Genomic DNA, 62,020 nt, shown 5'->3' with positions numbered 1-62,020 from the left:
AAGCCCCTCTCCAGCTTTCCTGCAGCCCCTTTAGGCACTGGAGCTGCTCTCAGGGCTCCCCAGAGCACAGCAGAGGGGCAGGATCCCCTCCTTGAGCTGCTGTCATCACTGCAGTCATAAATGAGTGGCTATCAGGGCTGCAATGGGGTTTCTCAGGTCACCCAGTCCCTTCCCTTGCCAAAAGAGGAGGGGGGGAAGGATTCCCTATAGCTGCATCATGTCTGAAAGCCCTTTGTCATAGTCAGAGGTTGTACCAGCCTGAGGATCTCAGCATTAGAACCACAGTCACAAGCATCACTGTTCTTAACTGGCTTTGGTATCACCTCCCACCCACCTCACATGGGGCCCAGGGCAGGCTGAAGACAAAGATAAGGCTCAGAAGAGAAGTGAGCTCTGACCGCAGCATGAATCAGCAACCACACACTGAGCGGCTGCACCAGTATGAATCCATCACCCCAGTCACCTCCAGTTCCAAACAGCAGCAGGGAGGAGCTGTGCTGGGTTCAGTGTGTGCAGAGACAGGCAGTGAGCTCAGTGTGAGCCGCATCTGCAGTCAAAGCACAACCATGTGCTTTGGCATACAGGAAATAGCTTTCCCAACGATCCCAGTGCTGCTGGGATCTCCGAGGCAGCACTGGTTTGGTCTGGTGCACATAGATCCAGGCACTGGGGTTGATGTGAGGGAGCCCTGTGACTAACCCAAACTGCATCTTCTGCTCCTGCCAAGGTTGGGGTTTTCCATTGTGGAAGTTTCCACTGCTCCTCAGTCCAAGTGCTGCAACACATTAAGAGATAGCACAGAATGGGAGAACCATGGAATGGTTTGGGATGGAGGGACCTTAAATCCCATCCAGCTCCAACCCTCAGCACCCTCCCAGGGAAGAGCTTCTGCCCTAAGAGCTCAGCTCAGTCTGGTGCAGGCTTAAACCCAGTGTCTATTCCATCCACCCTCCTCCTCTTTATCTGCTCTTTAATGCTGCAGGCCATGGAAAAACACAGCAGAAGCTGGTGATTTGGGGGGGGTTCTATAGTCCCCATTTTTCATGACTCAAAGAGAACATTCCTTCTCCCTGCACTCCATTCCACCACAGCCTGCACCATCCTTCACCCAAACACCATTCACCTCCGCCTGTAGCTCCCTGAAACAGGAGAACAAACCACCACAGCAGCATTAACACCCTTCAGACAGGCTCAAAACGCTTGTGGCTTGACACAGCCAGAAGGAATTCCTCCTCCAGCCCCCCCAGTGCTGCTGCTGTCCCTGTTGTCACCTCTCAGTGCAGCCAGGACTATGGGAGCCCCTGCACCTCCTCTATGGGAGTCAGGGCTGAGCTGGGCACGGAGCAATGTCACATGCAAGAGGCTGTTGAATTCTTTATTGTTTTCCACTCACTTCTCAAATGTTAACAACAAAATAGAATCCGGGGAGCCCAGAGGATTCCGAAGCTGTCATTCATCTTCCAGTGGGGCTTCCTATGGGATACAAAACGGATCTGGTTTTGGTGGTTTAAGAGCTCACAAAGTGGGAAAGCCAATGGAAGGGGGAGAGGCAAAGGAGAGGAGTTTACCACAATGAATCCCTCTAAGCCAGCTCCTCCAAGGTTACTTCAGCACGGAGGAATGTGGCTTTACCAAGAGCATTCATGAGGATAACAACAGGCACATGCTTAACCAGCCTGTGGAGTGAGACTCTGGACATACACATGGCATTATTTCATCTCCAACAGTGTGAGCACAGGAATCATCCGGAAAGGACTTTGCCAATCTTCAGGATAGGGAAAAAGTGCTGCTTTGCACCTCAGCTCCATTGAACCCATCAGCAACTAAACCAGGGTGGACCATTACATCAAGGTGATAGTAAAGTAATGCAGGAATTAACACAGTGACTTACAGAGGGAGGTGCTGGGAGCCAGCAATTGCTCTTTGCACACCTGAGTGCCGATGGGTGACGTGCCAGGAGAGAGGAGAGCTCTCTGGGATGAGGCTTGTCTCTGATCCAGGCATCTCCCACCCTGATGGGTCAGGGATGGGATGCAGAGCAAGGCCACGACCACTGGGTCCAGGGCTCACATGCGAATGAAGCAGAGGAGATGAGGGAGGTCTCCATCAGGGGGAACCCCAAAGTCCAACCAGGCTTTGCCAGCTCTTCACATCATCTCCCTTCACCCACCTGCACCTCTCAAAGGCCAAGAATTCATGACAGCTCTTGTCACAGGACACAGACATCACAGCTCCCAAAATCAGGCCAACAACAGATCTCTGCCTCAGCAAAGCAGTGTTAAACACTGCTTCCATCATACAGCATCGAGGGGTATGGACACAAGGCAAAGGAAAAAAGGGATTTCAGACATCCACTGGCAAACCATTGAGGAAAACTGCTCCAACATGTGTTTGCTTGCTCTTGAGTGATTGCTTTCAGCAACCTGGCAAAGTGTCTGTGGATCATTGAACCCTGAAGCAAAGCTCTCCATGCAACTATGGCATTTACATGGGTATCTGCAAGGCAGGCAGTGAACTGGTCGAGGGTGACAGTGAAAACAAGGTCTTTCCTCCAATACTGGGGAGTACTGGAGCAATGAGCAGCAGCTCCACCTCTGCAGCATCAGGACAGGCCCCAAACTCCTCCAGGGTTTTATTTCATGAGCATCTTCCATTTCTTTCATCCAAAAGGTGCTGATCTCTGCTCAGTTGTGTGTAGCAGCGCGAAGGAGGGAGGCAGGAACACATCCCAGGCCTGTTGAGCATGTTGTTAGTGCTGCTCTTGGGTCTCACCCATAAACCTGAGCCCAGAGGCTCCTGCCTGTTACCTTCTGCAGCAGATGGAGTTATCCAGGATGGTTTTCTCAGCAAGAGCTTGAAATGAGCATTAAGAAAGCTGTAAGACTCGGGAATGGTGCTCAGGGTCCCCCCTCATCTTTTTGGTTTACAGTCCCATCCAGCCTTGCTTAGGGAACAGCATCTGGGCTCTTCCTGCAGCTTAACCCATAAGGTTGGCATTGGTGAGGCAAAACCTGAGCTCCCAATGAAGCCAATTCCTTGTTGCTTTAGGGGAAAGAAACGTGTGTATAAAAGCAAACCTAAGGGGTGCTTCAAAGACGATGATGAGACAATTCCATGGAGAAATCCTGAAGCCTTTGGCTATGCTGCAATGCCCTCGGTGGATCTGGACTGCCAACAGCCCCTTTGCAGTTGGGTCCAAGAAAGCCTGAGAATCGATGGAGTTATGATCAACTACTTGGGATTTCAGGAGGTCTTTCCTTGTGGCAGCAGAGGGGAGCCCACTTCTGAGGGCCTGAAGAGCTTCTCATGGCCTTCAGTTCAAGCTGCTTCCCAGCAAGGAAGTCCCTAAACATTGACACATTCTGGAGAGCTAGTTCTAAGGGGGATGGATCTCACACCAACTTCTCACTGCCGCTGAACTGGAGAGATGAAAGGATATGGATACATCACAGTGGCCTCTGGTGCAGTTTATTTACAACAGGACTCAGTGCTGGAGAACACCAGGGTATTAACAAGCAGGAAACACACTAGGAAGGAAAAAGGAGAGTGGAAGAGAAGTCACACGTTAAACCCAAGGTATTCTCTGCAGATTGACTCTGCAACAGCCTAAATTCAGCTGGTAAACAAGGCCAGAAGAAGTCTATCATGCAGAACAGAACCAGCTTAATTCACTCAATGTAACTTGCAAGCTACACAAGCAGTGAGAAGCACAAAAGCTTAATATGTGGCTTCAAGCACACTCAAGCCACCTCTTTTCCTCCAAGCCTCTTGGTTTAAAGCTGGTTTTGCTAAAACCATAATAGCAGGAGCAAAGGTTTGGACCCTCAAGACAGCATAGCTTGTCAAACACCTGGTGGAGATTCAACATTACACTTTGGTCTTATCCCTCCCCTCACCATTTACACATCAACCTACACCATACCCTTGCATTGATTTCAAATACACAGCCCAGAGTCCTGTATTTCCACTGTTTCATCCCCAAGGACACAGGATAAAGGGGGATAAAAGGAGTAGATCATCCAGCAACACCTCTTTAGCATTGCCACTCCTACAGCATCACACATTTTGGGGCTTTTGGCTTTTGTTGAGGACTTTTTAGCTAAAAGCAGGAAGACTTTTCAGGAGTGCTTAAGAAACTGCTTCAAAACCTGCTTATTTTACCATTCAGCTGAAAGATGATCCCAAAGCAGACGTGCATCTTCTGAGCTTGATTTATGTATTAGTTTAGGGTGTATAACTAAGACTTTGGGTGTTTTTCCAATCAACCTCATCAGCCACAACCTCCTTTTACCATTGTGGCTGCTGGCAGAGACCTGATTTCTCCAGTTCATTCTGATATGGAAACACATGAGGAAGTCTGCAAAGTGAAGCACATCCTTCACTCGTCTAATCCCACCAGCATTTCTTGGCCAGTGTGGTACAAGTTGTTTCCAACACACAGGGCATTGATTACTTAAGTAAAACATTATTGAAACTAAATACCATAAAACTTATAATTCTGCCTTTTGGCAGGCTGATAAGAAGGGTATCAGCATGGGAGGATTCATGGCTCCTATATGCAAGGAAGGAGGTTTCATTAAGACAAGTTAGTCTGTGAGAAGTTTAAAGTTAAAGAAGTTTAAAGAGAATGTGACCTTCATATCATATAGTCATAGAATAGCTTGGGTTGAAAGGGACCTTAAAGCTCATCCAGTTCCAACCCCTGCCACAGGCAGGGACACCTTAGGTGCCCCAAGCCCCTCTCCAGCTTTCCTGCAGCCCCTTTAGGCACTGGAGCTGCTCTCAGAGCTCCCCAGAGCACAGCAGAGGGGCAGGATCCCCTCCCTGAGCTGCTGCTCACGCTCTGGGGGTGCCCCCAGCACACGGGGGGTTCTGGGCTCCAGCGCTCACTGAAGCCGGGTCATGGGGAGCTGCTCCTCACCCAGCACCCCAAGTCCTGCTCCTCAGGCTGCTCCATCCCATCTCCCCCAGCCTGGGTTTATGCTGGGATTGCCCATGTGCAGGACCTTGCATTAATGCCACTGCATTACTGGCTGTGACTCAAAGCTCTTTGGTTACGTGTGCTTTTAGCATCATGCTACAACTCCAGCAACCCACATTGAGAGTCAGTCACAGAGGCAGCAAGAGCTCAGCTCTGCCCAAGGATGGCACAGCTCTAACACACACAGAGCCTCACCACTGGAATCCACCGATGGGCTCTGTAAACCTGTGACGGATCAGGAACGTTGCAACAGCTTCAGCAACCTGAGCAAAGGGGAAAGACATGGGTCAGAAGTTAGAGGGACATGAAGATAACAAGAAATCCAGGTGGTTTTCAAAGCCTGAAGCATTAACAACAACAGATCATGTCCCTGGAGTCCTCTTGAATCAGTGTTTGCCCCTTTAAAACTAACAGCTCTGTATAACATGTTTTTATAGATGAAGCCAAAAGGAACTCCATGCTTCCAGCCTTACTCTGACACTGATCTCCCAATCTGACCAAACTTTTTCACCACCTCTTTCAGTAATGCTTACATCAATGCCTAAGTTTAGCAGGGGAAAAAGGATGTGGTGAGATCATGGAGTAAGTTATTCCCATAAAGGATAAACCTTGACAGTAATAACATTGCTTAGAATGTATATTATATAAGAACTTGGTATGTTTAGATAAAAATCCCTATTTCAGACTGGTGAAGCACAGAAAGGCTGAGTTTTACCCTCACAGAGGTTAGTGTAGAACAAGCTTTGAAACCAGATGTGTTTCCAACCACGGGCTCCACTGGCTGCACCACATTCCTGCTTCTATCATAGGATCATGGAATCAAAAAGTGGTTTGGGTTGGAAGGGACCTTAAAGCTCCTCCAGCCCCAACCCCTGCCACAGGCAGGGACCCCTTCCACTGGAGCAGCTGCTCCAAGCCCCTGTGTCCAACCTGGCCTTGAGCACTGCCAGGGATGGGGCAGCCACAGCTTCTCTGGGCACCCTGTGCCAGTGCCTCAGCACCCTTCAATAGCCAGTTGCCAATGGCCAGTTAAGATGTGCCCAGAATTGCCCCTGAGGTAAGATCTCTGCATCATAGTAAGGAACAGACCCCACTTGCATTTTAAGCTGTGAAGACCATGACTTTTCTAGCTTCAACCCCACAGTGGTGCTGCTCACCTTGTCTGGAGCATCTTCATGGACTGCATGGCCACACTGTGGGAGGACCTGCATCTGAAACTTCCCTGTGGATCAAGAGAGTCATCACTGGAGCTGCTGTTTAAATGACCTGGATTTCTGACAGCAATGGTTTAGACAAGCAGTTTGTGTGTAGACAGAATCTAAAGAATCTAAAACCGATTATTTAGCAACAAACCTCACTAGATCCCACTATATTATGTGGTGAAGAGGGAGCAGGGAAGATACAGAAATCCAGAGCAAATTATATAGTACACACAGCGATTTCCAAAGCCAGAATCAGCTGCTTAATTCATAGAATCACAGAATGGTTTGGGTTGGAAGGGACTTAAAAAGAAGGAAGCCCTCATGATCATTCTGATCCAAGAGAAGTGTGGCAGCTCCATGTCTGGAGCTGAACACTAGGCTCAACAAGAACCATGGCAACAGCCCTTCACAACTCCTGATCCAGCCTTTCCCTTCTCAATTTGCCCACTTTCCCTACAACCACAGACACTTTGGGATGGATGAATTAATGCACATTTGTTTTGATACAGACTGCACCTGGTAAGAGGCCATTCCAGCTCTTCCTCCTGTGTGTACCCATAGCAACAAGCTACCACCCAAAAAGAGCATTACCATAAGGATAGAGTAACAGCATTAAATATTTACCTTGCATCTGTCCAATTGTTAGATCTTTATCCAGCCTGTCAACACCTACAATCACATAAAGAGATGTATTGGAAATATGACTGTCTAAGCAGGGCTTTACTCCTTACTTTGATAGATTTTAACAAAAAGAACATCCCTGACACCCACCATAAGGACATTTCCTGGCTGCACCTCAAGAGAGTAAAGTGACAGGGAAAAATCCCAGTCCAAAATGCAAGAATATATCCCTCCTTACAATTTAAAAGGGTATTTGTCTTGGTTACACACTGTATTTACTATTAAGGAACAAAAAGGGGCTTAGATCTGGCTGCAGAACATCAAAAACTTGGCTTTCAGTTGAAATGAAGTTCAAATCATGCCCAGATAGTAATGGAGGCTGAAGGGCAGCTTGGACCTGTCCTGTTTGCCCCTCTTCCACATCACAGAACAAAACCACCCCTCCAACAGCAGCAATACACAGTATTTCATTATATGCTTGTTTGATACTAGAGGTTGTGAGCTAATTGCAGGTTGGCATGGATTAAATGGATAGTTTTACAGTTCAAGGTATGTAGAGAAGCCAAGGTGGAACAGAGAGGTCTGGTGTTCTTGGGAAAAGGCATAAGCCAAACCCTATTCCCTGAAATCCAAGCAGGACATCACTAAAGTCAACAGGCACTGAAGGTGAACAGGACTGGAAGAGCCACGTACCAGCTAAAAGCAAGAGCTTTGGCGTTGGGCAGCTGAGGAAGAGGTTTGACAAGCCCCTGAACCAGCCATCCCAGTACTTCTCTGTTTTTGCCAGCTCAATTCGCCACGTGTATAAGTGCTCCTTCTTTGTCTGCAGGGAGGAAAGAGAGAGAGCTCTGCATTAGGCATCACTAAAGTAACCCTTGGCCACTTGGAAGTACATCTAGGAAATAACTGGCTCCCTCTGGTGGAGGTGATTCCAACGGGATGAGCCTCCTGGCTCCTAAATGCCTCCCCAGATGAAGCCAAAGTACACGAGTAGGGGACAAGAAAGTGAGCAGGAGCTACACCTATAGATCAAGAGAAGGCTGCAGTATTCAGGGTGCTCAACTTGCTTGGTTTTACTGGCACAAATAGCTTGCAAATGGTCTGAACGTTCACACTTGACTCTCAGGTGACACAGAAATACAAGGGGCTAAGCTGGCCCCAGTGGTTTTCCTCGAGGAATTTACATTCCTGGGTTGCAATCATCTGGATGATCTCCTGAATGCTCCTGTGCCTTGGAAGTGAACAAAATAGCACAGAGACTCAGAACAGAGCATTTCCCATTCAGGCCAGAAGCCTTATTTCAGGTGACACACATTAAATCTGTGAGCAGCTTGGGAAAGGAAACAAAACCCAGGCTTTCAGGTAACAGCCCAAGATAGAACTGGTGGCATGAGATGGAGAAGGAGAACAACGTTCCCAGTATAAAGCTTTCAGTCCCTGGAGTTGCTCCCTTTTATATTATGATCTGGATCACTACAGGTGGCTGCTCTTCATGGGAGCATCATACAAACACAGCTGAAAACACAGCAAGAAGCTTCCTACCTCTGTGTCATCTTCTTTCTTCCTTTTGTTGACAGAGCCTCCCCCTTCCTCATTCTCTTCCTCCTCTTCCTCTTCTTCAATAATACCCTCCACTATGGCTTTAGGACATTCAGGGCTTGCAGCCCCTTCACACCTGGGAAATAAAACCAGGAAGTGATTCCCTGCCAAACAGAGCAGGTTTTAACCTGATGTGTTCAGCAACTTCTCAGATAGTGGCTGAAGAAGTGTTTTCAAGGTTAAAAGTAGCTTTGGATGGGAGATACAGCCATGAGCAGCCATGGGACCAAGTGCCTGTGAAGCACAGGTATCCCAGAGCAATTATCAATGCAAAACAGAGGCAGAAGGTGGTCAAACAATCAACAACAGCTTTACTTCATGGAGTACGAGTATATGTAAAGGCTGTGGATATATCAAGGATTAGAGTGGTACAACCAGGTTACTCTGATCCTCACAACTCACCCCAGATCACTCCCCAAATGCAATAGATAAACGAAGCATTACTAAAAGGGAGCAAAAGAGTCCATACCCAGAAGGTCAGCTTGATTTAGGACATGATTCCTGAACAGGCACCAGACTGACACTTGTTTCTTAACGTGTGCAGAAACCCAATGAATGCACAACCAGCAGCAGTTAAAACAGGGCTCTTGGTGGATTTTTGCTGCTGTTGGCATCAACTGTGATCAAATGGTAAGAAATATGTATTTGCTAGAAGAAATCTTCCATTTCAAGTGTTGTGTGTGACATTGTAAACCAGAAGAGATGATCTTAAGAGCTTTAAAACCAAAACCAAAAACCACCTACTGTTTGACTTGACCGACCATAGACACTCTGGCAGATTCAAGGTTTCTTATCTGTCCACTTTTTACACTAGGGAAGAAATAAAACTAAAATCAGAAGAAGGGCACAAATAATTACTAAATAGGAACTTTCAGGCTCAGAAACAGGAGTAAAACCCTTCTACAGCTCATCATTTCCCCAAAACATCCCATTCTCAGACATTTGCAGTGGTTCATGCTACACAGTGACCTACTAGAACCCCCATTGTCACTGTAACTGTGGATTTAAAAGCACTGGTGGGTAACACTGAAACAGGGTTGTACCCATTTCATTGTAGGGGACAGGGAGAAGTCAGAAACAACGTGGGTATTTGGGAGCAGAAGTGGGCTTGCTGTAGGCCAACCCACAAACGTAACCATGAAACCTCCCCTTTCACATTGAGCAGCCAAAGGTAAAAGTCATTCTTGCTGAATCCTGTTTTCACACATGGGAATGATGTCTCAAGCTTCTGTAAGAGCTGGGACACTTACAAGGAAGCTGCAATTCAGAACATGAGGCTTTCCATTGGCTGGAACTCTTAGAGGATCCTTCTCCAATGCCCAGACAACTCTTCTGGGAAATTAATGACAGGCTGAGAGAGCTGGGCTGGGGCAGCCTGGGCAAGAGAAGGCTCCTGAAGGGGAGACCTGAGAGCAGCTCCAGTGCCTAAAGGGGCTGCAGGAAAGCTGGAGAGGGGGGCTTGGGACAAGGGCCTGGAGGGGCAGGCCAAGGGGAATGGCTTGAACCTGCTCAAGAGAGGGGAGACTGAGCTGAGCTCTGAGGCAGAAGCTGTTCCCTGGGAGGGTGCTGAGGCGCTGGCACAGGGTGCCCAGAGAAGCTGTGGCTGCCCCATCCCTGGCAGTGCTCAAGGCCAGGTTGGACACAGGGGCTTGGAGCAGCTGCTCCAGTGGAAGGGGTCCCTGCTGCAGGCAGGGGTTGGAGCTGGAGGAGCTTTAAGGTCCCTTCCAACACAAACCAGTCTGGGATTCGAAGATTTTGGAGACTACATAAGCTCATGCATTACCTCCACTCAATGGCATTCTCCAGTGACTTGAATGTTTTGGGACGACTCCTTAAGAAGTTCTGCATGCTGTTCAGTGCATCCATGGCTGTACCTAAAACCAAGTACTGTAACTTTATGGCATCTGATGAAATTATTGCCACATCCCTCTACAGAGAACTGGCTCCCAGGGAACACCCTCAGAGAGAGCTGGAGCTCACTGGGGATTTAATGTGTCCTAAGGAAAGCACAACTCAGTACGCCTAAGCCCAAAGTCATACCTGCTCCCACATTAGGAAATTAATACTTGAAGAGACAGGCCATTCAGATAACAAGAGAAGTCAATAATCACTAACCAGACACCATATACCCTATAAAAAGCCACCCTCCTCCTCTCTAACAAGAAAGTATTGCAAAGGAATTACAGGGAAAACAGCAAACTGAGTCCATCTAGGAAAAGCAAAAGGAGGGGTGATAGCAGGAACACTTTTGTGTAGGATGGAATCAGAACTGGATTAAAACTGGGCAAAACCTTCTTTATTTGGGGATTTGGGCATAAAAGACCTATGTGGAAGACAGAACCCCATCCCAGGGCATAGAACACCACCCAATGGGACAAAACCCCATCCAATAGGACACACACTCACCTTCCACCACATCGATCATGCAGAGCCCCAGTAAACTTGGCACCAGGTTTGCTACTGCTGTGTGCACGGCGATGGCCCCCCCCATGCTGTGCCCGATGAGCATGATGGGGGGTGGGAGGTCCCCATACAGAGCTTCCACCACGTTGCCAACATCTCTGCCAAATGAGACCATAGGTTAGTTGGCATCTGTATCCTGAGGTATTCCTGAAGATTCCTATGGTAGGAGGGGATAGTACAGATCCAAGACCCATTCCCAGCTCTCTATCCTGTCTGTATGCTCTGACCCACAGGTAACTGAGACAAATTGATTCTGAGCTTTAAAATCCTTTCCAACCCCAACCACTCCATGAGTCTATGATTTAATGTAGGTACCAATACAGGAAATCATTCAAGCCTATACTGTCCTGAACAATCACATCATTTCTGCTTTTATTAAAGGAAAATGCTCATTTAAGTGCCTTTTAATAAAACAAAGAGCAAGGTCCTGCCCCTGGGTTGGGGCAATCCCAGGTACAGGCTGGGCACAGAAGTGATGTAGAGCAGCCCAAGGAGGAGGAATTGGGCCCAGAACCTCCCTATGTGCTGGGCTGCATCCCCAGCAGTGTGAGCAGCAGGTCAAGGGAGGGGATCCTGCCCCTCTACTCTGCTCTGCTGAGACCTCACTTGCAGCACTGGGTGCACTTCTGGGGTTCCCAACACCAGAAGGACATGGAGCTGTTGGAGCAAGTCCAGAGGAGGCCATGAGGATGCTCAGGGGCTGGAGCAGCTCCTGTATGGAGCCAGGCTGAGAACATTGGGGCTGTTGAGCCTGGAGAAGAGAAGCTGCGTGGAGACCTCAGAGCAGCTTCCAGTGTCTGAAGGGGGCTCCAAGGATGCTGGAGAGGGGCTCTTCATCAGGGACTGCAGTGATAGGACAAGGGGTGATGGGTTCAGACTGAAACAGGGGAAGTTCAGGTTAGAGATAAGGCAGAAGCTGTTCCCTGTGAGGGTGCTGAGGCGCTGGCACAGGGTGCCCAGAGAAGCTGTGGCTGCCCCATCCCTGGCAGTGCTCAAGGCCAGGTTGGACAGAGCCTTGGGTGCCATGGTTTAGTGTGAGGTGTCCCTGCCCATGGCAGGGGTTGGACTGGATGACCTTAAGGTCCTTTCCAACCCAAACCATTCTGATTCTGTGATTGGACATTTACTGAAGTGCACTGTAGTTTAAGACACCCAAATTAGCTTTCCTGCCTAAAAGCATTCAGAGACAGGAGACCTGAGCAGTATTGCAACTGGAAAATGAGTCAAAACCCCAAGGATGACCAGTTTGTTTGTGCTGTCAGACAATATTCCTTGAGGATTTGAGAAGAAAAATGAAACCCAACTATAATTTAAGGCTCCTATTTAAAGTCAGGGATAACTCTCAAGATCATTGCTAAAAGGAGAGAATGGTTTAAAACCAAAAGGAACTTGTTCCCCACCCCCTTCCACCCTCCCCCCAAGTAGTTTTGCTCTCATCATTCCATACAGTGTTTCCTCAGGACACCACCACATCAGGATCTGACAAACCACAAGCAGTAGCAATAAGGCACACAATGGAAGTCAGAATCCATTTCACACATGGCCTCCCCTCAACAAACCAAGTGGATTTGTTCATAGGAAGGTTATAAAACCCGTCATGATTTAATTGTTTCATAGCAAAGAGTCTCTTTGTACCAGCTATGGACATAACAATGTGTTTAACAGTGGGGATTTGCTTTTCTTACAGCTTTGTCAAGAGGGAGATTTGCATCCCAAAGCAGGTCAGGGCAGCCTGAAAGAGCAACTCCCTCTGTGCTTTAAAGTCTCAGTCTGTGCCCCACACTTTGGGGGTGACACCAAACTGGTGATTTCAAGCTAAAATGCCCCAATTGCTCATGCCCAAGGAAAGAAATCCCCTTCTGCTGGTGGTACAGCATGTTGCAGACTTAAAGTGTTCACTGCAATGAAGCCACTGATCTTTAAAGTGAGTTTAAAGCCTGGAGAACATCAGTTGGGAATCTGACTTAGCTGGAAGAGATCTAATTCCAACCAGATTGAAACTGCCCCAAAATGGAAGGAGAAGAAGGGATAACTACCAGACTCATGTGAAATAAAACCACCTTCCAGCTCCCTGAATGGAGGCTGTGTGCCCTCAAGTAGTTTATTGCTCAACAGATAAAGGTTTGTGAACAGAGAAACACTAAAGAGAACATCAGCATCCTTACTTTGCCATAGTCTCTGCAGACAGATCCTCAGGATTCCTCACTTTGGTTTCTCCTGAAAGAACAAGCAGAAGTCAAGTTCACACAAGCTGAAAACCTTCAGAACCCCATAGGATTTAGAGCAGCAACTGTACAAAGCTTTTTGGCACAGTTATTAAGAGCAAGGCTACTACAGTTAACGTGAATAATGAAGAATCCCAGATTTAATAGGAACAGTTGGTACTTTATCATAGGAAACACTCCCTATAATCTTCCATATTTGCAGAGTATCTTAAAACTAAAGAACAGAGCTCATTTCTAATGGTAAAGATCAGCTATGGGTTATGAAACATGAAGGAAAGGCTTGGTAGCAGTATGTGAGAAGGAACAAGTCCATCAGCCTCACACAAAGGCACAGGAGTCTCAGTTTCTAGCATATGAGGATGGATAGCTGCAGAGCTCCCTTTTCCATCCCTGCTTTGCCATAAACATTGGGATGCCTTAAGGATGCTTTTTTAGTCCTTTTAGCATGGATTTGTTACATCTTTAAAATACGAGAGTGTGGAACATGCTTGTTGTGATTTTGGTTTGATTTCTTTCACTTACCATGCCCTCGGAGATCTAGAGCCACAATTCTGCACTGAATCCTGTTAATGATTGCAGCCTGCAAGAGGGGACAAAGAGGATGTCATTTGCAAAGTGCCATCCTTCAGCTACAACAGGATTAACAACAGCAAGCACAGCCTGAAACAGCAGCAAAGGTGACAAACCAAAGTGCAGCAGTGGGATCAGACACCAAAGTAATGCCTCCCCTTCCCCACACCTGCCAAAGCTAAGTCTTGGCTATACAGCAGGGATGAAGATGAAGCAGCAAAGATTCCATTTGCTCCCAGAGAACAGAATGTTACAGTGAGGTTGAAATGTACACAAATTGTTCAGTCCAAAGGGGCTGGGGGGCACAAGTGAGGGATCTTTGTAAAGTAAGGGAGGGTTGCAATCAGATTATGCTCTATTTGTCTCTGACAGCTCCAGTTCTGTAACTTATTTCAGGCATCACAGTGATTAAGTGTTGAAAGGAAGATTCCCATGTTAAGGAATTGTTGATTATTTAAACAGCCCTGCAGGAGTGGGGAAAAGGCATCCATCCAACTAGTGAGCTACAAGCAAGTACCTACAGGCTTAAGCCTTAAATCTCCAGCTTACTAAAGTCCAGCTGTTTCAGGAGACCCAGATCTGCCCCAGTCTCCAGTTCAGGTAGAGTTAAAAATGAACTGTAATTTGGGTCCTATTCAAGACCAGAATTACAGCCCAGTTGGCAAAGTATCTTTCTAATGTGTCTTACATTCTAAGGTGGTTTATGATTACACCAGGATTACTCAGGAATCACGTGGGGAAATCAAGAGCAGTCACTGGTGGCCCTTGTGAAATGTTCATGCTTGTAACTCATTTGAATCTCTGCTTAGAGTCATGTCCAGCCCCATGGCCAAAGGGAATGTATGTGACCCAGCCAAAAGCATGGGGTAGATGTAGACTTCAGCCACTCCTCCATGGAAGTCCTCCTAGAGCATCATGCTGTATGCTCAAAGAGTCCCTGTATTAATAAGGTCCCAAACAAAAATCACACCCTACAAGTGATTTTACTTTACTTGTCATCCTTGAGAGGTTTCCTTCCTTAACTCCCTTCATTTTCCAAAGGGAACGGGGTGGGATGGATGTTTGTTTGGCCAGTCCCCACACTCACTCCCCTACTGACACCACCTCAGTGTTGCTTCAGCACCAAAGGAGATTCCTTGACATGCCAAACAAGGCTTCAGCACACAAAGATAATATTAGGATGAGATAAAGCTGCTGGAATTCCACTGGTAGTCAGGAAAAAGCAGCCTTCTGGAAAATAAATGGGTATGGTATGAAGAGAAATGCCTTGGAAATCCACAGGAGCTATTTAGAAGACCTGAATCAGGTGCAAAACAGACCATGAGAGAGCTCCTGAACTGATTCTCCTGTGGTTAACATAGCTGAGAGGTGAGTTGCCTTCCACATTTAACATGACTATAGTCCCACAGATACCTACTTGCAGGAAGCAGCAGGTTACTTACAGTGAATACAGCCCAGGAAAGAGCAGAATGGCCTCCACCGTGTAAGAGCAGCAGGACAGGCCCCTCCAATCCACTCTTGTAAATTCGAAAAGTGTATGAACAGTTAAGGACATTCCATATTTGAACTTGGCTGAGTCTATTTTAGAGTCTCCAGTACCCAGCAGGGGTTTGTGTCCATCCTGGTGCACCCAAAGCCTGATAGGACAAGAGGAACCAGCCTCAAGCTGCACCAGGGCAGGTTTAGATGGAGCTGAGGAACAATTCCTGCCCCACAGGGTGCTCAGGCATTGGAACAGGCTGCCCAGGGCAGGGCTGCAGGCACCGGCCCTGCAAGGGTTCACAGCCCGTGGAGACGAGGCCTCAGTGCCATGGGGCAGGGGTGGGAATGGTTGGACTGGATGAGCTTAAAGGGCTTTTCCAACCCAGTTCATTCTATGGTTCTATGACTTGTCCTCTTATCAACAGGCACATACAAGCATAACCTGGGCAAAATGTAACTTGATTTAAGCTTCAAGAGTTGTTTTCTTGCTGCCCAGGTCTCCTCTTCCATGTAATCCTCACTGAATGAGGTCTCTTCCAACCTAAACCATTCCATGACTCCATGAAGAACTAGAAGAAAAAGCAAACCATGACCAGCCCTTCGGAGCATGCTTTGATTTGATCTGATTTCTTATTATTTCCAAGGAAAACTGACAGATAAGCCAGGAAATGAGATTTTTAAGGCAACATAATTACTCTCTGGAAAACACACAGCAAAGATGCTTCACCAAAGCAGCTAAAATCCCTTACAGGATATATTTAGATAGAGAAAAATCAGCTGAACCATCACTGAAACCAATGTCACCTAGGAAAAGGTGCAGAAGCGGAAGTCATGAGATGCATATTCAGTGCCCAGGACCGTGACCAACAGATCCAAGACACTTCACCTCCTTCCACTGTTCTCCTGTTCTTGGGGTGAACAAAGGCATTCTGCTGAACCCAACCCTGCTTGTTCTGTTACTGATGAGGCTCTTCATTGGTGTTCTGCAGCTCCCTTTGGATCTGCTGGTGGCAAACAGTTCATGCAGGTGCTCCCTATGGCATTTCAGTTATGCTGTGTCAGCTTAAGCAGTTTCTTCAGCTGGGGTCTGTCCACATGAGAGCTGATGGAATGGTAGCAGGTAGCTGGGGCAGACCAGTGGGCACCAGCTCCACTCATGAATTCAGTACATATCTGTCCACAACCTTTCATACAGGAGCTCAAGCTTCTGTTAAAGGGAGCTGAATACATCCCAAACAACTAAGATTTGCTTAAACCTGGGATGCTTATGGACATCACCTATGCAAATGGGTCCATTATCCTTTTCATTTTACTACTGACGAAGCCTCAGGCGTGTGCACAGCCCTTACATCAAAAGCAGACATGGTGCAAAACATGGAGAATTAATGGGATTAACTGGAAAAATGCCTCTGAACAGAAAATAATGACAAACTGAGCAAAACAACATGGAGAGAGAATTGTCTCATTTCAAATAAGCTGCTGGCATTAGAGAATCAGTTCTAAATTGGCTGGTATTTGGAGGAAAATAGCTTGGAAATTTACCCTTCCTAATGGCCAAGCTAGAATATGCATGCTTAAAAAGGATGCAACTATTAAAACTACAAGGTTGTGTTATTTAAACACTGATTACAATGGTTTTCATGTTGTAATTAGGTCAAGAGACCTGGAAGTACCTCTCAAACCTGCTTTTGCCAGAGCTGTAGGCAAAGGTAAGACTGATGGGAAGCCTTGTCCCAGCACCTGCACACACTACGCTTGTTGGGAAGCTCCCAGGTAGCAAATGGGATGGACATAACAGCAGGTTGAGCACCTAAAAGAGGATGACTGCTACTAACTGGATTAAACTACAACTGAAGAGTAGTGAAGAGTCAGCTTGAAAAGAAGTATAGAAGAAATATGAATGTTTGCAAAGGAAGCAGAGACCTTGGAGATGAAACCACTGCAGTCAAACTTGGTTTGATGCTGCCAGAAGACTATTATGGCAGCAACTCCTCCACCTTGGTCAGAGCAAGAAGTTCCCCAGTCTGCACATAAGCCAGTGGACTGATAATCTGAGGAGGGACTCACTGCTTGGGTGTGTATATATGGGAACTCACATGCTGCTTCCTCTGTGTCATTTGTGTTAGTGGGAGCAGGGTGAGTGTTTCCCATACAATCAGATCATAGAATCATCATAGGTTTGTGTTGGAAGGGATCTTAAAACTCATCCAGCTCCAACCCCTGCCATGGGCAGGGACCCCTTCCACTGGAGCAGCTGCTCCAAGCCCCTGTGTCCAACCTGGCCTTGAGCACTGCCAGGGATGGGGCAGCCACAACATCCTCACTGACAGTTTAGAAGGGACAGCTCTAGTTACTGATTGCTGCAAAAGAAGAAATGAAAGATGAATAGTGGTACATTAAAAAGTTGAAAAGAACCCCAATAAACTAAATAACACATAAAACTGCTCCTGTCCCTCAGAATAAGAACAAACTCCATCTGGAAAAAAAGGATATATCCTTGCCAGTCTCGTTTTCTACCACGACATCCTCCATAGATTCAAAGTACTGGCTCCAAAGCACTGGTGAAAAGTCACGTTTCCTTCCAGGGCTGCAAGACAAAAAACATCAGTAAGTCATTCATTTAAATACAGGTGTCATTAGATTCACTGAAGAGAACACAGCAGTTACACACCAGTGGACTGGAAGCAAATGATGTGTTAGTGAAATTCCCATACAACTACAATATCAGTGTTGCTATGATCACTAAGGAAATCCTCCCTTTCTTTCCCACCTGTCACTCCTGCTGAGGAGATCACAAAGATGCACAGGGTAAATAGTGAAGACACAGAGGGAAGAGTATTTATCCTGTAAAGTAATACCAAGGAAGACTGGACCATGGTGTTTTACACTACACAGACCTCAGCCAAGGGAAAAGAAGAACAGGGCACACAGTGATGCTGTCCCTGTACAACCTCCCCCTCTGCAGCCACAGATCAGCTGCCCCAAAACAGAGCTAAAGTCATTAAATCACAGAATCCCAGCCTGGTTTCAGTCAAAGGGACCTTAAAGCTCCTCCAGCCCCAACCCCTGCCAGGGCAGGGACCCCTTCCACTGGAGCAGCTGCTCCAAGCCCCTGTGTCCAACCTGGCCTTGAGCACTGCCAGGGATGGGGCAGCCACAGCTTCTCTGGGCACCCTGTGCCAGCACCTCAGCACCCTCCCAGGGAACAGCTTCTGCCTCAGAGCTCAGCTCAGTCTCCCCCTCTCTTGGGCAGGTCAAGCCATTCCCCTTGGCCTGGCCCTCCAGGCCCTTGTCCCAAGCCCCTCTCCAGCTTTCCTGCAGCCCCTTTAGGCACTGGAGCTGCTCTCAGCTCTCCCCTTCAGGAGCCTTCTCTTGTCCAGGCTGAGATGAAGAAAACACCCTTCTATTTAATGGTCCTGCTCTAGCCTTACAGCAAGCCTGATGCTGGCATGACTTGGAGTGCTCAGGAACTCAGGAAACCATCCTAAATTTATGACTTACCCCATGAATCACAATGGAAGGAAAAAGAGTAAGTCCCATTCAGAAGTCACCTTGACACCACAGCACTGAAAAGCAGAGTGCCAGCTATTTGCTAATGATTACTATTAGCATCCGTGTATTGCTTGTAAGATTACAGCTTTCCTATAAATCTCTTGGTTATAAAAGCAGGATCACTCCACTGGAGAGTCAACCTGTTCCAAAGGCTGAGTGGCTGCAGAACAGCTATGGAGAGAGCTGAGCACTGTGTTACATAGAACCAACTTAGGAACACCGGTGAGAGCAGAATACATAAAAGCCATCATGTTGAAGTCAGCATCAGCAGTGTGATCTAATCACAGCTCAGGATTCATGGAATTTACTGCAATGGTTAAAACTTGACCATACTTGTAAGCAGATTTCTATTTCAATATAGTATGCAGGACAACATCAGGATTGTGAAGGAAAAGAACAGGGTTACATTAACTCAGGATGTGCTCCCAGATCTGTCCTTTAACTATAATGACCATGAGAAAAGCATTACAGAATAAAAAGACCAATGAACACTTTGGGGCCAGAGAAGGGAATGGAGCTGGAGCAGGGCCTGGAGCCCAAGGGTGATGGGGAAGGGCTGAGGGAGCTGGGGGGTTCAGATGGAGAAGAGAAGGCTCAGGGGGGACCTGATGGCTCCCTCCAAGTGCCTGCAGGAGGATGGAGCCAGGAGGGGCTGGGCTCTGCTCCCAAGGAACAAGGGATGGGACAAGAGGAACCGGCCTCAAGCTGCACCAGGGCAGGTTTAGATGGAGCTGAGGGAACAATTCCTGCCCCACAGGGTGCTCAGGCATTGGAAACAGGCTGCCCAGGGCAGGGCTGCAGGCACCGGCCCTGCAAGGGTTCACAGCCCGTGGAGACGAGGCCTCAGTGCCATGGGGCAGGGCTGGGAATGGTTGGACTGGATGAGCTTAAAGGGCTTTTCCAACCTGGATGATTCTAGGATACTATGTTCTTAGAGTGACTCAGAAAATATACACTCATGGAATGGTTTGAGTTGGAAAGGACCTCAAAGCTCCTCCAGTTCCAACCACTGCCAGGGGCAGGGACCCCCTTCCACTGGAGCCCCTGTGTCCAACCTGGCCTTGAGCACTGCCAGGGATGTTCTTCCTGATCTACACCATTCTCTGAAAGGCTCAGGTTGGAATGTGATATTTTTCCTTTAATCTGAGTATGAGATTAGGCTGCAGCACTAACACAGACTAATGTTCTCTGGCTTGGGGTAGGTGTGTGACATCCCATTTACCTGGAATTTGACAGGAACAGCACTGAGGTCTGGAAACCCACAGAAGTGAATCGGGACCATTCAGGGGGTGGTTGGTTTCTGTTTCAGGGGAAACAGGAGCTTTGTTTCTACCCATCTGAAGAGCTTTGCCTGTTCTTTGCTACTTCTTTAGGGAGCCAGGGATTCAGGAGGAACTTCCTTCCACAGGGATTGCTTCCCTGTAAAGGTTTTCACCCCCATGCCAAGGCTTGATTTCTATATTCTCTGCTGCCTGCCTCCCCCAGAAGAGATGAAGTGCAAAAAGGCTGTTCCAACGGTGCTCTGTTACTCATCCTGTATCCTGGGCTCCAATGGAGCCTAATTATGTTACTGCCAAAATTAAGCACTACTCTTTTAGCCTCGCTGACTGACTGTGAGCCTGAGAAACAGCTTCTGCAGCAACTGAGTCATCAGGCAAATCCTGATTGCAGAGCCTTTTGTTAGCAATGGGGATGCAAGGAGAGGGCACAGCTGCACCTTTCATAGAGTCACAGAATGGGTTGGGATGAAGGGAGCTGAAAGCCCATCCAGTTCCAACCCCTGCCACGGGCAGGGACCCCTTCCACTGGAGCAGCTGCTCCAAGCCCCTGTGTCCAACCTGGCCTTGAGCACTGCCAGGGATGGGGCAGCCACAGATTCTCTGGGCACCCTGTGCCAGCGCCTCAGCACCCTCCCAGGGAACAGCTTCTGCCTCAGAGCTCAGCTCAGTCTCCCCTCTCTTGGGCAGGTTCAAGCCATTCCCCTTGGCCTGGCCCTACAGGCCCTTGTCCAAAGATGCCAGCACAGAAATGCTCTGGAAAGGGTTAAGCAGTGAACAGGTTACATCCTGCTTCCAGATTGTCACTATTAGAGGACTGGCATCTCCAGAGGCTGCATCCTCAGCACTGTTACATTCAGGACAGGCAGCTTCCATTAGCTCATCACAGAGAACAGGAGCATCTTCCAGAGCTCCTTCCACAGCCCCTGTGACAACAGTGCCATGATTCAACTGGGCTTTGAGCACAAAGGATCAGTCCTGCTTGCTTCGAAGCCCACATTTGCCTGTTCTCTACAATACTCATGACTATACCCCCATCTTGCCTGGTCCATGTAGTTTTCAAGCTGAGACTCCTGCTCTATTGACTGTCCCCTTGCCTGGAAGCCATCCCAGCGTCGATCATGCGCTCCCTCCGTACCATTTCTGGTTCTTGCTGGAGATGGAGAGAGCTGCCCACAGCTTGGATCATTTCCCTTCTCCAGTTTGAATAGGCAGGATGTGCAGTTAGCAACAACAAATTTCATCACCAGTATAGATGCGGTGTTCCACTGCAGGCAGCCTTTGCTGCAGCATGTTACAGCTGGTGTAGGTTGGACTGTCCTGAGCAACTGCAGGTGATTAGGAAATGTTGTCATCGTCCTGGTTACAGCCCTTGCAACATGATCCATAAATGTGGTAAACATCAGGAGCTCCCTGGTAACCTGGGACTGTGAGAGCAGGAAGTTTGTAAGTGGACTCTGTTTAAGGGAGGCAGAACATGGGAAATCCTCAAGCAAGTTGCTGGGAGATGAAGAGTTGTGGTGGTGGGAGTGAGGGCAGAGGAGGCCATGGGGATGCTGTGAGGGCTGGAGCAGCTCTGCTCTGGAGCCAGGCTGAGAGAGCTGGGCTGGGGCAGCCTGGACAAGAGAAGGCTCCTGAAGGGGAGAGCCCAGAGCAGCTCCAGTGCCTAAAGGAGCTGCAGGAAAGCTGGAGAGGGGCTTGGGACAAGGGCCTGGAGGGCCAGGCCAAGGGGAATGGCTTGAACCTGCCCAAGAGAGGGGAGACTGAGCTGAGCTCTGAGGCAGAAGCTGTTCCCTGGGAGGGTGCTGAGGCGCTGGCACAGGGTGCCCAGAGAAGCTGTGGCTGCCCCATCCCTGGCAGTGCTCAAGGCCAGGTTGGACACAGGGGCTTGGAGCAGCTGCTCCAGTGGAAGGGGTCCCTGCCACAGGCAGGGACCCCTAGAGAAGGACAGGTAAGTCTCTTTTCACCCATTTCAATGCAGTAATAGGTGCTGGTTTATTACAAACTACTGAAACATGTGTTAATCTTTTAGCAGTGAATTAGGAAAAAGACATTAACACTTTATTATGGCTGAGAATCCTCAGTATAAATGGCAAAAGGTCATTTTCAGAACAAATAATCTCAAGAGTAATCTCAAACAATGGTTTTAAGAGAGCATCCTGGCTTGTAACTTGTCTTTCTGGCCAAGGATCACTGAAGCTTGAGAAACCTCAGTGCTGTAGTAAATGATTTTCCTATTTCCCTATAGCAATCTTATTTACCCCACTCTCTCCTTCTTATGATCTGCTTTCAACCCCAGCACAGTCATGATAACACCATCTGCCTGGTTGATAAAGAAGGGAAGAGTAAAAAGAGAGTGTCTAACATGATACTAAGAGGTGCACTGCATTTAAATGCTTGCACTGCATGCAAAGCATTTAGCCATGGAAAAATCAGCTTGCCAGCACTGTTGGATATTAAGTTTAAACCCATTTGAATGGCCCTTCCTTCAATTCCAGAAATTCAAGGTGTAGAAATAAAACAGATTCATAAACATGAGATGCTCAACACAGAAAAATAAAGAGGATGTTTTAGTTTATTTTTATTCCCTGTGAAAGTGTGAATTTTAAGGACTATTTCACTATAGGCTTTTGTATTTGTAGCACCATAAATCACACTCCTTTTTCTCTGTACAACAAATCACATTCTCTCGTGGTGGCCTGACTATGGAATCTTACACTTGATTGTATTCAAGTGAATCTTAATAAGGCTAAACTTAGCTAAGAGTAAGCTAAACCTAGGTAGAAGTAACTTGAAATGAATGCAGAGCACACACAAGCAGCCACACAGAACTGCAGCCCACAAGCTGAGTAGAGGGTCAGTCACACCCCCAAAATAATACAGTCCTGCTGAGATGTATGAATGAAGTCCTCCTCTACAAACGTAGATGAAATGGTCTTTCCAGTTCACAGCTGTGTGAAAGCCACTGTTGAAGCTGCACATCCAGGTTTGGGCACTGCTGAACAACAATAAATCACAGCTTAGGATCACAGCAGAGATCAGAGATGCTGCAGGGAGAATAAAAGGCAAAGGAACAAAGTACCGAGGCTGCAGGCTGGTTGTGTTCAGAAGCAAGGGTCTGGATGATGCTGACATCCAACCACAGGTGTCTCCTGTGAGACTCTTCACCAGCGAGAAGTAAATGAGCCAACCACACAAAGGCAGGTTGAGGGTTCAGTCCCCTGCATTCCGGGCATACAACTGCACTGATTAAGGATCAGAGGCAAAGCTCTTGCCACACCAGCATCCATCACCTTTGTTGATCTTCAGACAGATACTGGAGCTCTCGTTCACACTTAGGAAGGATGGTCAATACCATTTAAAAAGGCACCTCGGCACCCTTCAGAATTCTCTTCCATCTTTGCTTTGCATCAACAGCCATGAAACAGCAAAACTTCACCTGTATTCCATCCAGTCCTTGTCACCTTTTCACCCAAGTCACAAAGCCAGGTTGGACACAGGGGCTTGGAGCAGCTGCTCCAGTGGAAAGTGTCCTGCCTGTGGCAGGGGTTGGAACTGGAGGAGCTTTAAGGTCCCTTCCATCACAAACCACTCTGTGATTCCATGATAAGTCTCTCTGGATGCAGGTGTGTTCATGTCACACAACTGGAACATCATCCATAAAGGGATTTACTAAATGTCAGAGTAGTAAAGCAAAAATACAACTGCACTACACGACTGCAAAGTGCTCCTGAGCCCTGCAGCTTTGAAAGCAAAGGACAAGGGAATTCTTGCTCCTTAACAGCAACACTGCATTTCATACCAATGCTTTCAAACATACTGAAAGGAAGAAGAGGGTTACAGCATTATAGGACTGTAGGAAATAAACCTCTTTCTATAATCATTTCCCTAACAGAAAGTGTTCAAAAACCCTCAAACACTGGCAAGATACAAAGCTTTACATAAATTCCTGTATAGGATTAGCAATAACAAGCACTGCATGAGCAGAAATACCCTACAGGTGTACAATGACAGATGTCCATCATCAAACCCATTCTAAGATCCTGGAAGTGCTCATTAGAAGTTGCTTGTTTACCTGTGCTAAGTGAAGCAACAAATACCATGAGGGCTTTGCCAGTGCCTCATTCAGGCAGGAATTGAACAGCCTTTACTTTTGTCTTATTTCTAATAGGAATTAGCACCAGGATGTGAGAACACATCCCACAGCAGGGCAGCACTTCGCAATGAGACAGCCAATTAGATGCACATGAAAAACCCATCACCTCCTTCCGCTTTACTGCCTCTCGAGGTCTCATAGCATGGATCCCCCTACACCACAGGCCCTTGTCCCAACCCCTCTCCAGCTTTCCTGCAGCCCCTTTAGGCACTGGAGCTGCTCTCAGGTCTCCCCAGAGCACAGCAGAGGGGCAGGATCCCCTCCCTGAGCTGCTGCTCACGCTCTGGGGGTGCCCCCAGCACATGGGGGGTTCTGGGCTCCAGCGCTCACTGAAGCCGGGTCATGGGGAACTGCTCCTCACCCAGCACCCCAAGTCCTGCTCCTTGGGGCTGCAACAGGATTTTCATACTGTTTAAGGCCACCTTAGCACCAGTGTTGAATGGTTTTACATTTATTATTATTTAGGAATACCTCACTCACCAAGCCATGTGTCATGGTTTATGGTGCCACAGGTGTATGCACACTGTATGGAAAGAATTAGGTGGGTGCTGACAGAGTTTACAGTGAACTGAACACGTAAAAAGCACATTGAAAACTGCACAACATAACCACAAGGGATAATACTCTAAAGTTAAATGGGATAAAACAAGAGGAAGAAACAAGAACTTTATTTCTTCCCTTAGAAATACTGTGGGTTTGCAGACTGTGCACAGCATAAGGGTCGGTTTGGTTAACTCTGAACAGAGCCAGCAGAATTAAACAGTCTATTGAACATTAAATCTAGCCTTGTATGCACAGTCCTGTGAAACACAAGACTCCACAACACAAATGGGTGGTTTAGTGGCTTGGTTTTAACCCCTTGGTTTGATACATCAGGAAATGGAGCCCCCAAGTCCCAGCTCTCAGTTTCAGATACCCAAGAGATACAGGAGAGGACACAGCAGCTCTGAGAGGGGAACCACCTCCAAAAGCCATCCAAAACCTCTTCTTGCTACTCTCCATGCCTATTTCTCTACTAACAGTACAAATTAATCCTTAAATACAACTTTATTGCCTAGCCTCAAAGCCGTGTCATTAAACACACGAAGCTTAGCTATAAAATAATTCATATTAAAGGCAGTATTTGATGAAGATGTGTTAGTATTAGCTCATATACCTACGACATCAATTGCATTACATCTCTCCAAGTACCATACAAATAATAAGGTGTGAAATAAAGGTTTTAAACTATGTTTTAAGGAGAGGAGAAGCGGTCCTCTCCCATCCATAAATACTAAAGAGCTTATTTCAGTCCCAGCCCTGTAGCTGCCTTTTCCATCGGTTCTTTCAGTTATCTGATTCCATGCACCAAGGCAAAGGAGATTTCCTATAGGAATTGGAGGGTATTTTTATCCTCCAAATAGAGCACTTTGTGTCGTGCTGCTCACACACGGACCTCACAGAGGGTGATGAGGAACACCTCCAGAGGAACAACCCCATGTTGTTGGGACAATCCAGACCTCACATTCCATACTGTAACAATGAGCATTGATCAAAAAGTCACCCAGTCCTGCAAACACCTTTTCTTTAGGTGTAATCAATCCTCCATGTCTCTGCCATTCTGCTTAAACCTACACGTTGGCACAGGGCTCTCAGTGTGTTCTGTCCCAGCTCTCCTGAGCTCAGCTCCCCATGATTACTGCCAGCTTCCTTCACTTTGCACTGCAACTTCCATCTCTGCAACCAAGCCATAGCCCTGCTGCAAGGAATTCTCTACTATGAGGGTGCTGAGGCGCTGGCACAGGGTGCCCAGAGAAGCTGTGGCTGCCCCATCCCTGGCAGTGCTCAAGGCCAGGTTGGACACAGGGGCTTGGAGCAGCTGCTCCAGTGGAAGGGGTCCCTGCCCGTGGCAGGGGTTGGAACTGGAGGAGCTTTAAGGTCTCTTCCAACCCAAACCATTCCATGATTCTATGATTATCTTGCTCTCCTTTTACCACAACCAGGCACCTGCTTGGAAGGATGAGGTTCTCCTCACACCTTTGGAAGTGAAGTCACTACATTCCTTCAAAGCCATCCCATTTCCAGCCCCTCTGACTCAGTGTTAGAGCTGTTCTTCTCCAGTCAGCCCTTTCTAGGACTAGACACTTGTCAATCTTCTCTCAGTTTCTAACACACATAAAGCATATGACAGCTGCATTGGACTATCCCAGATTTCCCATCATCTGAAGCAGGGATTTCAGTCACTCGGCAGAGCTCACCTCCCGTACAGCTTCATGTAAGTGCCTGCTGCTGAGGAGTAACACTTAAATACACCTCTCCCCCAACCCTCAGCATCTTCAGGTACCCCCCAGCCAAACCACGACCCCTTGGATCCTCCCTTCAAACACAGATGGCAAAAGGACTGGGAGAAAAGAGCTGCTGAAGAGCATCCCAGCCCCCCCAGCACTCTTCATGCAGTGACACCTTTGCCTGCTCCATCACCAAGGCAAGGAGGCTGCAGAAGCCAGGTCCTGGTGCTGTTATGGGGGAGCAGGGTCAGACTGGTCCTTCCCATCGTGTCAGCATCCAGGACACCCACCATGCTGCCACCCTAACCCCCCCAAGCAATCAGCACCGCAGCCCCTTAGCCTTCCCAGCAATGTGCATCCCACCCCCTAAAGCATCCCATAGCTCTGCTAAGGACAGAGCCCCCCCAACCTGCCCACACATGGGGGACCCTCTCCCCTCAGCTGCCACCTTCCACAGAGGATCCCCCGCTCCTAAAACATCCCCAGTAATGGGGGGGGACCTCCAATGACCTCCCCTCTCCCCAGACACCCCAATAACAAGCACACACCCCTCCAGACCGCCAGGAATGAGCACCATTCCCTCCAGATCCCCATAAAATGGGCATCCCTCCCTCCAACCCCCCCAAACCACCTCCCCTCCCTCCAGACACCCCAATAACGAGCATCCCCCTCTCCAGAACCTAATAACAAGCACCTTTCCCACCAGAACCCCCAGTAACGAGCATCCCCCTCTCCAGACACCCCAATAACGAGCATCCCCCTCTCCAGAGCCCCTAATAACAAGCACCATTCCCACCAGAACCCCCAGTAACGAGCATCCCCCCAGACACCCCAAAACGACCATGCCTCCCCCCCAAACACCCCAATAACGAGCACCCCTCCCTGCAGACCCCCAAAACGACCTCCCCTCTCTCCACATCCCCCATTAACAACCCCCTAGCCCCAATTAAACAGCGATCCCACAGGCCCCCGGTACCGAGCCCCCCTCCATCCCCGCAGCCGCCGCTCCCTTCCCCCACCTACCCCATGCGCATCTTGGAGCCGGACTGGCCTCCACCGCCGGGCAGCGGGGGCCGCGGGGGGAGCCGGCCGAGGTGCAGCTGCTTCTCCAGAGCCGACATGAGGGCGGAGGAGGCGGAACGAGGCACAAGGACACACCGCGGACCCCCCCTCGGAGCCCGGCCACCGTCAACCCCCGCTCCGCACCACCGGAAGCGGCCTCCCCTCACAGCGCCGCCGCGCGGCACCACCACAGCGCGGCCCGCCCCCCCTGCGGGCACCCGTAGCGCGCTCCCGGGGGGTTGTGGGTAATGTAGTCCGTGTCCCTATAAAGGGCTATGGGAAGCGGTGCATGATGGGAGTTGTAGTCCCGGAAGTGCGGCCCTGAGGAGGCGCGGCCGCTCCCGCTCAGGCGGCGGTTGCCGGGCGGGCTGAGGCACAGCGGGATGAGGCAGAAGAGGCCGAGGGCGAGCGGACCGGCGGGGAGCGGCCGGAGGAGGGGAGGTCAGGGGGCGACCGGGGGGAAGTGGGGGGGAGACCGGAGGGGAGGGACGGGCACCGGAGGGGAGGTTGGGGGGGCACCGGAGGGGAGGGACGGGCACCGGAGGGGAGGTTGGGGGGGCACCGGAGGGGAGGGACGGGCACCGGAGGGGAGGTGGGAGGGGGGACCGGGGGGAGGTGGGGGGGGCACCGGGGGGGAGACGGGCACCGGAGGGGAGGCGGGGGGGGGGGGATCGGGGGGGGAGAGCACCGGAGGGGAGGTGGGGACGGGACCGGAGGGGAGGTGGGGACGGGCACCGGAGGGGGGGGGGACGGGCACCGGGGGGGAGGTCGGGGGGGCACCTGGGGGGGGGGAGAGGGCACCGGAGGGGTGGAAGGGAAGTGGTGTGGGACGAGGGTCAACGCGGAGTCGTGCGGGGCTGTGGTCGGGAAGTGAGGGGCTCGAGGCGCAGCTGTCAGAGGTGTTGGTGCGGATTTAACGTGGTTTGTAAGGAGTCATGGGATGAGCTGGGGTGGAAAAGCCCTTTAAGCTCATCCAGTCCAACCATTCCCATCCCTGCCCCATGGCACACACGGGCTGTGAACCCTTGCAGGGCCGGTGCCTGCAGCCCTGCCCTGGGCAGCCTGTTCCAATGCCTGAGCACCCTGTGGGGCAGGAATTGTTCCTCAGCTCCATCTAAACCTGCCCTGGTGCAGCTTGAGGCCGGTTCCTCTTGTCCCATCCCTTGTTCCTTGGGAGCAGAGCCCAGCCCCTCCTGGCTCCATCCTCCTGCAGGCACTTGGAGGGAGCCATCAGGTCCCCCCTGAGCCTTCTCTTCTCCATCTGAACCCCCCAGCTCCCTCAGCCCTTCCCCATCACCCCTGGGCTCCAGGCCCTGCTCCAGCTCCATTCCCTTCTCTGGCCCCGCTCCAGCCCCTCAAGGTCTCTCTTGCAGTGAGGGATAGACTGGGTTAAAGGCACAACTAACGGGATTCAATAGCAAGGTTCACTCTGTTACTTATTACATGGGTGAAGCATACAAAGGGAAATCAAGGTAAAATCGAGCTTAAACTTATTGATGCAGAGCTCAAAGGCACAAAGGCAGACTGTCCTGTCGAGTCACAAGGTTTGCTTTCTAAACTCATAATGGATCCTTGGTAGAGCCAGTTCAAGTCTGAGTTTCAGACTTGAACAGTGGCTTATGGCTAATGGAAGAAATGCAGGGATTAAGGAAATCCTCCTGTTGAGTCACGAGGTTGAGAATAGACCCCCTTGCTTTTAAACCCCTTATAGAGCCTGGGTGCAGCTGGGTCTAGTCTTAGTCTCAGACTTGGTTAGCACTTCATTTAAAGTGTTACTAGTGTCACTTAGCAGCAGTTTGCAGTTTTAAGGTGGATCCTGTAAACTGAGTCAATAGAATTTACTATACAATTGTTACAATGATCCGTACACACATGCATGTGCATGCATGAAGTCATGTCTATTATGGAGACTGGTTTGGGTTGAAGGGACCTTAAAGCTCATCCAGTTCCAACCTCTTGCCACCGACAGGGACACCTTCCACTAGAGCAGCTTGCTCCAAGCTTCATCCAACCAGGCCTTCAATTCCCAAGATCATGGAGCAGCCCAGAGGATGGGTCTGGATTCACCACCACAGCCACTGACCACTTGGTCCCTTGTCTCCACAGGTCTCAATGACATCCCTGCATCCACCAGCCTACCACCGCTTGTGGAGGGACCCCTGCGCTGCTTCCTCCGCTGCACCGTGGCCCGAGCCCTCTGGACAGCCCCAAAGCCACCCTCTGCTGCCACTCTGGTGCGCCTGAGGTGGTGGGGGGAGACCTCTGATGGCACCGTCTTCCAGCCCCCCTCCCGAGCAGGGCAGCCAGGAGGGAGAACCACCGCTCGCTACCCAGTGCGCTGTGGGCCCAGGCAGTTCACTGCCTACCTCACAGGTAGAGGTGCTTCACCCTCGCCAGAGCTACAGGGAGACCTGAAAGAGCCAAGCAGTTATTTACCCACCAAGTAACCCCTGTCCTGGTCTCACTTAGGGCTTTTTAGGTTGGTTTCCTGATTTGGAAGGCTTTTAGTCTCAGCTTGAAATTGCTGGCATCAATCTCTCTAATGTCAGCTTTAACACTTTAGGCCTGCAAACTATTGAAATCTCCTGTAGTCCCCTAGTGTCAAGATTTGGTGATTTTTATTGTTATTTAATATATCATATTAAATAGGCATTTCAGTTTTTGAATGTGTGAAGAAAGGTGTAAAGAATAAGAAGATATCCAGGAGAGCTTCTAAAGTTGTTAAGGTATTTAATTTAGTGAAAGATCTGCAGGAAATTAATGCAAGCCTAATAGAGTCTGTCTAGAGCCTGTCTGAGAGACTGAGCTGAGCTCTTAGGCAGAAGCTCTTCCCTGTGAGGGTGCTGAGGCCCTGGCACAGGGTGCCCAGAGAAGCTGTGGCTGCCCCATCCCTGGCAGTGCTCAAGGCCAGGTTGGACACAGGGGCTTGGAGCAGCTGCTCCAGTGGAAGAGGTCCCTGCCCGTGGCAGGGGTTGGAAATGGATGAGCTTTAAGGTCCCTTCCAAGCCATTCCATGATTCTATGATTCTTTGTTAACCCCTACTATCTCTGTCATCTTAACAAAAAGGTTTTGTGTTTAATTGTGACCATGTTGCAGGAGACTGAATTGAAGCTGTTCCTAATTTCACAGATATGGGTGTGCTTGTCTTGGAGGTAATGACCAAACTGGACCATCTCCCCATTGGCAGAGCACAAATCACCAGCCTGTCCCAGCTTTCACCCAGCCATCCCATCAGCGGAGTTTTCCCCATCATTTCACCCACATCTGATAAACTTGGAGAGCTGCAGGTACTCCTTATGGCTTTGCTCTTTGTAATTTATAACTGTAAGTTGTATTGCTGTAACATCTGTGCCTGGATCAAGCTGTAGTAGGTGCACTGCAGAGCTGGTCCCTGTCCAAGGCATTCATGAACTCAGGTAGCAAATGCACTACGAATACTGAACAGCGTTGACTTTGTTTTCTTTAGGATTGTGTAGTTCAACTTTACAAAGTTGAGTGAGTTTTAACAGCAGATTTCAAACCAGATACTCAGTTCTAACACTTCCCCAGAGCCTCACTGGGCTGAAGTTACAGAAGATATTGAAATCTGGGATTAAGAAGGTGGAGTTCTCCTTTACAGCCCCAAATCTGGGTAATTTATGCTGCAAGATAGTTGCCTGTGGTTTGAAAACAGGGAATATAAAATAAGTAGTTATAAATACGTCAATTTTCTGATGTTACATCACTGCATGACATAAATACTACTCTGCACAGAACAGCAACAGTTTTCCATGGCATGACAAGTAAAGTTGAATGCAATGTGTGTAGGGCTTAATGAAGAAAAGAACAAAATGCTATTTCATATTCTGTCCCTCAGGTCTCACTGGTTCTGGAACCTCTGCCAGGACGGTACGACACCAGCAGCTCTATCCCAACCACAGATGAGAGTTTGGATACTGCTCCTGGAAGCAGCAAACCCCAGATTCTTGCTCCATCACAGCAGTCCAGGCAAACACGAGTGACTGTTACTGACCAGGCTGTTAACAATGGCAGAGCCTCAACTCACAGGTACCTTTTTGTTCCCAAAATGCTGCTTTATTTTGCAGCTCACATATTTTTTAAGGCTATACACTTGTGAGTTATGGAATACTTCATCTTTCTGAACGTGCATTTCAGATAGGATACAGAACACTCAGTGCTTCAGAGCTTGCAGGGACAGTTTCTCAGCTGATACAAATCTACATCCTGTATTGACTTAGTTTGAGCAATGGTAGTTGACACAAGAGGTGCCACAAATCTTTTATTGACAGCTTGAGTTGGTTTCTCTGATGGTATAAGTGGAAATAATGGATATAAGTTTAGGCTGGGAAAGTTGGGGCTGTTCAGCCTGGAGAAGAGAAGCTACATGGAGACCTCAGAGCACCCTTCCAGTATCTGAAGGGGGCCTATAAGAATGCTGGGGAGGGACTCTTCATTAGGGACTGCAGTGATAGGACAAGGGGTCATGGCTTCAAACTGAAACAGGGGAAGTTTAGATTGGATATAAGAAAGAAGTTCTTTACTGTGAAGGTGAGGGTGCTGAGGCACTGAAATAGGTTGCTCAAGGAAGCTGTGAGTGCTCCATCCCTGGCAGTGTTCAAGGCCAGGTTGGACACAGGGGCTTGGAGCAGCTGCTCCAGTGGAAGGGGTCCCTGCCCGTGGCAGGGCATTGGAACTGAATGAGCTTTAAGGTCCCTTCAACACAAACCATTTTATGATTCTATGGTTCTATGAATCCCTTTCACTGATGCACTTGACTGAAATAATGTTTCTTTTTCAACAGAAAAAAGGACCATTTTCTCTTTCAAAAGAACTCTGAAAACATAAAGGACACTTTTCCTGCTTCTCATCACCCTCTGATTTTACCAGATGAATGTCTGAAAATGAGTCCTTCGAATGAAGAAGTGTCATTTTCCACCAGTGCTAATCTTGAAGGACCTGCCAGAACAAACACTCGGGTGCTCTCTTTACATAACCCAGCTACAAAAGACCTGCTTTCAGGTTACTATACAGTCAGCATCGTCTTTTAGATTTCATTGCCAGTAGCTCTTGATATTTCAGGTGCCTGTTTGGAGATAAAGGCTTAAGGAAAAGTGTTTTTTTGCATGCTCTCACCGCATTATTTCAGACAGTTCATTATAACACAAATGTCTTTACTTAGAAATTACTGATTTGGTCTTGTTGGAAGATGGTTTGAATATTCAGCTGAGGCAAAATGTGCTGTCCTAGCACTATGCTGCTCTGACCCGAGGGGTAAAAGAAAAGGATGCTCAGGTTCTCAGGCTGTTTATTCATTGACCCATCTGCTGAGATGGCCATTGAAGGTGCCACTCATGTGAAAAAAAGAAAACCAAAACATGGAAGGGTTTCTGTGCCTGCAACTTTTTCGGGTGGAAAATGTTCTCTTTTCCATCACCTGTCAGCTGGAATCGTAGAATCATAGAATCACAGAGTGATTTGGGTTGGAAGGAACCTTAAAGCTCATTCAGTTCCAACCCCTGCCATAAACAGAGACGCCTTCCACTAGAACAGCTTGTTCCAAGCCCCTGTGTCCAACCTGGCCTTGAGCACTGCCAGGGATGGGGCAGCCACAGCTTCTCTGGGCACCCTGTGCCAGCGTCTCAGCACCCTCCCAGGGAACAGCTTCTGCCTCAGAGCTCAGCTCAGTCTCCCCTCTCTTGGGCAGGTTCAAGCCATTCCCCTTGGCCTGGCCCTCCAGGCCCTTGTCCCAAGCCCCTCTCCAGCTTTCCTGCAGCCCCTTTAGGCACTGGAGCTGCTCTCAGCTCTCCCCTTCAGGAGCCTTCTCCAGGCCTTTCCAACCTAAACTATCCTGTGATTCTATGATTTATTGTGTTTATAGATAATGCTTTTAAATTGAATTTGAATGCTGAGGTTTAATCCTGCTCATTTCTTAGCTCTTTTGGATCAAGGCAATAAACTCCGTGATGCCATGGTTGTGTCTGCAATGAAGTCAAGCCCAGACATGGACATTGAACTAACTGAAGTGTCTCCTTTTGTAGAGAGAGATGATTTCAAAGCACCAGCCAAGTGAGTTTGGAAAGGGGGAAGTGAGATTAAGTTCCAAACCATACATTTTGAGGCCTTATCAGGAAAAGTTTTGGTGATGTATTTTAGGATTCTCATTCAAATGGGAAATTAATTTCTTCTTGTGAATAAAAGCCTGATTTTGTGAATTGATTTTAATCATCATGTAGGAAAGCCTTGATTTAACTCATTGATTTGAATTCTGTTTCCTAGTACATTTGTACATGGTACAGAATTATTTGATAAGGAAATATTAGAGGTTGATAAGAAAATATTAGATGTTGATAAGGAATAAGAGCAATGGAAGGGACATAGCAAATGAAATGGTACTTTAGCAGTGAGGAGAGGTTTTCAAAGACATTAGTGGCATAAATTGAGTACTTCTGTGTATTCTGGTTTGCATCTCTTGGTGCCAAAATACACATGAGAAGTTGAATCTCTGTGTTCTCAGAATTACAAGTCATTATCTTCTATACAACATTTATCAGCTGATTGCTGAAGTGTTTGTTCCTTTTCAACCCTAACTACACCTTTGTTTAGTACTGGGCTTAGTAAAAGTTCTCAATCCAGTGGAGTTTAGAAGCATTAAGATAAATGCCTGGGTTTTACAGGAGAAACTTTATTTGTTTGGGAAAAACAACAGTATTGGCTTTTGTTCCTCTATCAACCAGAAAATCACTGCCTTGACAGTCACTGATGCTATTGCAAACACAATTTGAACTATTTCTCCTCTAGCTACTGCAGTTTGTTTTAAAATAGAGGATTTTGGTCTTTCCAGGAAAAACTGATAAATCATCATTTAGAAACATCTCACTTGTCTTTCTCCTGCTCTTTATCTTCTTGTTTGCAGTAGCTTATGGTTTGACTCAATGATTTCCAAGCTAAATATTTCCTTGATTCTATGAGACATTGCAAAGTATAAGATTTGAATGTGACTTGCAGCAAACTGCAGGGCTGCAGAAGGGTTCTGTGTATCTAGAGATTTAGATACAAACTGGGGAAGGTTGTCTATAACCTTTCATTTTTATCCTGGATGGATTGATCTTGAATATGCCTTAATGTCTTTATTTGTCCTTTTACTCTCTGCTTCAATCACTGTTATCCAGGAGCACCAAAGGCTTGAACTCAAGTTCTCTGCCCACTCCTGAAGATCCCCATCCCCTTCCTTCTGAAGTTTCTGGTCAGCACCTTGATCTGAACTCTGAAGAGACAGCAGTCGACCTACTCTTGGGCAGGTGAGTGGGATGCACTGAAGGTTACTCCAAAATGATCCTTATTTGACCACTTTATACTGAAATATGTCTCTTGACTCTTCAAGTTCTCCACATTCCTGGAAATGAAGCAGTCATGTAAAGATGTGAAAGTGATGGGGGTGTTTTATACCTTGGCTTGCCCTAAACTTCAGCACATGACAACTTCAATACCTCGAAGTCCCTTGAGAGAAAACTGATGCTAGGAAGGTTAACCCATGATATTTAATAAAATTAAGGTATTTGATGGTTGGAACTGTTGTGTCCTAAAATGTTTAAAAGTGCATAAAACAAATACAGTTTCTTTGAAGAATCTGCAGTCTTTAAGTTAAAAATGGAGACAACCAGTAGTTATCTTTAATCTTCCTCCAAGTATTAAATTGACCTTCTCATTTTGTGTAGCAAAAGCATAAAAGATGCTTGTACTGTGTCCCAGTCAGAGATATGAAAGAATCACAAAAGGGTTTGTGTTGGAAGGTACCTTAAAGCTCATCCAGTTGCAACCCCCTCATAGGGACAGAGACACCTTCCCCTAAAGCAGCTTGCTCCAAGCCCTGTGTCCAGCCTGGCCTTGAGCACTGCCAGGGATGGGGCAGCCACAGCTTCTCTGGGCCAATATAGCACAAATCCCATCTAAAATACAACAGGATTGTCAGGATTCATGAAATACTGAATGGAGAGTTTGCAGCACTATGTTCCTTTTTCTTGTCTCCACAGTGCTGATTTCTCCACTGTGCCTTTCTGGGATCGGACGGGTTCCCTTTGGGATTCTCTGTCTCTTGGCAGTGAGGTGTATGACAGTGAACTCAATGATCCCCATTACGACCAGAGTCTGCTAGAGAGTCTTTTTTACACAGCTCATGTAAGTAGAGATCTGGAGGCAGGTGCTTGATATGGAGTCCCTAAGGGGAAGAAAACCAGAAATCCTCATAAAACCAATGAAAAATCAATATTATAAGGCTTAATAAGCATTAAATATCATACAGAAGCTTGTGAGAACATTGCTTAAAGTTACTCTTATTAAGGGAATACTATTAAGGCAACAAAGTCAAACATGGAATGTGGAAGTTGCTGGGATTGAGGTTGTCCAGGAAGGCTTTTTTCTTTTAAACCTCTGAAATCTTTTGATCCAATTTTAATTGTTTCAACTGATTCAGTCCATAGGCTGCTTTTATTCTGTGTGCCATGACCATTATGTACCTTTGTTGACAACCAGCGTTGACTTCTTACTTTATGTGTGTTATTTCTGTTGCAGAAATCTGATTCCAGCTTAAGTGATTTGCTCAGTGATGATGATGGTGTAAACTCCTCCAAGAAAGTAACCGAAGCACAAACTGGCAAGAACACTGATCCAAGGAATCCTCAGAAGGATTCTAATGCCTTTGGTCAGGATCAGAAAGTGACAGAAATTGTACCCAGGTAATATAATGACTTGTTTTGCAGCATCTTGCTCATTTTAAGTTAGTATTTGTGATAATCACATGGTGTTATCATGCTCTGTCATGGTCACATGATTCACTAAATAACCTATTTGGCTTGGAATGTTTCTTAGCATCACGGGGAATGCTGGAGCATCAGCATCACCCAGGAACTGCTGTTTGTTAAAGAAGCAATTGAGATGCAGTTACTTGAAATCATGAGTTTACAAAAAATGTAATCCCAGACTGGTTTGTGTTGGAAGGGACCTTAAAGCTCCTCCAGCTCCAACCCCTGCCACGGGCAGGGGCCCCTTCCACTGGAGCAGCTGCTCCAAGCCCCTGTGTCCAACCTGGCCTTGAGCACTGCCAGGGATGGGGCAGCCACAGCTTCTCTGGGCACCCTGTGCCAGCGCCTCAGCACCCTCCCAGGGAACAGCTTCTGCCTCAGAGCTCAGCTCAGTCTCCCCTCTCTTGGGCAGGTTCAAGCCATTCCCCTTGGCCTGGCCCTACAGGCCCTTGTTCAAAGTCCCTCTCCAGGTTTCTTGTGGCCCCTTTAGGCACTGGAGCTGCTCTTTCCTTTCTCCTGAAGTAATAATCACTGTGTGACCTTGATATATTAATCCCTGCGCTGAAAACCACAAACTCCAGACCAGCTTTGTGCATTTCTCTGGCATAGTATAGGTACCAGATACAAAATAACTCCCATCCTGTTACCTGCCTTTGCACAATGTCTCCCTATGTATAAAATCTGTATCCACTTTCCAGGGACAGAGTTTGCATCAGCAAAGTCTGTTTCTCTGCTGTAGCTGTCATAAATAAACCTCTCTTCTGACCTGAACTAAATTATATTCGCTCTTCTCCATGACAGAACCAATAAACATGTCCCTATAACTCCAGTTATTGAGCTTTACTGGTTTAATACCATTTAGTATTAATGTTTTATGACTTTTTTTTTTTCCTAATTCAGCTCCAGACATTATTTTCTGCAACTTTTCTTACAACTACTCCTATTTTTACATTCCTGTAAAGTTCCTCTCTCCAGAAGTGCCAACACAAACCCATTTGCAAGTCAAATCTTATAAATAATTGCAAATGAATTGCTGTTGCTCTGCAGCAGTCACTTGTCTCTGTGTGCCACTTCATCATCTCCTTTTCTTTGTACTTGACATTAAATGAAGCTTTTCTTTTCGAAGAGTTTGACTGCTTAAGATTTATCCAAAACTTCAACAGTGTGGAACATGAGCTTTTTATTTCTTCTTTCCCCACTTATGTACTTTGGCTATTGTATATTGTAAGATTTCTGTTACATACACCACCATATTTGTTGTAAAATACATTTAAACCCATTCTTTTCAATGAACCATGAGTAGTATTTAATATCCCACCAAGCTACAATATTCCTTTCATGTGGTCATTCCTGTAGTGCTGATTCTCTGTTTTCTCTCTTTAGCCACTCTGCTATCAGACCACTTGCTCCTCCAGAAGATCTCATAGAAGCTGCTCACATCACATCCTTGGGTGCAGACAGGTTGGCATTGCTGGAGCGAATCCACCTGGCCAGAGTCATCATTGAAAGCTTGAAAGTCCCTCCTGAGAGCATCCAGGTCTCACCAAGAAAGAAAGGTGTTATGGGGAAGCCTCCAAGGCCTGCATCAGTTAACAAGTGGTAAGGAAGATTGTTTCTCACCAGCTGCATACTTGTGCCTTCCAGATAGATTTGTCTGAGATCTGTGTGTAGTCCAGTACTCCAGGGTTCTGAGGTCTGCCCATTTCTCTGCTCTGCCTTCCAGTGCCTAAAGGGGCTGCAGGAAAGCTGGAGAGGGTCTTGGGACAAGGGCCTGGAGGGCCAGGCCAAGGGGAATGGCTTGAACCTGCCCAAGAGAGGGGAGACTGAGCTGAGCTCTTAGGCAGAAGCTGTTCCCTGGGAGGGTGCTGAGGCGCTGGCACAGGGTGCCCAGAGAAGCTGTGGCTGCCCCATCCCTGGCAGTGCTCAAGGCCAGGTTGGACACAGGGGCTTGGAGCAGCTGCTCCAGTGGAAGGGGTCCCTGCCTGTAGCAGGGGTTGGAGGTGGAGGAGCTTAAGGTCCCTTCCAACCCAAACCATTCCATGATTCTGTGTTTCTCTCAGAACATAGTGTACTGTGGGCTTTGGAAAATTAGAGATGTGGATAATTTATCCTGGCATGGGTTCACTTCAGGTTGTGTTTTATCAGGGATTTTGGGGAGGTACAAACATGGTTTGTACATGGCAAATCATTGAAACAAAAGGGGTATTTTTTGAGCAGAATCTGACATTTACACAATGTTGAAGTAATTAATAAAATAGGTACTTCAGTTATTCTAAAGAAGTAGAATAACAGTAGATTGTGTGTATGCCTCTTGCTTCTCTGCTCACTTCTGTTATGTCCAGTAGCTTTTTGATGGATTCTGATCATCCATTCCCTTTTTAACTCACAGTACCTTCTTTGTTGAGTACCACTTTCCAGTGGGAGCCTCTAGGGATGAAAAAGGACAGATCTCCATAACAACAGAAGTAACTCGAATAGCTTCACGTAGAATCACAGATGATGGTAAGAACATTCATTTCCCCCTTTACGTTAGTTTTGTTGAATCTTTCATCTCTTAGTAATTGTTTAGTAGCATTTTCTATGTATTCTCTTTGCTGCTGTATGATTTGTGGCACCTTTGCCAACAGAGTGCAGGTCAATAAGCCTATTCCTTCACATCAATAGAAACCAAATATGCTTTCTGCTGTAGTATGAGGATGATAAAGTACTTCCAGAAATATCAGAGATAATTATATCTCAAATCAGTTTTCCAGATGTTTTAGTATTTCATGTAACATCTACAAGAGCTCACAGTGATGGATCTGAGAGATCTTGAGTGCTCAAATCAATCAATATTAATCTCTTTATTGGGAGTCACCAGTGTTTCTGTCTCTGAGAACTAATGTTATGTTTCCTCAGCAGAGAATGCTGGATGAGCAAGATCCTTTTTATCCTGTCTTCCAAGCAACTGGAATTCTGGGGTTACTTCCTACTGCCTCTCCCATAGGGTCATTCATTGGCTTTGCATCTTTGTAGGTAGTTCTTGAGAAATCTGGGGGAATTCTGAGTTCTCTATTTGTGTCCAGCCAAAGCATCTAATACTTCTGAACCTCAACTATTTGTACTAAAGAAATAACACAACCTCCTGCACTAGATTCCAGCTTTTTGGAACCCTGAAAAACAGATAGGGCTGAAAGTAACTTGAAGAAGCCATCAAGTCCATCCACTGTGGCATTCTCTTTCCTGATTGCTCTTTATCTCAGTTATTAAGATGCCCAAAATGGGAAAGATTCCATAGCCATTCCAGGCAAGGTGTAAAAGTGTTGTGCTGCCTGTTTGAGAAGTTACCTCATGTCTAACTGGAGTGTTTTGACATCACAGGAATACTTTATCCATCTGAACAAGGAAAAACTGTTCCTGTACTTCTTGCTCTTCTATTTTCTAGGCTCAACACCAATTCATTAAGTCTTTTCTTGCAAATATTACTTTTTTCCAGAACCTGTGAGGATTCTTATAACTCAGCTTAGACTATCTCAAGATAGGCCTTGGAATATATTGCTTAAAACAAGACAGGGTTCTCCATTTGAAGAAGGAAATGTTTTGCTGTATGCTGGGAAGACAGAAACTTGGTATCAACTTCACACTTTAGATGCTGCCATAATACTAATTTTGTTGTCCTGCTCAGCAGAGGGGCTGACAAGAAAGCTGGAGAGGGGCTTGGGACAAGGGCCTGGAGGGCCAGGCCAAGGGGAATGGCTTGAACCTGCCCAAGAGAGGGGAGACTGAGCTGAGCTCTGAGGCAGAAGCTGTTCCCTGGGAGGGTGCTGAGGCGCTGGCACAGGGTGCCCAGAGAAGCTGTGGCTGCCCCATCCCTGGCAGTGCTCAAGGCCAGGTTGGACACAGGGGCTTGGAGCAGCTGCTCCAGTGGAAAGGGTCCGGGTCCATGGCAGGAAGCTGGAACTGGATGAGCATTAAGGTCCCTTCAACCCAAACCAGTCTGGGATTCTGTGATTCTATAATTTAATAGGTTGAAACCTTGAGAGATTCATATTGAGGGTTTCAGCTCCCACCTTGCTTGACCTCTGTGCAGATGCTCACTGTGTGTTTGACAGTCCTAGCACTTTCCTTCACACCTTCTGATCTTTGTGTGTCTCTTCTCACCCTGCATTCCCTCTGCAGAGGCTGAAGTTTTATCTGTTGCTGATCCAGCTCAACAGACAGGTTACCTCCAAACCCAACTGGGAGCTCACACAACTCTCTCTTCCTTGCAGTGGTGTCATTCCAGCAGTGGTTTGTGTTCCCTGTCCGCTTTGGTGGAGCCATGATAGAGCACTGGTGGAGCTCTGCTCTTGCTTTTAAAATCTACATGAGAAAAAGCACACAGAAAAAGGTACTTTATGGAAGTTATTTCTGTTTTCTGTGTTGAAAGGCAAAGAAATTCTTTGCATTTCTGTTTCCTCCAAACACACAGGGAGCAGTGGCTTTTCTAAGTCTTCTGCAATGCTTCATTATGATTGCTGACAACTTGACTGTCAGAGAGAAAACTAAGTGGTGTGGCTTGACTGAGCCACTTCTTAATCAGTCATTGCCAGGTAGTCTGAAGGGAAATGACATAATGTTCAGATCCTGTAAGTTGGACTGATTGCTGTTCAGTCTTGTCACCCTTCTAAAGGGTTGTCTGAATTTGAGACAGGCAAAAAGAAATTGTCTTTCATCTGTATCCTTCATCTTTCAGCCTTCTAGTAGCTAAAGGGGCCATAATAAAACTGGAGAGGGGCTTGGGACAAGGGCCTGTAGGGCCAGGCAAAGGGGAATGGCTTGAACCTGCCCAAGAGAGGGGAGACTGAGCTGAGCTCTGAGGCAGAAGCTGTTCCCTGGGAGGGTGCTGAGGCGCTGGCACAGGGTGCCCAGAGAAGCTGTGGCTGCCCCATCCCTGGCAGTGCTCAAGGCCAGGTTGGACACAGGGGCTTGGAGCAGCTGCTCCAGTGGAAGGTTGGGACTGGATGAGCTTTAAGATCCCTTCCATCCCAAACCAGCCTGGGATTCTATAATTCCATGATTTAAAATTTATCTCCTGCTTTTTAAGCATATTGAATCAATTATAACCGTTAGTCCAAATCAAATGCAGCTTGTTCAGCAATGTAGAATGATGATATAGAATCATATATAGAATAATGTGGTTGCAGTTGATATCATTACTCTGCGCAGGGTAAGTACCATGAGATGTGAGATCCTGTGTAGCTTGTCCATTGGGGGGGGAAAAAGAAATATCTTTCTTTTCTCTAACAATATTTGCTCGATCATGTGCATGTGATGAAGACAGTGAGAGGTGTCAACTCCTGTTTTATTGTAACCAACACCAAGGATATCTACCCATCTGTTACAGGAGCTTTTCTTTTAATGGGTGAATAGATCACCTCTAAGTATGGATAATTGGTCCAGTGTTAGGATTTGGGGTGTTCATTTTTGCATTAGTCTGGAGCTGTTTGCAGGAGGTAATGGAAGAATCTTCCTTCCTGTTGTCCTGGTTAGGCTTGAAAATGGAACTAAGGGAAACTTCCCTACAAATCCTTGTTGGAACAACTAATGGTAGAGTAGTGGGGAGGGTGAGTGGCTGAGCATGACTTCCCAATCTTTCCTTTCACAATATTGCTTTAGTTCCTTAAACCTGACAGAAAGCTTACAAAGTGGATTCTTCTTCTGCCCTCAGCCAGTGGCCATTGGCTCAGCTGCGCTTCAGTTACGCCAGGTTGTTCAGTCGGAGCTGCTCACTGTCAGCTGTGAAATACCTGTGGACAAAGAGGGAGATCAGGCACAAGTTGGGCCACTAAAGGTATGTGTTTTACCAGGTAGAGTTGGAGTTAAACACCAATTTTGGCTGCATATTCTCTCTTTCTTTCCTCTTTCTCCTCTTTCTTTCCTCTCTTTGTTTTAATTTGGAGATCTCAGGGATGAAGGTTCATAAGACCAATACAAGATATCATGAACCTTTTCTTTTCCTTAGGGTTTTGGAGAGATACTGTGAACCTCCTGCATGTCTAATGATGCTGCTGGGTGATGTTCCCCTGGCTGCAGGCTTAAACAAGGTTCAGTATCTAGGGCTTGTATACAGAAACCACTCTACAGGCAGATTTTGAACAGCACATCCTCAGCGCTGGTAGCTTTGGCTCCTGCTCCACATATGACATGAGCTGAGGTCTGTCCTGGTGCAGAGGCCTGATGCTCCCTGTCATTGGTACCACCTTGTCACTTCAGGAGTTACCTTCTGAAGCCCCAGTTTCTACCAGCTTACTCAGTTTAGGATTGAGAAGAAGTAGCAGTCCCGCACAGCACAGTGTGAGAGACCTGGTGGATCTGAGGGAAAAGAGCTCCCTAGATTAGAACTGAAGGGTTAAGAGAGTATTAGGGGCTATGAAACTTCTTCCAGAGAAGCCATTCAGCAGAGCTGCCAGTAGAGGGGTCGCAGGAGGATGAAACCTGAAATGCAGAGGTTGGATGTGGGAGGAGAAAAGTGAAGGCAGGGAGGAGAAATTTGGATTATACAGGAGAAGATGGAATGGAACAAGTTGTGAGAGGACGAAGGTGCAAGGAAGTGGTGTAGGGAATCAATGAAATGAAGTTCAATGCAAGGACTTGAGAAAGGGGAAACAGATGCTTTTATAGAGGACAAGGGACGTCAGCTGCTGGATCCACTTTGCATTTCTTGGGTTCTTTCTGACAGATGGCCTTGAACCTCTTATCTTTGGATGTGTTCTCTATAGTGTTAGGAGTAGATACCATTTGGGATTTTTTGCTGCAGTATCTTGTCTCATGCCTCCTAAATCCTCCTAAGTCCTTGTGGAGCTGTTGGAGTGGGTCCAGAGGAGGCCATGGAGCTGCTGGAAGGGCTGGAGCAGCTCTGCTCTGGAGCCAGGCTGAGAGATCTGGGCTGGGGCAGCCTGGACAAGAGAAAGCTCCTGAAGGGGAGAGCTGAGAGCAGCTCCAGTGCCTAAAGGGGCTGCAGGAAAGCTGGAGAGGGGCTTGTGACAAGGGCCTGTAGGGCCAGGCCAAGGGGAATGGCTTGAACCTGCCCAAGAGAGGGGAGACTGAGCTGAGATCTTAGGCAGAAGCTCTTCTCTGTGAGGTTACTCCCCAGGAGTAACTTGTGCCCATCACCCCTCGTCTTCTCCATGGGATTCCTTGTAAAAACACTCTTTGTAGCCACCCTTTAACTACTGCCACATGGGGATAAGGTGTCCTTGAGCATTCTCTTCTCCAGGCTGAACAGTCCCAGCTCTCTCAGTCTTTTCTCACACACTGCCCAGTCCTTGGATCATCTCTGTGGCCCTCTCTGGAGCCTCTCCAGTCCATCCACATCTTTTTGTCACAGTACTTTTCACCATGGCTAGGCAGGTGTTCAGTTCTCAGTCAGCTTTGTTATCACTTCATTTTTGCCTTTATTCAGCTGTAACTGTGGGTTTGTACTTCAGATATGGCTTTATTTGATAAAACCACGTGTAATTTATTTTGCAGTGCGAGTTGTAGCTTGTAACTAGCACGTGGCTGAAGCTAAAGCCTTCTGGGTGATATCTAATACAGTTCTTCAGCAAAATATGCAATGCCTATCCCTGATTTTGTTTCTTGCACAATGCAGGTGTCCTTAGAGCTTGCAGCCAACAACAAAGACTTCACCCACACCACTGCCCGCTCACCTGTGGCTGCACATCAAGCCCCAGTGCATGCTGTGAGAAGTCCTGGGCTGCAATTCCAGGAGCCCAACAGGAAGAGTTTAAGTCCAGGAAGCCCTCACTGCTTGAAACTTAACCACAGTGACTCACAGAAGACAGGAGCAGCCACTATGAACATGGTGCAGGCACCACAGGCTGCACCAACCTCTGTAGCCCATCATCTGCTGACACAAAGAGCCACGTCTGAAGAAGATGGGTTATTGCTACATGTGCTGCTGATGGTGCCTGATGGAAAGGATTTTGTTGCTGAAGACCAAGGGCTCCCCAGCTCTTGTAATGTGTATTTAAACTGCAAGCTGCTCAGCACTGAGGAGGCAACGAGATCTGCTGTTGTATGGGGTACTACTCAACCTGCCTTCAATTTTTCTCAGGCAAGTCACATGTTTGCTATTTAGCACTGATTGAAGTGAGTTATTCCACACTGACAAATATAGAATCATAGCATAGTTAGGGTTGGAAAGAACCTTAAGATCATCTAGTTCCAACCCCCCTGCTGTGGGCAAAGATAAGTTACTTTTATACATGCAGGAACTTCTCTCCTTGGCTCTATGCAGTGTATTAAAACTACTCTCAGTATTGTTTCAGCTGGATGGCACAGTGTGAAATGCAGCTCCTTGAGTCATCTAAATAATAAGTAAGATACCTGAAGAATGAAAGAGAAACAGTCAAGTTTAGGTTGGAACTGTTGACTTTTCTGCCATTTTGGCAAGAAAATATGTTCTTGATGGCATCATAACAGATTTTTTTGTTCCATTGAATCACAGAATCCCAGAGTGGTTTGGGATGGAAGGGACCTTAAAGCTCCTCCAGCTCCAACCCCTGCCACAGGCAGAGACCCCTTCCACTGGAGCAGCTGCTCCAAGCCCCTGTGTCCAACCTGGCCTTGAGCACTGCCAGGGATGGGGCAGCCACAGCTCCTCTGGGCACCCTGTGCCAGTGCCTCAGCACCCTCCCAGGGAACAGCTTCTGCCTCAGAGCTCAGCTCAGTCTCCCCTCTCTTGGGCAGGTTCAAGCCATTCCCTTTGGCCTGGCCCTACAGGCCCTTGTCCCAAGCCCCTGGAATAATGAAGAGTTACCAGAATGCCCTGTACTGAACAAATAGGTTCCAGTGTAGTCTGTGTACTAATTCTGCATGAAACCTTTTCAGGTGATGCCTTTTTCCTTGACTTCCAAGCACTTGGAGCGGCTGAAGAACAACGTCATGATTATTGAAGCATGGAACAAGATGGGAAGCCCTGGCTGTGACAGGCTGCTGGGATTAGTGAAACTGCCTCTGCATCAGTTCTACATCTCATTCAGGTAAACATCCTTGTTCTGTAGTTTAGTGGGTTGGGAAATATCCTGACATGCTCAGGGAAAGAAGCTCTTCTGTCCTTCTTCTCTCTTCTCTCTCTTCTCTCTCTTCTCTCTCTTCTCTCTCTTCTCTCTCTTCTCTCTCTTCTCTCTCTTCTCTCTCTTCTCTCTCTTCTCTCTCTTCTCTCTCTTCTCTCTCTTCTCTCTCTTCTCTCTCTTCTCTCTCTTCTCTCTCTTCTCTCTCTTCTCTCTCTTCTCTCTCTTCTCTCTCTTCTCTCTCTTCTCTCTCTTCTCTCTCTTCTCTCTCTTCTCTCTCTTCTCTCTCTTCTCTCTCTTCTCTCTCTTCTCTCTCTTCTCTCCTTCACACTATGGGTGTGAGTCACACTGTCCTCATACAGAAATACAAGTACTCTGTGAGAAATAAAGACACTGCTGCATGAGGATTGGTGCCAGTTTAACTTGTGGCCCTATGACGCATGAAGACTGGCAGAGATGAAAGTGACTGCACAGGAAAATGAAGCATGGCATTCCATTGGTGATTTTCCAAGCTTGTGACTGACAGGGTGATTTTCTTCCTGGTTATGCTCTGCAATGGATCCCATTGCTAGGGATGCTGTCAGTGTGCGCATCACAAGATAATGCTTGCATCAAAAAGGGCTCTAAATACTTCATGTTTTAATTATCTTCTTACCCAGTGGGTCTCTTCAGAGCTCTCTGATCTTTTTGGTACAATGTTTTGGCTTCTTGTTCACTCAAGTAATATAACTGATTAAAACTATGTAAATTAAAGGAAACACTGGACAGGACTGATTCTTTCTAATGCAAAAGATTAATTCATAGACTCATAGAATCCTGGCCTGGTTTGTGTTGGAAGGGACCTTAAAGGTCCTCCAGTTCCAACCCCCTGCCTTTGACAGGGACCCCTTCCACTGGAGCAGCTGCTCCAAGCCCCTGTGTCCAACCTGGCCTTGAGCACTGCCAGGGATGGGTATATTTTGGTCACACTAATGATAGGTGCAAATCAGATGGTGCTGGGGCTCACTGGCCACTACTTTGGTATTTAATAACATATAGTAATTTGTATAATTTTTCAGTAATCCACTGTAGTTCACTTGGATTAACTTCAGTTATTAAAAGTTTTCACATTTCTCTGGGATACTGCCCCTGTTCCTTTACTTCCTGCCCAAATCCCTGCCCAAAGGTGTGTAACAGCCTCATAAAAGTATAATATGGCTGCAGTATATTAATAGGAGGCTTGTTGCAGTTCATCCCCTTGCTCACAGATCTCTAGGCTGACTTATAACCATGTTAGCTTTTGGAAAGCTGTATTTTGTCATTGCTGAAAATAGCCTTTTCCATTTGGCAGCTCATGGAGCTGGGCTGTGTGAAGACTTCATTCACTTGAGCCAAGTTTTGGAGGAATCAAGACAGATTTATCTCTAACAGCATTGAAAGTCCCATCTCAGATGAGCTCTGTGTGATTGTGTTCATATCCCATTGGCTCATTCTCACTTGTTTGTTGTGGTGTTTCTTGTTTGAATCTGTTCTAGAGATCCAAAGATTTCCCACTTGCTGCTTCAAGCTCAGTATCCTGTGGTGGCTGTTGACAGTTATATGCCTGTGGTGGATGTTTTTACTGGCAGCAGGAGTGGAAGCCTGAGGGTCATTCTGGCAATGGGGTCAGCGGATCAAATCGTGGCACTGCAAAGGCTAAAAACTGAAGAAGGGATGGTACCTCCCATCACACAGCGACCTTCCCACTCTCTGGACCTTCCTCCTACAAAGCCTGTCATGGTATTGTTCAGTGAATTCACATTCTTGCTGTTATGGATAAGTGAAAAGGATTTTACCAGTGGGTTCCTTAATGGAGCAGTGATCCCCAGTCTCTTTTGACTCCAATTTTGTTTTACATCATAGAATCCCAGACTAGTTTGAGTTGAAGAGACCTTAAAACTCATCCAGTTCCAGCCCCCCGCATGGGCAGGGACACCTTCCACTGGAGCAGCTGCTCCAAGCCCCTGTGTCCAACCTGGCCTTGAGCACTGCCAGGGATGGGGCAGCCACAGCTTCTCTGGGCACCCTGTGCCAGCGCCTCAGCACCCTCCCAGGGAACAGCTTCTGCCTAAGAGCTCAGCTCAGTCTCCCCTCTCTTGGGCAGGTTCAAGCCATTCCCCCTTGCTCTGTCCCTACAGGCCCTTGTTCAAAGCCCCTCTCCAGCTTTCTTATCAGCCCCCTGATATCCTCTTGTATGCTGTTTCCTAAAGAGTCATCCTTTCCATGTAGATTCCCTGTGTTTTATTAGCAGTTAGACCAAGAAGGGGAAGACCTGCTGGAGCATGTGTTTGAGATCCACGTGGAGAGTGTGAAAGGACTGACACCATTACAGTCCACTGTCTGGGGAGAGGCCGACTGCTATGTACAGTACTACTTCCCAGTTCAAGAGACTGGTTGTGGTGCACTGCAAGGAGCTGAATTGCAGGAGGATGGTAAGTTTCTCTTACAATCCTAATTTAGAGCATTGCTTCAGTTAAATCTTGTTTTAGGTATGATACTTCTACTTAAAAGGGTGTGTGATTTCAGAGCTTTCATGCAGCCAGAGCTTGCTGTCCTCAGATCTGCACACAACTCTGCTTGGGATGCATTGGTAAATGAAAAGCCTGCTTTGATTGAGGCAGGTGATGAAGTTCCCAACAAAAAAGGATTCCTGGTTTTGGGTCTCTTCACATGGCATCTTTTTGTTAAAGATCCCAGAGGGTTTCCCCAGCACATCCTACAAAGGGCAGATTTACAGGGAATGCTGACACTATATATAGCTAAATTCAACGAAGGCTTTCCATACAAAGCCTCTCAAAATGCACATTTTTGTGGATACACCAAAAGAAGACTTGCCTGGTTTAGATGGTTAGGACTATAAAGGAGTATTTAAATAACTGAATTGAAGAAATGGACTTAGTGTTGATCTGGAGGGCTTTGAATCACTAACATGTATTTCCTCTGGAAAATACAGTCAGGAACATGGTTCCATAGCAGCTCCTCTGGACTGTGTCAGCTGCCAGCCCCATTGAACTGTGGTTTTCCACCTGTGGCTCACAGGCTCATGGGATTGCTTGTAAAAACTCAGGAGAGCAAAGATTACAAACAGAAAAAGGTTGAAACCCCCAAATACAACCATTTTAACCACCTCTGTTTGACTTGTAGGCATCAAGTTAAGGCCGTTCCGCACAGCAACCACTTTATGTGTCCCTGATCCTGTCTTCAATGATGAGCATCATCATTCTTTGTTGGTTCCTGCTGATGTCCCAGTCCAGAGGCTTCTGGTCAGTGCATTTACGGCCCCAGGAGTGGCTGGAGGAGGAATCCAGTTTGAAGTCTGGTGCAGGTACAGAATAACATCCTATTCTTTCAGCAATACAGAGAGAAATATATGGTATTGAAATATCTCTAGTTTTGGGATGGATATGCAATAATATGTGAAGAAATGGTGAGCTCATCACTATTTGGTGATGGATATCTGCATTTAAGCTTGCATTGAAGACGTGGGCCTTTTCCCCCACCCCCAAGGGTGTTAATTGCTCTTCTTACAGCTTTAAAGAGTGTGAGCTCTTAGTTTGCTTTCTTCCACTTTGTTATCAGGATAGGGACCTAGAAATCATCTTTAAATGCTTGGCACATCTAAACTCTACTGAATAGCACCCTGGCAGTATAGTTCCATTGTTGTAGGTTGGGTTTTTATTCCCTAATACAAGTTACTGAGTACAAAAGAAACACTAAAATTGGAATCATAGAATAGAATAAAATAAAGTAGGAAACCAAATCAGATAGAGTCAAATACAATAGAATCCCACACTGGCTTGGGCTGGAAGGGACCTTAAAGCTCCTCCAGCCCCAACCCCTGCCATGGGCAGGGACACCTTCCACTGGAGCAGCTGCTCCAAGCCCTGTGTCCAACCTGGCCTTGAGCACTGCCAGGGATGGGGCAGCCACAGCTTCTCTAGGCACCCTGTGCCAGCGCCTCAGCACCCTCCCAGGGAACAGCTTCTGCCTCAGAGCTCGGCTCAGTCTCCCCTCTCTTGGGCAGGTTCAAGCCATTCCCCCTTATTTATTGTTTCATTTTGTGTAAATGCATTTACTTGAGCAATCCCTTAGCCATCCGGAGCCCAACTAGTGTTTGAAGATGCTCAAAGGTGACTTGTATGCAGTTGTGACAGAAATAATGATCATTTTGTCATCATGAAAACACCATGATTGATGCTGCTTTTTTGTGTCTTACCAGGTATTATTACCCAAATGTCAGAGACCAGGTGGTTGCCAAAGGAACCTTGCCTTTGTCACGGCTCTGTGCCATGGTCACTATGCAGCATAGAGAAGAAATAGGGATACAAACATTTAATCTTCCATTGGTCCCCCGGACTGATTCCTCAGAGGAATTTCATCTGAGGTCTTCAGGTAAGGAAGACTTTTGGGTTTTCACCCTGTGTGATAAAACCAGGCTCACTAGAGCTAAGCTTGGGGTTGGCATCCCAATGTTTGAGGGACAGTGTGCTAGAGGTCCCTCAGTCTGCTCTCTTGGTGGAGGTAAAGGATGGTGATCAGCAGCAAAGTCACAAAGGTTGTTGATGTATTTGAAAGCATCTAAATCTTCCCTCTTCTGGTTTAAAGCACATCCCCCAAAAAATCTGTGCCAGGATCTCACCACTGCCACAGTAAAGACCATTTTCCTTACCTCCAACCTGAACTTCCCCTGTTCCAGTCTGAACCCATCACCCCTTGTCCTATCACTGCAGTCCCTGATGAAGAGCCCCTCTCCAGCATCCTTGGAGCCCCCTTCAGACACTGGAGCTGCTCTGAGGTCTCCACGCAGCTTCTCTTCTCCAGGCTCGACAGCCCCAATGTTCTCAGCCTGGCTCCATACAGGAGCTGCTCCAGCCCCTGAGCATCCTCGTGGCCTCCTCTGGACTTGCTTCAACAGCTCCATCTCCTCCTTATGTTAAGGACACCAGAAGTGCACCCAGTGCTGCAAGTGGGGTCTCCCCAGTGAGCTGCTGCTCACATTCTGGGGATGCAGCCCAGGACATAGTTGTCTTTCTTTCTTGTTTTGCAATAATAGAGTAAGTTCTGTATTAGGAGATACTACTAAGCCTTGATTATATTGGGTGTAACTATCAAAATCTAACCATTTCCTTTCTTTCATTTCATCCAGGTTTGCTAGATGTGAGTGTGCTATACCAGCGATTTGTGAGGACAGCAGCAGGAGGAACTGCTCGAGCTGTTTTTCTTGCTGTACAGATACACAGAGCAGCTGGTTTGCAAGCAGCAGCGAGGTAAAGCCTGAGTCAAACAGGAAGGGTTTTTTCTCCTAAAATAGCTTTATCAGGAGGCAGCAGGCTGAGACATTAGATAAGAACAAATTGGAATTGGCCAACTTCCCCTCTGCAGAGTCTGGGACTCAAACTGGGTTCTCATCAGAAATGAAAATAACTTTATAAGGAACATCAGTGGTTATTTTTGTCCCTGGAGCTGCAGTACAGTGTGCTAACACTTGTTCTGCAGAAGGATGGAGATTGGAAGGGCACATTTTTCTATACCAAAGGCTGATATAAGAACTGACAGATACAAAGTGATACCTATTTGGGCACTGAATCTGGGTGTTACTGATGTAAGAGCTAGCTGAGATTGGTTTTCTTGAGTTTCACTGTGGAAACATCAATAAATTATCTAGTAAATGAAACATATTCCATGTCACCAGAAGGCTGCTGCTCTAAGTGCATGGTACGACCTGAACTGAATTCTAATAGGTGATTTTCAAGAATTAAGAAAAAGCTAGAAGAGAGAGAGTCAATTCCATAAGAGACGAGTGGCTCCTGTCATTCTAGAGCAGTGCTCACTGACCCTTTCCCCATGTTGCTGAGCTCCTGATCCATCTTAATTCCAGTTGGCTGGTGGAGGATCACTGCCATATGGTGCTTGGAGCAGTAAAGAAAGCAGAAGATGCTGTGAGGGCTGGAGCAGCTCTGCTCTGGAGCCAGGCTGAGAGAGCTGGGCTGGGGCAGCCTGGACAAGAGAAGGCTCCTGAAGGGGAGAGCTGAGAGCAGCTCCAGTGCCTGAAGGGGCTGCAGGAAAGCTGGAGAGGGGCTTGGGACAAGGGCCTGGAGGGCCAGGCCAAGGGGAATGGCTTGAACCTGCCTAAGAGAGGGGAGACTGAGCTGAGCTCTGAGGCAGAAGCTGTTCCCTGGGAGGGTGCTGAGGCGCTGGCACAGGGTGCCCAGAGAAGCTGTGGCTGCCCCATCCCTGGCAGTGCTCAAGGCCAGGTTGGACACAGGGGCTTGGAGCAGCTGCTCCAGTGGAAGGGGTCCCTGCCCATGGCAGGGGGTGGAGCTGGGTGAGCTTTAAGCTCCCTTCCAACCCAAACCAGTCTGGGGATTCTGTGACCTGAGAAATGCCTGTGTCTGTGTTACTTGTAAATAATTCCATCTGCTGATTTCACCTCCTTTGGCAGTACTGGTTTCTAAGAATAATTTGGCTTTGTCTTTGCTTCCTTCTAAAGCAAGTTCTCCTACAGTTACCCTACAGCTCTTTCTGCAGAGGGGTATGGTTAAAGATGCTGACTACTTTCTCAACCACTTTGGTCTCAGACCCTGATAGTAATAAGAGCAGTTATAAGATACAGTGATAACAGTGATAAGATACAGTGATCAACCTTGTGATAGTTACTGTCACCATTTAATATCTGTTTCTAGGATGTTCAGATGACAAAAAAAAGGTAAAATATAATATACAGTGAGAACCCATATCTGTTTTGACTTCAAGTACCCACTGGTTTGTCTCATGTCTTCACCATAAAGACTTGCAACTTTTGCTTTAATTCTGTTGGTTCCTAGATTCCTTGTACCTTACATTAATTCCCTTTCTTCTCTTCTCTTTATATCCTAAATGAAGAGCTGTGGCACAAAAGAACCCTTCCCTCCAGCACTATGCAGGTGTGGGAGTCAATGCTTATGTCTCTGTGCACCTCTCCTTCCTACCTGAGGCAGAGAGACGCCACACACGAGCTGTGGCTTGTTCCTTCTGCCCTGCATTTGAGCATCACATGGAGATTCCCTGTAACCTCATCATTCAGAAGAGCAGTGGAGAAGCCTCTTGTCTAGGGGAACTCTTGCAGTCTGCTGGTATCACCTTCTCTATCTATCATCAGAGCACCAGGTCAGGTAAGGAGAACCTTACTCTGATTGCAAGGAATGAATGCTGTTGCAGAATCAGAGTGGTTTGGGTTGGAAGGGACCTTAAAGCTCACCCAGTTCCAACCCCCTGCCAGGATCTTTAAGGTCCCTTCCAACATAAACCATTCTATGTTTCTATAGATAGTCTCTATTCAGAACTAAAATGGAGGGGACTGGATCACACCTTCCAGTACCTAAACGGGTCTTACAAGAAATTTTTATAAGATCCTATAGGGCCAGGCCAAGGGGAATGGCTTGAACCTGCCCAAGAGAGGGGAGACTGAGCTGAGCTCTGAGGCAGAAGCTGTTCCCTGGGAGGGTGCTGAGGCGCTGGCACAGGGTGCCCAGAGAAGCTGTGGCTGCCCCATCCCTGGCGTGCTCAAGGCCAGGTTGGACACAGGGGCTTGGAGCAGCTGCTCCAGTGGAAGGGGTTGGAGCTGGAAGAGCTTTAAGGTCCCTTCCAACCCAAACCACTCTGGGATTCTATGATGGAAATATTCCCTTCAAGTTGCTCTGGTTTCAGTGGTGCTGCAGCATGTCCTGAATGTGCACTGGCAGTGCCATCAGGCAAGATTTGTTCATACCCCTGTTTCTCACTGATTTTGGTCTGATATGTTCTGAGCAATTTGTGTTGGCTTTTGCCCTTTTCACGTGGGTTGAAAGTGCTTCCAGAATGGCAGCTGAGGTTTTGCTGTTGAACCAATGCTTGTGAATCTTGTCTTCCAGTTTGATGCATTTGCACAACTGTTTCTTTTCCAGCCACTGACAGATTGGCACCTCAGACATCAAGAGATTGTCTTCTTGGGACAGTCACAATTCCAACCAGGCACCTACTGAGAAGAAGATCAGGTAACACAGCGGTGTGACAATGCCGACACTGCATAAATGCTCCTGTAATTCCTCAAAACAATTTTCATTCCCATTTTGGGTATTCTTGTGGGTTCGTTTGGTTTTTTGAGTTCTTTCAGACATTGCAATGTTGCCTTTAAAAATCCTGGGTTAGAAGACGTACATAAAAGTTGTTTGAAGATTTGTTTTTAGGGCTTATGATGTATAGTAGCTGAATCATAGAATCCCAGACTGCTTTGGGTTGGAAGGGACCTTAAAGCTCCTCCAGCTCCAACCCCTGCCACAGGCAGGGACACCTTATCATAGAATCATGGAATGGTTTGGGTTGGAAAGGACCTTAAGATCATCCAGTTCCAACCCCTGCCATGGGCAGGGACACCTCACACTAAACCATGGCACCCAAGGCTCTGTCCAACCTGGCCTTGAGCACTGCCAGGGATGGGGCAGCCACAGCTTCTCTGGGCACCCTGTGCCAGCGCCTCAGCACCCTCCCAGGGAACAGCTTCTGCCTCAGAGCTCAGCTCAGTCTCCCCTCTCTTGGGCAGGTTCAAGCCATTCCCCTTGGCCTGGCCCTCCAGGCCTTTGTCCCAAGCCCCTCTCCAGCTTTCCTGCAGCCCCTTTAGGCACTGGAGCTGCTCTCAGGTCTCCCCTTCAGGAGCCTTCTCTTGTCCAGGCTGCCCCAGCCCAGCTCTCTCAGCCTGGCTCCTTAGGAGAATGAATATTATGAATCTACCATGAAGAAATCTAACTCCATCCCAGCTAAACCCAGCACATCACCTTATTTCTTTATTCAGTGCTGTTTATTTTCTACCTTCAAATGAGTAGTCGAAGAGTTGTAGTGTTCAGTGTAGGACCAGTAATTGCTTTTCACATGTTGAAGTTGGAAACAGAGGATTAGATCAGTTAGGAAGCAGCAGGATTAATACTTTTAAACTAAATTTAAATTAGCTTCTCTGTGTAGTGTTAGTTTGTGATGATTATGTCTCTTAATAACGATGTTTTCATTACCACCTTGGTTATTTCTGCTTTAATTTCTGTGTAGTCATTGTTTTCTTCAGCATGAAATTTGGGGTTTATTTTTAGTGGTAAGTAGAGGAGGAAAGCAATGAAAATGTCTAATTTTGTAGCTGGAGATTCATAGGATATAGTTTCATTATAAACTGAGTGTTACTAATGAAATGGAGAAGAAAATGCCTTTGGGATCACAACTACTGCTGAGGTTTTCTGAGGTCTAACAGTTTGCTGCTGGTTCAGGTTAGAATTTACTGGCCAAATTCCATATTTCACAAGAAATAAACAGCTCAAGGACTGGTCCTTGACCAGTGACCAGAGAGTGGAGAAATCTTTACTGATACATTCCAAAAGGATGGCTAAGTCTAATTCTGATCTCTTTTTCCTGAAGGTATTTCAGGCTGGTACCCAATTACACTGCCTGAAGATGTCTTGCCTCCTCACTGCACAAGCATCATGCAGGCCATTGTGGGAGGACTGGAACTCTCTGTCACCTTTGCTCATCAGGATGACAGGGAGCGTGTTTTGGAAGCTGCTAAGCTCTTGGGATGGAACAGTGAGATCCATAGCACGGATGACAGTGATGAGTGGGAGCAGAGTTCCCAGCCAGTGACTGTGACCATCTCAACCCCAAGAGTATGGCTGCCCATCCACTGTTTGCTGCTTGCAGGCCAGACACACCTAAACAAAAGCACTTATTGCTATCTCAGGTATAAACTGTATAACCAAGAGGCCACTTGGACTGTGCTTAAAAGGCCAAAACTGAGTGATGACACCAAGAACGTTACAGTAAACTTCAAGAAACCAAACAAGGTGATGCTCAGAAGAAGCCATGGGCTCCATTGGTTCCTCAGAGAGGAGAAATTAGAAATCCAGGTGTGGTGGGCATATGGGAAAGCAAATGATGTGGAAAGACCACTTGATACAGATCGTCTCATTGGATCTGCCTATGTTGACCTTGCAGCATTAGCAGAGAGCTCAAGGAAGACTATAAGTGTCAGTGGTGAGTTCTAAAGAACTTTGTCATGTTTTATCCCCCTTTATTGATGTTTTAGTTCAGTTACTTCTCTAAGCACTTCAAGAAAAACATGTTCAGTTTTGTTTTGTCCTGTATGCACCACAGAATGATAGCATGGTTTGGGTTGGAAGGGACCTTAAAGCTCATCCAGTTCCAGGCTCTGCAATGGGCAGGGACACCTTCCACTGGAGCAGCTGCTCCAAGCCGCTGTGTCCAACCTGGCCTTGAGCACTACTAGGGATGGAGATCTCACCTGTAATGAACTCTGGCAGGTTTTCCAAGATCTTCTTTGTCCTTTGGCTTGCTTAGCTGGTTCTTTGTGGATTCTCTTGCAGGGGTTTATCCATTGTTCAGATGCAATGCTGCAGACCTAGCAGGAGCTGCTCTACGTGTTCACATCGTCCTTTCTACCACTTCTGCTCTGCCCAGCAGGCTTCACTATGCTGAGGAATACAGCAGCAGTGAAGATGAAGGCACAGAGAAGGCACCTGCTCTGAACCAACAGGTCTCTGAAGATCAGAGTCACAAACTGGATGTTGTAAGTTCAGATACCACCAATGACAAACCACAAGAAGAAGATGATGTGATGCTGCTGGAAAACACAGTTGCTGTCAATATCATTGTGGAAAGAGCAATGCATCTGAGTTTAAAAGGTAACATCACCACCTCCAAAGGTGTATTTCCCTTTTTGATTATTGGGATCTGTTCAGACCAGGTACGGCTGAATGGACCAAGTTAAGAACTTATCTTCAAACTTACTCCAGCTCAGTGAAGGGATGTGATGGGTTTGAACTTGGATTCATAGTGCTGAAACCCCAAGAACATTGATTGCATCATGTAAACTACAGGAGAAGCAGGAGTTTAAACTGTTCAGCCTCTATTAATAAAATGATGTTGTGAGGGCTGGAGCAGCTCTGCTCTGGAGCCAGGCTGAGAGAGCTGGGCTGGGGCAGCCTGGACAAGAGAAGGCTCCTGAAGGGGAGAGCTGAGAGCAGCTCCAGTGCCTAAAGGAGCTGCAGGAAAGCTGGAGAGGGGCTTGGGACAAGGGCCTGTAGGGCCAGGCCAAGAGGAATGGCTTGAACCTGCCCAAGAGAGGGGAGCCTGAGCTGAGCTCTGAGGCAGAAGCTGTTCCCTGGGAGGGTGCTGAGGCGCTGGCACAGGGTGCCCAGAGAAGCTGTGGCTGCCCCATCCCTGGCAGTGCTCAAGGCCAGGTTGGACACAGGGGCTTGGAGCAGCTGCTCCAGTGGAAGGGGTCCCTGCCCATGGCAGGGGTTGGAACTGGATGGGATTTAAGCTCCCTTCAACCCAAACCATTCTGTGGTCCTAAGAAAAGCCAAATTATAAATAATGCAGTGCTCACTGTTGCAGGTGACAGCTGAATTCTGAAATGAAGCTTTATGTGGATAACTTCACCCGCAGACACTCCTATCTCCAAGGCTCTTCCCAATTTACATTCCTAGCGTGTAATCAGTGTGTGAAGCTGCATTGCTTGTGCTATCTGGAGGCTGCCAGACACATCAGTGAGGAAGGGCAGTATAAGTGCAGAGCAGTCTGAGCTCAGCCAGGCTTGACACGGTGCTTCCTGCTCTGCAGAGCAGGAGTTACAGTTGGGAGGCTCATCACTTTGCTGAGGGGCACCAAAGAATTGGGTTTTGCTTTTAAATTATGCTAAATGTATTAAAATATTTCCATCCTAGGAGGATGTTTGGTTCTGGATGTGCATTGATGTAGCACTTGGTGAATTTGCAGGGGTTTGAAGCCCTTTGGTTTTCCCCTCAGTTTGCTCTCTGGGGATGAAGCTCTGCTAAAGATGAGTTAAACCCTTTAATATATCAGGTGCTCTCCCCTTCACCTTGAGCACCTCCAGCACTTCATGACTCAACCATGTTAGGCCTGCTCAGCAGTTGGAGTGATCTGATCTTGTTTGGGCCGTTGCACACTGCCTAAATACCAACAGGAATAAGGTGGGATTACTGGAAATGTCTCTTAAGATTAATTGTTTCACAGTCCAGTGATAACACAGGAAAGGAACACTCAGCAGCTTGTGGTGTGAGAGGGTCATAGAATCACAGAGCAGTTTGTGCTGGGAGGGAGCTTAAAGCTCCTCCAGCTCCAACCCCTGCCACGGGCAGGGACCCCTTCCACTGGAGCAGCTGCTCCAAACATTCCTATCCCTCCAGGCCCTTGTCCCAAGCCCCTCTCCAGCTTTCCTGCAGCCCCTTTAGGCACTGGAGCTGCTCTCAGCTCTCCCCTTCAGGAGCCTTCTCTTGTCCAGGCTGCCCCAGCCCAGCTCTCTCAGCCTGGCTCCAGAGCAGACCTGCTTCAGCCCTCGCAGCAGCTCCATGGCCTCCTCTGTTGGAGCCTTGATCTCACAGCTCCATGTCCTTCTTATGCTGGATTAAGTCAACTATTAAGTCAAAAATGCTTTTTGTAACACTGGGTATTTTCTGTTTATGCAGCTAGGATAGCCCAGTTCTATGGCCCGTCATAAGGACAGATTAAGCACTGGAATAGGGTCTTGTGGATTGGGGTTTTACCTCCTTAGCTTTGCTTCTGACTCCTCAGATGGTCAAATGGTTTCCTATTTCTTCCTTGAATATTCCAGTTTCTGCTCTGTAAAAGGTTCATGCAAGGTTTGCTGCCATTGTAAATGCAAAGTATTTTCAGCTCCATCAATGAAAGCAGTGTTTTCCTATATGGTGGATTTCTTTATTAATTATGTGCTTTTAATTTCTGAACTTGAGTATGTATTTTAGATAATAATAACAAATCTGTATTTAATTCTGTATGATTTTAGGGAGTCCTTTGGACAGAACGTGAAGTGACAGCCCCCAGTAGCTGTGTATCATTTGCTGTTGCTGGTGCAGATGCTCCAGTAACCACTTCAGTAATAGACAATACAGACTCACCAGTCTGGACTTCCAGCAAGAAGCACGGTAAGTGCTGTGTGCTCTCACAGACATTTTGGATGTGACAGCCAGGCTAGGTGTGAAAGGGACATAGCCATTAGCAGTGCTCCTGCTTCCTGGCCTGTATTCTCAGCTAAAAATGCTGTTCCCGTGTTTTACAATCACATTTCATACTGGGCAAAAGTTGTCTGAGAATGCTTGGTCTTCATGTTAACAGGAGGAACAACAGTTTGATCATAGAATCCCAGAGTGGTTTGGGTTGGAAGGGATCTTAAAGCTCATCCTGTCCCATCCTTGCCATGGGCAGGGACCCCTTCCACTGGAGCAGCTGCTCCAAGCCCCTGTGTCCAACCTGGCCTTGAGCACTGCCAGGGATGGGCAGCACAGCTTCTCTGGGCACCCTGTGCCAGCGCCTCAGCATCCCAGGGAACAGCTTCTGCCTCAGAGCTCAGCTCAGCCCCTCTCTTGGGCAGGTCAAGCCATTCCCCTTGGCCTGGCCCTCCAGCCTTTGTCCCAAGCCCCTCTCCAGCTTTCCTGCAGCCCCTTTAGGCACTGAGCTGCTCTCAGGTCTCCCTCTCTTGCCAGCTGCCCCAGCCCAGCTCTCTCAGCCTGGCTTCCAGAGCAGAGCTGCATCCAGCCTCGCAGCAGCTCCTCACACAACACCCCAAGACCTTTTCCTAGCTGCTCCATCCAGTCTCTGCCTGTGTTTGTGCTGATGCTTACCTCAACCCAAGTGGACCTTGCCCTTGCTTGTTGTATTCCATAGGTTCAGATCCCACCTCTCCAGCTGTCCAGGTCTCGTATCCATCCCTCCCTCCAGACTGCACCACACAGCTCGGTGCCATCGCAAACCTGCTGAGGGTGCTGGATCCCACTGGCCATGGAGCCAAACAAAGATGTTGACAGGCCTGCCAATGACTGTTGTATTGCTTAAGCCTTTGGGTGTTCTGTATTCACCCATCTGCAGTTTCCTGTCTAGAGGAAGATGCTGCTAATGCTGCATGGACTCATGGGAAGGTAAGTAGACCTGATCCAATTTCTTGGGTTTTCTGTATGTTTACTCTGTTTCAAGCTTAGAAATTATGCCTTTTTGGGGACCAGAGCTCTGAGTTTGGATTCACCTACTGAGATATATATATTGGGAGTTAGGTTTTGATTCAGCCTCTCTGCAGGCACCTGCACATAGTGAGTGACTTGACCTGTGTTAGAGACCCAGCTCTGGACAAAATTCCCTAAGGATGCCTGCTTCTTTCCAGTGACTGGCAAAATAGTGTAGGAAACATAGCTCAGACTTAGATATCTGAGCCTAAATTAGAGCTGATGAATTCACCTTTCTATGGAGCCTCATCAGATCAAGTCATACATGGGTAGTACCCAGTACTGACCCTGTGTTTGTGATCTTGTGCCATCTCCTGTGTCCCTACACCAGATTTTTAAACTAATTCCAAAGCAGTAGGGAAAGGCATTTCCTAAACAAGGTGGAACAAGTCTGTTACAGGCAGCAAGAAGCACAGTGAGTTCATTTTGACAGCCACAACATATAGCAGTGCCTGCAGAGGAGTGGGATTATGCTACCAGAGTGCTGAGGTGGATTTTGGCTTTAGGGACTTTATGCTGTAATGATTAAACCATGAAAGCCACTGAGAGCTGAAGTTTGAGTGATTGTTTCAGAGTCTGCTTATGCTCAGAGTCAACTCTGAATTGCTTCAGGCAATTAAAAGCTGTGTTCTATGTTTGACACTGCATTTCCAGTCGGCTCCTTTCCACAGATCAGCTTCAAACATCGCAGCTTTGCTGTCACCCTGTGATTGAGTCATGAGATAAGCTGAGTTCCCATTTCCCCATGGGTTTATTGTCCTAACTTTTAAATTGACAAGAGTGAGAAGAGGGAAATACTTCTTGAATAAGCAAAAAGCCCAAGCCATGTAAAGATAGTCATGCTTTTGAGGCTCAATATGGGGGTTTGTTGTATTCCATCCTCCTCCATCAGCCCAGAAAGAAAACTGGTTTCTCTGGATAGATACAATAGCATTGAAACTTCAGAGGCATTTTTACTGGACTTGTTCTTTTTCCTGCTTTGTATAAATGAGTTTTGTGCATAACAGGTTATCCAAAGAGCTTCTGCTGGATCCACAGCAAACCTTGGTCTTCAAAGTGTGGCATAAAGCAGGTACAGTTTGTAGTGCAGTATTGAGAGAAGTGTCCTTTCTGCACCCTGACTTGTATTTCATGGAATCATGCTATGGTTTCCCCTCCCTGAGCTGCTGCTCACGCTCTGGGGGTGCAGCCCAGCAACAGGGGGGTTCTGGGCTCAAGCACTCACTGTAGCCAGGTCATGGGGAGCTGTCCTCACCCAGCACCCCAAGTCCTGCTCCTCAGGCTCCATCCAGTTCTCCCCAGCCTGTGTCTGTGCTGGGGATTGCCTGACCCAGGGGCAGGACCTTGCCCTTGGCCTTGTTGAACTCCATGAGGTTCACATGGTCCCTTCTCTCTGACCTGTCAGCTCCCTCTGGATCCCATCCCTCCCTCCAGCATCTCGACTTTTGTGCAGTGTCTTTCCCTGTGAAGTCTAGACATATTTCAGGGGCTCTGTATAACTGATGTTTAGCATTTGAAGATGTTTTGTCTGCATGCAGTTCAAATTAATACATGCTTTTTGTTGTTCTTCCCAGAGACTGAGCGAGTGATAGGGTTTGCATCAGTGGACCTGTCTCCTCTCCTTTCTGGCTTCCAGCTCGTGTGCGGGTGGTACAACATCACAGACTTCAGTGGACAGTGCCGAGGGGCAGAATCAAAGTAGCAGTGTCCCCTCTTCAAAAGCTAACTCATCTCAAAGAAGAAAGGCAGGCAAGGATACGGAGCCAGCCCCGAGTTCTGCAGTATGTGCTTCACTTTCCTGCCACTGCATATCTGATCAGGTTGCTCATAACCAGCACTGACTTGGATGTAGTGATGGACAAAGGGTAATGGGCTGAAACTTCAGCAGAGGAAGTTTAGATTGGAGATAGGAAGAAATTCTTTACTGTAAGGGTGTGAGGCACTGGAATGGGTTGCCCAAGGAAGCTGTGAATGCTCATCCCTGGCAGTGTTCAAGGCGAGGTTGGACAGAGCCTGGGTGCCATGGTTTAGTGTGAGGTGTCCCTGCCCATGGCAGGGGTTGGAATGGATGATCTTAAGGTCTTTCCAACCCAAACCATTCAGTGATTCTATGTTTCTATGACTTGTGCTGATGGGCAAACAGCAAAAGCAGTGTCATGGATCAGTCTGTGTAAACCTTAGGAAACACTTCCTTAAGGATTCTGCTGTATGTTGACAGGGTGACTGCAGACCAACACTAGTTAGAGCACTCTTCAATCCTATGTCATTAGCATCTCCAAAGGCTTCACTCCCTGTCATTTCATGGGTATTTGTGATGTTCTTTTTATTGTTAGGGGAATATTCTGTGGGTTTGGATGCTGGGAGCCTGGCATTGTTCTATTGCTGCTTGGGTTGCACCTGATGCCCCAAAACACTATAAATTCATCCTTTCATTGGTTAGGAAATGTCTAATTTGGTAAAAATCTTTGGTTTGGGAAGATTTGCCTTTCTTGTGGGGTTGTCTTATTCTCTAGCCTTTCCAGTTGCACTGGGGAGTGATACACACATGTAATGGAGTCCCTAACCCTATTTACCATCAGTTTACTCTCAGTGGTGTGGATGGAATTAACAAGTTTCTGAAATGAGAGTGTTGTGAAATGATGCTTTGGCTCAGTGCTGGAAAA

The 62,020-nt window shown here is 47.3% G+C and overlaps 2 protein-coding genes across 2 annotated transcripts; one reads left to right on the top strand and one right to left on the bottom strand.

Annotated features, from left to right (window-relative positions):
- Window positions 1-2,372: 2,372 nt before the first annotated feature.
- Window positions 2,373-27,625, bottom strand: LOC117438041 (protein phosphatase methylesterase 1). Its single transcript, XM_034073400.1, has 14 exons — window positions 27,419-27,625; window positions 17,637-17,730; window positions 15,104-15,196; window positions 13,614-13,671; window positions 13,032-13,083; window positions 10,810-10,964; window positions 10,187-10,277; window positions 9,148-9,213; window positions 8,347-8,479; window positions 7,498-7,627; window positions 6,808-6,852; window positions 6,139-6,203; window positions 5,177-5,244; window positions 2,373-3,527 (listed from the first exon to the last, which is right to left on the bottom strand). Exons 1-14 carry the CDS (start codon window positions 27,514-27,516, stop codon window positions 3,509-3,511), a joined length of 1,167 nt encoding a protein of 388 aa, XP_033929291.1. The 5' UTR covers window positions 27,517-27,625; the 3' UTR covers window positions 2,373-3,508.
- A 2,962-nt stretch (window positions 27,626-30,587) lies between these two features.
- On the top strand, window positions 30,588-61,138 carry LOC117438042 (C2 domain-containing protein 3-like; the record flags this gene model as incomplete). The annotated part of the gene is given in 27 exon segments (XM_034073401.1): window positions 30,588-30,745; window positions 31,315-31,505; window positions 32,260-32,477; window positions 33,392-33,524; window positions 34,628-34,756; window positions 35,489-35,633; window positions 36,027-36,190; window positions 37,640-37,855; window positions 38,646-38,758; window positions 40,507-40,625; window positions 41,946-42,068; window positions 43,869-44,333; window positions 45,110-45,261; window positions 46,806-47,049; window positions 47,558-47,741; window positions 48,454-48,634; window positions 49,529-49,701; window positions 50,456-50,576; window positions 52,192-52,460; window positions 53,232-53,321; window positions 54,724-55,335; window positions 55,686-56,024; window positions 58,164-58,265; window positions 58,268-58,286; window positions 60,365-60,429; window positions 60,932-61,038; window positions 61,041-61,138. Coding segments are annotated over 27 exon segments (4,928 nt in total), but the record flags the coding sequence as incomplete, so codon positions are not given.
- Between the last annotated feature and the right edge of the window lie 882 nt (window positions 61,139-62,020).

This window comes from Melopsittacus undulatus (assembly GCF_012275295.1).
Source record: "Melopsittacus undulatus isolate bMelUnd1 chromosome 2 unlocalized genomic scaffold, bMelUnd1.mat.Z SUPER_2_unloc_1, whole genome shotgun sequence".
In the NCBI taxonomy this organism is placed as follows: Eukaryota; Metazoa; Chordata; class Aves; order Psittaciformes; family Psittaculidae; genus Melopsittacus; species Melopsittacus undulatus.
This window is presented reverse-complemented; position numbering and strand designations above follow the sequence as displayed.

Coding starts and splice junctions, on each gene's coding strand:
- LOC117438041 (XM_034073400.1), bottom strand. CDS start 27,516: ATGTCGGCTCTGGAGAAGCAGCTGCACCTCGGCCGGCTCCCCCCGCGG. Junction 8,480..9,147: donor ATGGTCGGTCAAGTCAAACA/GTAGGTGGTTTT, acceptor TTTATTTCCCAG/GTGTGAAGGGGCTGCAAGCC. Junction 6,204..6,807: donor AACAATTGGACAGATGCAAG/GTAAATATTTAA, acceptor CTTGATCCACAG/GGAAGTTTCAGATGCAGGTC.